At 42.9% G+C, this 59,130-nt stretch overlaps 1 protein-coding gene across 1 annotated transcript; it reads right to left on the bottom strand.

The window, feature by feature from the left end:
- Positions 1-19,482: 19,482 nt before the first annotated feature.
- Positions 19,483-55,278, bottom strand: tafa4b (TAFA chemokine like family member 4b). The gene is made up of 5 exons (XM_010881803.4): positions 55,183-55,278; positions 54,912-55,027; positions 44,675-44,830; positions 33,500-33,624; positions 19,483-20,634 (listed from the first exon to the last, which is right to left on the bottom strand). Exons 1-5 carry the CDS (start codon positions 55,200-55,202, stop codon positions 20,623-20,625), a joined length of 429 nt encoding a protein of 142 aa, XP_010880105.1. The 5' UTR covers positions 55,203-55,278; the 3' UTR covers positions 19,483-20,622.
- Positions 55,279-59,130: the final 3,852 nt, after the last annotated feature.

Genomic DNA, 59,130 nt, shown 5'->3' with positions numbered 1-59,130 from the left:
CTCTCTTGTTTGTAATAAAGTCAAATTAAAATAAAGACTACTTTCAGTACCATTATCTGTCCATTTGATTGATTATACTGCAGCTATCACTTCAAATTCCAGCACCACACTGTCATTTATGAGAATCTGGCCCATTGTGAGGTAATTACCGCTGTTAAATAGCTTCATCATGGGAAATAAACATATTGTTAAAAATAAATGATAGTGGTGGAAGGCTTTCAGAGTGGTCCTCTAGTCCTCTTCTACACATTTTCTAAAACTGAACAGAACTACTCTAGAGCTACTGCAATGCATGCTATGTGTTTTTAGTTGATAGTATAAAACAAACAATCGTGGCATTGCACATTTTGAGATTGAAATACCTAATTTGGCAGAGAGTTTTTGTACAATGAACAGGGGTAGTAAAGTGAGGGGCCCTTGTGATTCAAACTGGTTACTTTTTTCAACGTGGCTGCATCCACTACAAGAAGAAAGGGGGTTTGTAGTTCATAATCTGTCTGATGCCTCTCCTAACAGTTGAGCAGTCATTACCACGGAAGCTGCTTTTCCAGCCTGACTTTAAAATTGTGTTTGGCTACACTAATTCCTGATTTGATCTTTCACTGCTACAGGCATCCTCTTTCTCACAGCGAAGGCCCCTAAGCTCACCAGTGCACCATGACTTGTTGTTGCTACAAACATTTAATAGTGCTGTAAACATGGTCCAGGATTTTATCATGTCTGGCTCAACATTTTGCCAGTCGCTTGTATCTGTTAAGATAATGTTCAAGTATTTCGTGTTTAAGCTGTGCAGTTCCACAGCAGCTTCGGGAATGCCAAAGTTTAGCCATAATTCCCTGTTGCTGAAAAAAAGAAGTGAGAGAGAAGTCCATTTCAGCATTTATCAGGACTTTTAGCGCTTCCATTTTGTTTTCAAGAGCATTAATTTAAAAGGAAATTACCTTGAACAGCACTACAGGGACCTTGCATTCTGAAGTGAATCAGAGGCTGCCTCCCTGGCTGCCCCCCACTTTCCAGTCCCATAGACACAGCTTGAAATCCAAAAACCAGCTGCTGGTAATGTGTCTCTAATTATATTTATTTGGGTGAAAGAAATTTGCACTGTAGTTGTATCGCAAAATGTAACAAACAAACTGCAGCATTATTGGCCCGTGGACTCCATTCAAGTAATCATGGGACTTCTGAAGACAACTGGTTGCACCACAGCTCATTCAGGTGTGTCAAAGCAAAGGGGGCGGATACTTACGCAATCAATTAATTTCTGTTTATATCTGCGATTCATTTAGAATTGTTGACATCATGGACTTGTGTTAATCAGTGACAATAATTACATACATTTTGATTTCATGTTGTGACTCAATAAAATGCAAAAAGTCGAAAGGCGGTGAATACTTTGATAGCCACAGTATGTATAGTGTAGAAGTATGTATAAGTTGATCTGAGTCATTTAGAAATGGTAAGTGGTCATCAACTGACTTCCTGTTTCAATGTATTTGGTCTTTAAGCAATGGCAAAAAAAAAATTATCAACTAAACCTGTGATGAACGTGCCTGGAATCGGACACAAATTATTGTACAGTTTCAAAAATAAATAGAAAAATCTATGGATCATTGATATTGGCTAAAGTCAGTTGAATTTTGGAGTCGGCAAATCTCCAAAACTACGATTAGACACCATCCACATACCAGCAAGCTATTTGGATGTCTTGCCAAAAAAACGTTTCTACTTTTATATCTTCATCAAGATATAAACATCAGCGCCTGGAGTTTGCTAAACATCAATGGAACTTTAATTGTTACCTATTTCTGTGGTCAGATCTGACAACTATATCAACTATATTGTCGGGATATTTTAAACAAATGTCTGTCTGTCTCTGCCAAGAAGTTTAACTGGGTTGTCAGTGAATATTCCAGGTGTAAAATGATAAATACAAAATGGCTTACTGCGCAGAATTAAGCTTTTGCAATGGTCATTCAGTCCCCTGACCTAAATCCCATTGAAACAGTTCACCATAATGCAAAGTAAATTCGAAGTAAATACACATTTGTATTTCTGCATTTTTATATTTATTTATTTCATAATATGGCAAATTTAGTCTCCTATAGTTGTGGGCCATCCGATGCTTTCCACTTTGTAGTAAAGGTAAAATGGGATGGAACATTTGATGTGAACTCCATCCTTCTAAATCTATTCTGTGCTTAGCTAGCTACCACTTGACACCCAATCTGGATCCACTTCTTGGGGTGGTATTACTATGACCTGAATTCCCTATGAATTCTGGATATTGTAGTTCACTAAGAACCAGAAAATGTATGAGGCTCTTTCTCTTGGTGAATAACAGTAATGCCCATCTTGGATTCTTGGAATTTCGGCCTCTGTTTGTAAAAGAGTGGTCCCCAAAAAATGCACACTATGTTATGTATATGCCAACATGTGCCCAAATTACTTTCAAACTTGAAATATGATGACTAATGGATGGTTGATAGTGATTTTACTTTTAAACATATTAAACATCCAGCCCAAAATCGGGGCTTTAATAAAGAATTGTTTGGTATTCACAAAAGTCCCAGAATGCTTTAATTAATAATATGATATGTTAATAATATATTAATCGATGAATATAGTGCTAGAGCAGTGGCAAAATTCCCCTTTTAATATCATTGTTTGGAAAGAAAATTCATACTCTAAATAATTATAGGCAATATTTTATTGAAATATGGAATTTACTTATACCTTTTTTCTTATATAATGTTTTTATACTCCTTTTTGTAGCCCCTTTTTTTGGTTCCATAATTTTGATATATCCAAATGAGTCTACATCTGAAGAAATCACATGGGCCAATGTGTGTGAGGACATGCCAATTCACCTTACGACCTCAGTAAGATTTATAAGTTCACAAGTCACCTGAGGGAGTTGCCTGAGCACTATTTAGAGCTGGAAATCCTCACAGATGATGTCTCACACCTCAAGCTCCACAAAGGTCAAGAGGCAAATACACATTTACAAATACATTTGCACAGTTACAATTACATTAGGCAACAAAGAGTGCACGATTTCCTTTACCAGCTGGTGCGACGTGTGCACAGGAATGTAGTGCTGTGTGTGAATGGTGCTGTGCTGGGCCAGGCTCACTCCAGGTATAACAGAGCTGTAACTGTCCTGTGGACAGCCTGTGGAAACTCACCAGGGGAATATTTACTTTAGTCAGTGGCACATCGGCAGCATCAGTCAAGCATAGCTATAGGTTTGACATTTACCGTGGACAAACAGAGAGGTATGTCCTATGAATGCAAGTAAATATCCCTGGCAGATCTGACCTTAGTCTACTACAAGGCTCACCGCATTCTCACAAAAAATGAGGTGATAGAAAAGGAAGGCGCATGTAGTTTCTTGCACTTTCCCAGGTTTTGGCTTGCATTGGAACTGTTTCTGCATTTGTTATGAATAACCTAATGTTTTTATCCTTGGCAGGAAACAACAGTGTCCACCTACATCGCGTCCACCTACATCGCGTCCACCTACATCCTCATGTTGTAATCTTGGTTAAACCAGACTTGTTACAAGATGAGGTATAACAAAGAGGTCAACCCCCTCTAGGGGGGCAAATGTACTCTTCCGTTCCAAAACGTTCAAGTTGTCCAAAGCTCCAGAACTAATGCTGCCATTGTCCCATGCGTCTCGTTGTGTTATGACAGATCTACAGTATAGTACAATTTAAAACATGTTTACATAGTTGTGTGATAACCGATATTTATGATCATACCAAAGCTCTTTATACTTGCGTCTTAGTTTACTTGCTGTGGAAGGCTTCTGGTGGACGCTCTACACAGTTCCCATTGCCATTAGCTAGCCTGTGTTTCCCTCACCACCACAGGAGTCACACACTGATATCGTCTGACTAACAACATGGTGGTGGAGAGTATTAATATAGAAATGACTGTAATATACTGTAGAAGTTAGGTTCACACTTAGTATGCTTGCAGTCCACTATGGGCTGTTTATGCTATTACTCCACCTAATTAGTAAACCTATATATTGGTCCCCTGATCATGATTCTCTGTTTTATGTGCTTCCAGCCAAATACACCGCAAGCATCTTTCAAATGAACATCTACAGATTGAATTGTCGAATTCACAGCCAAAATTAATTAGTTACCTGTTTGGAATAAATGACTCTCAAGAGATCTTTAGTAGCTGAAGAGAACATTTCCACTCAAATAGAATGAAATACATGGGGTAAAAAAAAAAAGCTGTTGGTCTTTTTTTTAATACATCAGAAATATTGCAAATATTCAGCGATAAAAGACAGTTATTTAATTACCCAAACCACTGACACTGTCAAATCACTGGTTTAATGTGCCATTCAAAAACTCTGCAGAAATGATAACAGCATTATTCATGCTGAGCTAAGTTTTCTGGCACTGAGCTACATTACAAAATGGCTGATTATATCAACTCTGTAATAACCTATTAGCCAATGACTGTGTTCTCAACGCTCCCTTTGTTACATTAAGTGTATTAATTATTGCCAATGTAATTATCGGCACATTTTTCCACTGTAATTAAGCTGTCACTAATGAATCTTAAGACCTTCCCCAAAAGCTAATTGATTCCTCTGACTCGCTCTAACCTCTTTATCTGAAACCTTTTATAGCATTTGGTTTTCCCAGTCCCCCGTCCCTCCCCTTGTCTGTAAATAGTAGTGGCTGTCATCCCAGTCATAGTTCCACTGTGGTGCTAACACACACACAGACACACACACACACACACACACACACACACACACACACACACACAGACACACACACACACACACACACACACACACACACACAGACACACACACACACAGACACACACACAGAGACACACACACACACACACACAGACACACACACACACAGACACACACAGACACACACAGACACACAGTGGAAGTCCCGATAGTGACTTAGCTATTAATCCTGACAGGACATGGCCACTGTGGTAACAGTCTGGCATGTTCAGTAACATGCCATGCCACAGTCTACAATATATTACCACACAACATTAGCCATATGGGAAGTGTTAAATCTCTGTATCCATGAGCTGTACAAAATGGGGTTTTTTTAATGACTGGGGAAAAAGGGGAAAAAAATGCTTCATTTTCCTTATTTCCTATGCCTGACTTTTGGTTATTGTGGCCAAATAAATTAAAGGTTTTTCTTTCATTAATGCAGGCCACACCGTGGATAAAAACCAGTACTTGGAAGCAAATGTCTTCTATGTGACCTGTTTTGTTGTCCTGTGACATCTTTCTTATGGACTAAAGTGTTTACCACACCAGGAAATAAAACACCATCTTTGCTGAAGATCACACTGAATGACACTCTTCAAACATTTACTTTAATTTACACATCTGGCTCGTGAGGTTTGTTTTAGTCCAGGGATGTATGTTCACACAGTTCCCCAAGACCTATAGGTTCCGGCAGGACTGGGACGTGATGTAGCACCGACGCCCTTGCCATGTAAGTCCTAAAGACAGTCAAAGGTCAGGCAGCAGAGGAACAGAAGGCGTCGAACAGATTCAGCAGGAGCTGCAGGCCCAGCTTCTCCCTTCAGCTGTCACATCATCGGGCACGGTGCCCTCAAAGCCCCCCCCCCCCACCCCCCGAGGATCCGACCAGCCAGCCCGTCGTCACCAAACCCTTCACTGTGTCCACACTGGCCGGTAACGAGGGGATGGACTCAGGGCTGCGCCGGGTAAGGAGGAGGGGAAACGTGACTCAGCGTACAGGGTGTTGGTAAAGGACTGCTGACTGCTAAGTGTCCGTCCAGCAGGCCCGCCGGGCATCCTGGAGGTCTGTGGAGCAGAGCAGGTGGCCAGTGGGCTGGCTGAAGACAGACTCAGGATGACTCCTCTCCGGGGGCGTAGGGTCAGGCAGTGTGAGTGCGCTGGGGCACGAGACCATGGGGGGAGTACGTGTAATCAAAGTCAAGGTTTTGTCTGGGCCTGTCATGTCAAATAGAGTCCCCCTAGTGGGACTAGAGTTATTCTAGCGTCAGTGGCCACATCGACGGTCCAATGTGCTAATGCCACCATTTCTAGAGATCATTACAGCCTAACTTGCTGTACGTTCTAGTCAAGTGAACTGTGTAAACAAAGCACACTTCCCTATCAAGTGATGCTGCTAGGGATTTTTGTTTAGTGAAGAAAACAAGAAAGCATAAGGTGTTTACATCAACAAGCCAAACTACATAGCAACTGTAAATAATACTGTCCTTGGAGAGTGATTAGCACCCTCATCCTACTGAACAAACTCTACTAGGTAAAACAGGACCAAGCAACTAGAGGAGCAACAGACCAAAAGTTCTGGTCAGATTTTGGCAAGTTATAGAAACATCCTAACAACGGACGCGAGGAGTACCCGATAACGTGCATTGCGAGGGTCGTCCAGAGAGTCTTACTGAACAGAGACTTATGATAAAACTGTTACGGCTCTGCCTCTCTTTGTCTCTCTCTTTCACCAACATTTTCTGTCTCTTGTTCCCCTCTCTTTTTCTGCTACCTTGGTCTTCATTCATTTGTCTCTTTCTCTCCTTATTTCTTGCTCTACTGTTTCTATGAATGCCACTTCCCAGGCATAGGGCCAAGGGAAATGCACATTCTTTATAGGCGGTGTCATTGCGACAGTTCTGTGTAACCATGAGGAAAATAGTCACGGCTACCGCGCTTCTGACAAATAGATTAAACCAACGTTTATATAACTTTACGGTATGATGAAGCTAAGTCTATTAAATGAAAAAGTGCATCACTCTAGGAAAGGGCTTCATTCTAGGGAGGCTATTTACAGCACAGTCTTCAGTTCAGTAATTCCAAATGTTATTGCTGGCTAAATAAGTCTGAACATAGAGAAAATAACTCTCAGTGAAAATGTTTGTGTGCAGGGAGTGTACAGGATCTGACTGAATGATATACATATGACTATTTCAGTGGGTGATTTATATGGACCTCAACCACACAGACTGTTTGAAGTGCAGCCTGGACTACGTGAGTCAACTGCATTTGTCATTAGCTGAGGCTGATTCTGTAAACAGGCCACAGCTATTACCAAGTCTAATTAGATCAGGGTCTAAGGTCTTGCTGCACGCCCCCCGGCTAGACACGCTAAACAGGTAAGACACACAGATACGGCCCTTAATTAAAACCAGCCTCAGTCAGCGGAGAGGGAAACTTCTGGTTTACGTGTCTTTTCGGGGCTGCATCACTAACTGTGGGTTTTGCGCAGAGCAGTTCAGTAGGAGTGGAAAGCAACATACAGTTGATGTCGATCTATGGAGAATCACAGGCCTTGGCGGTGTGATATCGCAGTGACAGCGTGAGAATCACATGTCCGTGAGCTGAGTGTCACAAATGCAGTGATCATAGGCCTTAGTGATGCTGACAGGACGACGTCTACCTCTAATTCCAGCAGACGGAAGACCTCTTTAGCAGATCACATATCCATAGGCCAAGGCCAACAATCTCAATTAGTCAGCACCACCAGCACTGTCACACTGAAAGTGATGGTGTGATGACATCGCAGAGATCAGGTAAGACAGCCAAAGAGAGACGCCACAAGAAAATTCCCCAGAGAGACGTGTCGTAATTAAGACGACGCGGAACGCTTTAGCCCGTGAGAGTCTGTGAACAAAGTGAGGCGTTTATGAGGTAAATACAAACATCCTTTACAATAAAAGCACAATCAATAAAATGTTTCAAAGACAGCCATGCAGCATATAAAAGCATTCACAGCCTATTGTGGCCCATCGTATAATTGACTTGCTCTCTCCTCTCTTTCTTCCCTCTATGTCACACATCATAATGAGGATGCACTCTTATGATTCCAATAACGCAGTTTGGTTTGGAGGTGGATGCTGAGGATAATTGGGTCTAACCCACGGTAAGCGTCTAATGATTCACGTCGCTGTGCCAGTGGCTACAGTGAAATCCTAGTCATTTCAATGTTATTGAGCTCATTTCCTATGATGAGGGTCCTTGGCAATTGTTTTTGTGTCCACAGAGGAGGGGACAGCCATGAGGCTAGACAGATGATGTAACCCAAACTCATACAACCATATTAAACACACGCCCCAGTGGCTCCTACATCACACACATGTAGGATATACTGTGTCAATCCTGGTCTTTTCATGTGAACGTAAACGACTTTGTAACAAGATCCTTCAGACAAAAAAAAAAACAGGAAGAAATTGTTCTAGTTAAATCTCAGAACCTAGAGTGTCTGTTTTCGGGGACAAACCCTCAAGGTTACATTAGCGTTGGTGCCTAAGGCAAACAGGATGGAATATTGTGTCGTGACAGTCTCTCAGCTTTTTCTGACTTCCCCCCTGTCTCTCATTCCCTCCCTATATCCTTTCAAATCTCACTCTCTTTCTCCGTGTATCCTTCTAAATCTCTGTCTTTCTCTCTTTTAGGCACCATCTGTTCCTTTGTTTTTCTCTCCTGTGTGCTGTTGCTACTGGCCACTCTGGCAGACTGGAACACTGTGGCACACAGTTTTAGAGAGAAAAGCAGACAAAAGGAGACCAGGAAGAGCAGTGGAACACAGAAGGTAGAAAACAGGACCAAAGTGAGTGAAACAAAATGTAGGACAGGGCTGGATAGAACCATAAAGATGGAAATGAAAGCTAAAGAGTTATGGCTTCTATAGCTCTCTTCCGGAAAGAATCAATGCTCCAAAATCCTCCAAAGCCAGATCCACTTACAGCCCATCAATTATTTAGCCTGTCTCCTTTGTAGAACCACTCCTGTTTACAAGGCCTCTACGTCCATTTGTAAAGGTTTGTTTCCCTGCAGATTCCACTCCCCACCTTGCCCCTGTTGATTAGTTATTTACCCTGCCCAGGTCTGCCCTACACACACCCGTTCAGACTGGCCAACTGACTTAGCATCTGGCAGGCAGTGAGTTGGCAAGGCCCAGGGTGGTGGAGGTTCAGGGTGCCAGTCACTGCCCACAGAGCCAGAGAGAGGGTCAGACAGGGAGGTTAGGGCTTGGGCAAGGAGGCTGCGTCTGCCTGCCATGCCCACTGGCTGTGCTACAATACGCAGGTGAATAAATGACACTGACAAAGAGACCAGAATTCCAATCCACACTACAATTAGTGGTGACTTCAGGAACACTGGTAGTTCCTCAAGGAAACACTGTTGTCCATATTTGGATAACTTCTGATAGTGGAGGGGTTCTTGGTGGAACCTTTACTATTTTCAGCCAGCAATCATTTTCTGGAGGAATTCTTGCGGGGCTTTGTATGGACATGATTTCAAAATAAATATTTTTTTGGCTACTAATTTGAGTAAATGTCATTCGTGTTTTTGTCTCTTTTTTGAGGTCACAAGGCTGAACAGGTAGGAGCTATATTTCTAAAAGCCATACAGCTACAATCATTGGTTAAATCCCTTGGTCTGAAATGGTTAACTGCTATCTCTTCTTATACTGTAGGCCAACCTGGGATAGACACATTGATCACCAGTTGGGATAACCAACTAATCAAGAAATGACAGCTAGTAACTAAATCCTCATCAACCAATTGAAATGGTCTGCTTTGTATTTGTATGACTAACCTTCTGTTAACTACGCTTGTAGCTCTGTCTAGAAAATTCAGCTTGGATATATCACCCATGTTACAATTATCTTTAATCATGTAAAAGTGACCAGTGGAAAAATACTCCAATCAGCCATAAGATTATGACCACCTGCCTAATACTGTGAAGGTCCCCCTTTTTTTTTATTAAGGCAGCATAATATATATTGATTACAACCCAACAAAATGTGTGCATTACAATAATTGACCTTTGTTTTCAATATATTGTACAGCTTAATGTGATGATGCCTGTTCCGATAATCAGTAGAGAACAATATATGACAATATAAGTTCTGTTGCGTTCTTAGCCAACTGTATGATTTTAAACAGGTTTAGTCCACCTGGTACATCACTTGATACAATGACGGAAGACAAGGCAGAGGAATGGAGGCAGCATTCATTTGATAAAGAAGAATTCTTGTCATCAGTGATGCCAAAGAATAAACAGAGCAAAAGTTGCACGGTACAGAACTGAATGGGTACCTTGCCTGCGCATCTGTCAAGACAGAACTGCTTCATTCCTCTCCGCACATAAAAAAAATCCTTCAAACTGAATACAGATCTCCAAGCCTCTGCCCCTTATGAGATTCTTTTTTGTCGTGGTGGACTGCTCATTACTGCAAAGCCATTCACTTTGAAATCAGCTCTTGTTGAAACTGAATAGTCGTTCAGAGAGAGATAAAAACGCTGTAAAAGGGAGTACGTGGGTAATGGGAAAGAACAAACATTTGATGTGAAAGTGAAAAAATAAAAAAATCAGTTTTACAATGTAAAAATAGAAAGACTCAAGACGGTGATTGTACAATGAAAGAATTAATGTACTTCATCCAACCTGAGAGCTGGTGTTCAGAGGGTATTTGAATGCAAACAACAATGTCAGTGTCATGGCACAAAGGCTTAAAGGAACAGAAGTTCTCGGAAATAATCAGAGTGGTTTTTACTCTAAATATTGGTATTTTGAATGTTGCGAAATGACTTTTGGGGGTTTCATTGCATGTAAAAGGCGACATCAAAACCACCAAAATAAATCAGATTTTCTTTTGATGGGAAGTCAATGGAATTCAACCCTATTCCATCTCACTACATAAGTTTCCACTGCCCAGCCACTGGGCTTACTCTCACCCTAATGCTTCTGATGTATACATCCTTTCCTTTGATTATCTAGCTCCTTTGATTAAATGCTGAAAGGCCTTTTTCTGGCATAATTGGTCTACCAAACCCATTTTTTCTATTTTTATAGCAGCAGTACATATCTTTTGGTTTAATGCATCGTGGGATTTGAGTGTCAAAACAGGGGTACTTTCTGTAGAAAGTGTTGCTATTTCGAAACAGTGAAACCAATTTGTACAAATATCCATAAATAAAAGCTAAATATCTATACTTTAATCTCAAGCCTGTTGATTGCAGATCCAAACATTCAGAGTATAATGGCACAGTCCCATTCCTAAAATGTACTTTATGTTTTCGTGTGTACAAAAAAACATAAACAAAGACTGATAGAGTGCCTTGCAAAAAGTATTAAAACCCATGAACCATTCTTTTATCTTTTAAAAACGAATCTGTGGTTTTAAAAGATAGCTACACAACAACATGGCACAATTGAATAATGAAAACACTACTTCCAACTGAGTTTTGCTGGTGCAAAGTTACCTGTTGAATAACATGTGTTCCACCAGGCCACCATCACTGGATTCAATGCATGTATGTACAATCCTATGTCTGATACAATTAGCACATTTAATTCTGCCCATGGTAGCCTTGGCAACACTGTGAAGTACATACAGGGCATGCACCTAAATACTGCTTGTCTATGTACGAACACAATCAGAAGAGCCCTCCCACATTGTGGCCTAGGGTGGCCCAGTTGTCTAAGCCGCCGCCCCTGGCACTCATTTGCCACTGTAGCATGAGTTCAAACCTGGCCCACTGCTCTTTCAGCAAACTGTCATGTCTTCCCCATCTGTCTTCATGTAATAACACAGAACATGCCTGAAAATAGTTTTACCAAAATGCAATACAAATAAAAAAGACAGATCATGTCAATGGCATACAGTATGCAGATAAACACCTACACATCATGTTAACCTCTAATCAATATTGTTGGATTCATCCTCCTCTGGCCAAAGGTTATATTGAAGGAAAACAGCAAGCCTCTGTCTATTCACATTAATATTTGTTACCACCAGATTAAGCCCATTCCATTCTATGGAGAGCATAAATCTACACCATTAATACCTTCTTTTTTTATATATACACAATTAAAATACACGCCCATTTTGAAATACACGCCAGCAACACAATTCACTAAAGTTGGGACATGGGCATGGGTTGCATCATCTCTTATTATATAATAGAATGTATATACACACACAGTATATATACACTCACTTAAAGGATTATTAGGAACACCTGTTCAATTTCTCATTAATGCAATTATCTAATCAACCAATCACATGGCAGTTGCTTCAATGCATTTAGGGGTGTGGTCCTGGCCAATACAATCTCCTGACCTCCAAACTGAATGTCAGAATGGGAAAGAAAGGTGATTTAAGCTATTTTGAGCGTGGCATGGTTGTTGGTGCCAGACGGGCCGGTCTGAGTATTTCACAATCTGCTCAGTTACTGGGATTTTCACGCACAACAATTTCTAGGGTTTACAAAGAATGGTGTGAAAAGGGAAAAACATCCACTATGCAGCAGTCCTGTGGGCGAAAATGCCTTGTTGATGCTAGAGGTCAGAGGAGAATGGGCCGACTGATTCAAGCTGATAGAAGAGCAACTTTGACTGAAATAACCACTCGTTACAACCGAGGTATGCAGCAAAGCATTTTTGTGAAGCCACAACACGCACCACCTTGAGGCGGATGGGCTACAACAGCAGAAGACCCCACCGGGTACCACTCATCTCCACTACAAATAGGAAAAAGAGGCTACAATTTGCACGAGCTCACCAAAATTGGACAGTTGAAGACTGGAAGAATGTTGCCTGGTCTGATGAGTCTCGATTTCTGTTGAGACATTCAAATGGTAGAGTCAGAATTTGGCGTAAACAGAATGAGAACATGGATCCATCATGCCTTTTTACCACTGTGCAGGTTGGTGGTGGTGGTGTAATGGTGTGGGGGATGTTTTCTTGGCACACTTTAGGCCCCTTAGTGCCAATTGGGCATCGTTTAAATGCCACGGCCTACCTGAGCATTGTTTCTGACCATGTCCATCCCTTTATGACCACCATGTACCCATCCTCTGATGGCTACTTCCAGCAGGATAATGCACCATGACACAAAGCTTGAATCATTTTAAATTGGTTTCTTGAACATGACAATGAGTTCACTGTACTGAAATGGCCCCCACATTCACCAGATCTCAACCCAATAGAGCATCTTTGGGATGTGGTTGAACGGGAGCTTCGTGCCCTGGATGTGCATCCCACAAATCTCCATCAACTGCAAGATGCTATCCTATCAATATGGGCCAACATTTCTAAAGAATGCTTTCAGCACCTTGTTGAATCAATGCCATGTAGAATTAAGGCAGTTCTGAAGGCGAAAGGGGGTCAAACACAGTATTAGTATGGTGTTCCTAATAATCCTTTAGGTGAGTGTATATTACATACAGTATACATCTGGAAACATTTCATGAATTTAAATTACGTAGAAGCTCTCGGAATGAGCCATGGTGATTTTGCGGACTAGAAATCACACAACATTTTTCCTATAATAGCAACGGTTGGTTTTTACATGTTGGTAACACTCCTTGTGTGTTGCAATTCTCTCTATTTCACCTGCCAACTGAATATAGGACTGCTTCTCTCCAGCCATAGCATTACAGTGGTTGGGTGGGGGATACATTCATTTTATAAATAAGGAAGAGGATTCATGCATACTTAATATTAATTATGAATAATACATGCTTTTTTTACATTGTTGTCACTGGTAAAAACATTAAAACACTTGCTTGAAAATCATTCCTGTTTTGCATAAACTGCTGTCATTTTCCCGGCAGTTTCATTTTGCTATTTGTCTGTATTCTTGCCTTGGGTTGTGCTATTACTTTGCTTTCTGTTGTTATGTGATGAACTGCATGTTTGACTACGATGGAATTTCACAGTAAATACTATTTCCACAAATCATGGATAGTCTTTAAATACCGGGAGTGATTGTTAAGCCTATATTTACCACCACTACCAAACAATTTAATAGGGTTCTCACACATTTTGACAGTGACATATATTTTGTTATTTTGGGTCTGTACGGCACATTGAATAAAAAAACAAAACAAGGAATAGGAGATTAAAGAGCAAACTGACACTTTTCATTTGAATGTATTTACATCAATACACTGTGCTTTAGGAATAACAACCCATTTATACATATTCCTCATATTTTTGATAAGCCAACATTTGATGTGTGTGGAGTATCTAAGCCAATGAATCAGTTTAAAAAATATCTGACTTGAAATGCCAAAATAAGAGTAGTATGGTTTTACATGGTTCAAGAGACATCTTCAGTGGGAGCTCAAAGACATCACATAGAGTATGTATAGTGCAATGCCCATCAGGACTGTTGCCTTGGGCTGTAACTCTAGTTTTACTAATTATTTACCACTCGTCTGACAAGGAGCTAAACTATATTCTGATGACTCCACTTCATGTTGGCACCCATAGCCAGTGAGCTCACTCAGACTCTTCACAAGGAGTGACAGAATAACCTGCTCTTAAATATGTCTTTAACTGAAATCATTGTATTTAGTTTGATTTGTGCATAAGGGATGTGACCAGTGAGTAAAAGTATGTTTGTCTTTAAAATATATTCAGATTTTAGTATACACAGATTAACTGTGCTAGTGGTTCAGGCTCTGGTTTTGTCACCTTTTCATTACTGTCTAGTATATGAGATGCAGCAAAGAAAGCAGCAACTGTTAATTCTTTTGCAAGGCACAATAAATATGTTGGTTGTTCATTTGTGTCAAGGCTATGGCTTACACTATAAAACCTAAGACATTTATTGTTAAACAATTGTGAAATACTACACACAGCAACAACACCTTGTTAAATCAGCATAGCCCAGGCAACAGAAATGCTATTAATAAATAGAAATAGACTTCCACAGGATTTAATAAAAAATAAAACCAAAAATGCAATGATTCAGTCTAGTGCCTTTAAATTCACTTTATAATGCAGCTGCGTAATGCCGTGTGGCATATAACAAAAGTGTTTCATGAGCTGAAATGAAACGCCCCAGACATTTTCCACACGCACAAAAAACTTTTATTTCTCTCAAATGCACTCATGTGTTTACATCCCAGCTAGTGAGTGGAGGAACTGTGTGTGCCATGTATGTACCTGTCTGTTTACTGACTACTCCATTGAAGTGGACATACTGGCAAAGCGAACACAAGCTCTGTGCACAAGTGCTGGATATTTTGTCCTGTGGATCTGTGTTTTTGTAGCTCATTTAAATGAACATAGCACTTCACAGAACTTTTATCATCATACTCTTTATCATTTGAATCCACATTCTCAGACAATACATCGTGGCTTCACAAGGCGCTGTCTATTTTCAGTCTGGCTGAATCTGTCAATGCTACAGGGGCGTCAGTTTGTGTTGGAAAGAGGTGGGGATAAAAAAACATTACAGCAGGACGGGAAAAGTATTGAATAACGGCGCCGTTATTTTAGAATCAGTAATAGTTTATTTTGTTTAAGTTACTTTTTTTGGACAATGTACATTGTTTCTTTCTGTATCTAAACTGCATTGCATGTTTTATTTTGTGCAAATAAACCTTTAACATTTATTGGTTCGCTTGATTTTTCAGAACATTTTAACCAAATGCTTTCAAAAAGTGGTGGGGACAAAATCAGCCATTTCAGAAAGTGGTGGGGACATGTCCCCAGCGTCCCCAGTGTAAATGACACCTATGCAATGCTACAACATGCTGACAGTAAAGACGTTGTATTGAGCTGCGCTGGTAATGATGTGATTGTACAGTACTCCCATTTTTACCATGATGTTTAATCAAGTGTACACTTAGACACGGTCGCACACAAACGAGCCCAGGCGAACATTCGCACACACGCACACTTCACAAACTCTGATCATGCACGCCCCGATCTGAATTACTTACAGTACATCGCTTGATGCTTTAGTCTAGTATTTTCCTATGAAGAAAACCACACACCATTATACCGTAACATAATGCCTCCCTGTCTGCTTACCTCCTACTGGACACGCTGGCATTGCCCAGTTAATATTCATCTAGCTCAGCTCCTGTACCGCTTATCCACCACACAGGCCTGCTGCAGGGTTCTCTTTTATCGTTGCCGGTCACATTGGTGCTGGCAGAGCCATAGCTCCTAGGCACTGGCCACGCTCAATGTAGCAGGCTGCTCCAACAATGGCCCAGGTCAATAGAGCCTCCAGTCGCTAATTGTTTTGGAGAGATAACATAGTTTAGCTAGGTGGCAGCAAGAGGCTATGGGAGCAGAAGGAGAGAAGCCGAACGAAATGAATCCTCAGTCACTCCAGCATGGACTTCAGGCCCACGCCGGCCACCCTTGTCCCGCAAATGAATCATGAAAGTGCCTGACTATTTGGCATTTGGCAATGTGTGACTGAATTTAAACCCTGTGCTCCTGTGTTTTTCCATATTCAGTGTTTTTTGGAGGGTGTGACTGGGGCTGTTGTACTTCCTGGTCATGCCGTCACATGAAGGCTAACACATTGGTTAGTCAAAGGGATCAGTTTATGATTCTTCACTGAAGTGATTCACCACTATCTCATTGAAGGAAACGCGCATGATGTAAGGTATTGAAAATGTAGCTGTCAATAACTTGGATATCAGTTTTTAAAGTTGCCTTTTTAACAAATCTTCTAAAGGTTAAAGGCCTTGATTACTGGTTTCTAGTGTAAATGCCAGGTGATGTGTGATTTAAAAAAAAAAATAATTAAAGTGTTGTCTGTCAATCATTACATTTCAAAGAGCTGAGCCATAGAGTCGCATACCTTTCAGCGCCTGTGACAGAATCACTTGATCATCAGATCACCTTTTTCAGTGAACATGAAAACACCCCACATTTGCTGGATCAGGCTGGAGCGCAGTACAAATTGTTACTTGAGAACAGATGAGTGAAAAGCCAAAGTAGCTGTGTTTCCTGGGTTGATTTCCTCCCTCAGGTTATGATTGTGTAAATTGCCTGGGAGCGTGATGATGGACTTGCGGAGCTGCGCCGTTTGCCAATGCAAGTGGCCTCTCGGGATCCACTGAGCTTGGAACATAAACAATAGCATACTTAAAATACACTTCACAGTCTCCCCCCCCCCCTCTCACCCACTTTATCATTCTCCTCTGGTCCCTCTCACTAACTCCATTCTCTCTCCATCTCACCTATCTCCCCACTTTCTCCACTTCTGTGTCCTCATTTTTCTACCCCCCCCAGCCCTCGTCCCCCCTTCCTTTATTCCATTCATTAGCATGTTGATGAGTAGTTAGTTTAGTAAATCTCATTCACCGGCATAACTGTCTCATAGGCTACCCAGAAAGATGGATGGGACTAATCGCCACAGGTCGTTTATCTTCCAATCAGATATTGAGGTCAGTCACCTGCCTGAAGAGAGACATCTTATGACCACAATTACTTTGGCAGAATGTTACATATAGGAATAAAATGACTCAAAAAGCACATAAAGGTCATTGAATGGGGCCACTACACAGGGCTGTGTTCAGGTATATAAAGGTTATTGAACGGGGCCATTACACAGAGCTGTGTTCAGGTATATAAAAGTTATTGAATGGGGCCACTACACAGGGCTGTGTTCAGGTATATAAAAGTTATTGAATGGGGCCACTACACAGGGCTGTGTTCAGGTATATAAAAGTTATTGAATGGGGCCACTCCACAGGGTTGCGTTCAGGTATATAAAGGTTATTGAATAGAGTCATTTCACAGGGTTACGTTTAGGTATATAAAGGTTATTGAACGGGGCCAGTACACAGAGTTGTGTTCAGGTATATAAAAGTTATTGAATGGGGCCACTACAAAGAGTTGCGTTCAGGTATATAAAGGTTATTGAATGGGGCCACTACACAGAGTTGTGTTCAGGTATATAAAGTTATTGAATGGGGCCACTCCACAGGGTTGTGTTCAGGTATATAACGTTATTGAATGGGGCCACTACACAGAGTTGTGTTCAGGTATATAAAGTTACTGAATGGGGCCACTCCACAGGGTTGTGTTCAGGTATATAATGGTTATGGAATGGGACCACTCCACAGGGTTGCGTTCAGGTATATAAAGGTTATTGAATAGGGTCACTCCACAGGGTTACATTTAGGTAAATAAAGGTAATTGAATGAGGCAACTCCACACGGTTGTGTTCAGGTATATAAAGGTTATTGAATGGGGCCACTACACAGAGTTGTGTTCAGGTATATAAAGGTTATTGAATGGGGCCACTACACAGAGTTGAGTTCAGGTATATAAAGGTTATTGAATGGGGCCAATAAACAGAGTTGCGTTCAGGTATATAAAGGTTATTGAATGGGGCCACTCCACAGAGTTGAGTTCAGGTATATAATGGTTATTGAATGTAGCCACTCCACAGGGTTGCGTTCAGGTATATAAAGGTTACTGAATGGGGCCACTACACAGGGCTGTGTTCAGGTATATAAAGGTTACTGAATGGGGCCACTCCACAGGGTTGTGTTCAGGTATATAATGGTTATGGAATGGGACCACTCCACGGGGTTTTGTTCAGGTATATAAAAGTTATTTTGTTCAGGGGTTGGCTGTTGCCTGAAGGAAGGAGAGTTTATGTGCTCCAGAGGTGTCTCTGCTATACAGCCATGTCAATTATATGCATGGTGCTCAGTGCAGTGTTCCTGTGAATTGACGGTGACCTGATGAGCGGCTTGCTGTGTGTGGCATTCGGGCAGGTCTCATCTCTCTCCCTCTAAGCCTGACTGGAGCTGCAATGTATGGCCCCGGCCACCAGGGAGCAGCGATGCGCAAATTGTCCTCAAATATTGATTCTGCAGCGGAGCCGTGGAGGACGGACCCTGGCTCCTGGCTCATCTACAGCACACAGCCCAATAAACCTTCCTCCAGAGAGCAGGGGGAGATGATGAGAGGAGAAGAGAATGAGGAGAATGGAGGAGAGAAAGAGAGCCATCCTCCGGTTTAATCTTGCACAGCAGACACAAGACATGAATTGTTCAAACAAGTTAAACCTTTGCTTTTCTGTATTTACATCTTTGGGGTTGTGTTTGCACGAGTGTGTGTTCGCGTGCGACTGCCGGATGTCGTGTGGACTTAAAATGGACCGTTGGATCTGTAAAAGGTGGGATAGAGAGCGTGGCATTGTGACAATAAGGTCCATTATACAGTAGAGCCTAAAAATACATGTGAGTGGTCCCAGGAGTGGGCTAGTGATATCCAGGCCTGGTTAATGACAGAGTGGAGCTGCCACCAGCCCTGCTGTCCCCAGCTCCCTCTGGCGCAGGGCTCAGCTCTGGAAATGCACCAGCTCAAATAGATTTATCATAGCTCTCAAAGCAGCCAGTCTAGATGGCCTCTCCCAGGTCTGGCCTTGGGTCTGACGAGATACAGAGGGGGGAGATAGAGAAGGACAGAGAGACACAGTAAAAGAGGGAGAAGAGACTTGGGAGGAAGAGACACAGAAAGACAAAAGGAGAATAGGAAGAGATGGAGGGGAGATAGGAGCCTGGATGGAGAAAGCATTTTAGATGAAAACGCCAACTTTTAAAATAAAGCATATGCAATTTATTTTAAGTGGATGGAGAGAAGGGTTAGATAGAGGTTTGAAACATGGTACTTTTTATCAAACCAAAACATGACACAAGCATAAAGACCTATGTTTTAATGGTTTTTGGGCACTATATGTTACAGTTGACATAAGAGATGTCACAGGTATCATCAACTTTTTGCTTTCAAAAGCTTCCGGATTGAAATTGAGACGTGTGTCGATAGTTTCAACAAGCAGAACGTAAGCCTCTTTTATAGTTCAGTTTCAAATGATAGTTTTAACTCATTTTATGAAAAAATAGAAAGTTACCTTTAGATCTAGATTGGTGGAAACAAATGTCCAGATTATTAGGCTGTTATCAATTAATCAAATTACACTGCAAAGTATTTTCAAAGTGAACAATCTCTTAAATCTGAGCCATGAATTAACTTGTACAACCAGCAACTCTACCAAGGAGAAGGGTGTGAGAACACTTCAACATCACAAAAAGAACTCTCAGAAAAGCTCTTCCTGTCTTCAGTATTGTGACATCAACAACAAAATACGAGAAATAACTAGAAAAACAAAACATTCTGAAAACGGTCTTTAACTAGTGCAAATATCTTACATTAATTTTTAATATGTTGTTATGATCCTAGTAAGCAACCCTAATTAGAACTGCAAAATGACTCTCAGAAAACATCGCCATGGTACTGACTTGACCCACAAGAGTAATTTCACAATCATTTGCGATTCACAAGTGATGAGCTCATCCCCTCCCAGCTCATGAATAGAAAGTGATCCTGATAGAGCAGCAACCCTCCACTGTCTACTCAAAGCAGGTCTGTGTCCAGTCCAACAGCCTTAGAAACACACAGTAACATTGCAACATCGCATCTCTTTGGATTTTCCCATTTGTTCATTAACAGGCGAAAGCCTTTCATTGTTGTCTTCAGACGTAGTCTTTACTGAGAATACGATGTGCACCCTGGGGATCCATGAAGTCTGTAGTGCATGTTTTACCGGCACGTGGTACGCTCTCCCTCAGTTTCTCTGTCCGTCAAAGTGTCTTTTTCTTTTTTTTTTTTTTTACTTTTCTTTAGTTTTTGTCACACCTCAGTGTGACGGGATGACTCGCGGTCTTCCTTCAGTTGATAGTATGAATCTCATATAAGTGCCATCCTTTCTTTACACATGGAGTTTACAGTAGAGAGAGTTGGTGATTCTGACTTGAGTTCTGCTTAGTTATTTTCTCTTGCTATCGTGTGACCTACGAAAGAGAAAGCAAAGCACAGTTAAAAGAACGTTAACTCAAAGATAAAGAAAGACACTGTACAGCCTACAGTATAATGTATATGCATAAATGTACACACTGTGTATATATATATATATATATATATATATATATATATATATATATATATATTATACAAGCTAGAGACAGTGGTGATAGATTTGTGCTGAAGCTGAATGAGGACCAGAGGAAGCGGACCACCCTAGGCCACTCAGACAATCATCTGTAAGTGAGCCTGGGATTTATTCAAACCTGCCATAACAATGGTTTGCTCAGTGTCTTTTTCATAACATTCATCCAGTGCGTGTACACTCCTAATTCTGAAAAGTAAAAGACGTATTAGAACTAGGAGCCAGATAGCACACCGGATGTATCCATCTGAAACATTGGGTTGTTATGCCCAGGGATCAGGCAGTGGCAATGAGGAGAGTGAGACGGAACTGGGCCAACAATCTGCTTATTTCCTCTTCGATGAAACATTGATCTCAATACAATTTTCTGTTCCCAAAGGGTATTTGTGTACCGAACAGATTTTTTCCAGGCTTTTTCTTAAACCAAAAAGAAAAATGTTCAGGGCAAATTGAGCACTTCCAAGAATAGGTAATACTTACCATAAACATTTCAATACATACTAGTTCTCGCTAGCTAATGCTAGGCTCTGCCCACCTTCCAATTTTCTGCCCACTCCGCCTCACTAGCTTCCCATTAGAAATAACAGTGTGTGGGTTATCTTCAGATAAATATAAAAATCTTGTATTGAAGCATAGCTGTGAGGAGTATCAACCTCATAGCCAGTTGTAGGTTTATAATCTGTAACAAAGAAAAGTTTTCAAATTAATAGAACCAGTGGAGAAAGTGCCACCGTGTCAATACTGCAACGCAGGTTGGATTTAAAAGAGCACTAAGCAACCGACTCAGTGGAAATGTAAAACCTCAGACGGCCCCCGCCAAATGATGGTAGAGGGAAGTGACTTCTATGAACCTGTGTATTTCACTATTAGGGATAACCTTCATTCTACCGGGCCGTCAGAGCGAGACGCCATCGGGCATTTAAGCCCCTTCAACGTGGGAGTGAGACGGACAAACAGACAAAGAAGGCCAGTCGGCGTAACACATATTGAATGCAGAGATGTAGAAGGATAGAAGGTCACAGACAGCGGGGAGGAGGAGCCAGTTGCTGGAAGGAAGAGCCGTTGCCGGGGAGTCAACGTCGGTGCAGTGAGCTTCGTTGCAGCAATCTCCTGTGACATCTGCCACCAAGTCTCCTAGTAACCGCGCTCCTATTCCACACTGAGCAAATGCAGAATTAATGTCCAGTGATGCAGCACGGTTCCCCCCCGCTCTCTCACCCTCCCTCACCCTCCCTCACCCTCCCTCAGAAGCAGACTGGCAAGACAGTCAAAACGGGAGAAAGAAAGCAATAGAGTTTGGGGGATGACTTCACCTATCAGTCTTTCTACGGTTCAGAGACCCAGGGTTATTAATTCCACCGGCAGTCTCTTAGCCGCCATTCATCCCTCCGTCTATCCCCCTAACCAATATAATTAGAACTCTTAATTTGAAAGCCTCCATGGAACCCCTAGCCATAATGCATTCTAATGAATGCGACAGATGTTCTGCTGTTATTCTGTCTCTCCGAGCAATTACTCTTATGGTGCCTGTGCGCTCCTCACAACTGTTTTTCTTTTTATATTTCACCTGTGAGTAAACCACACCTGCTCCCCCCCCCCCCCCCCCCCCACACACACACACACACACACACACAGTCCGTCAGTCAGTGCCGCAAATTAACTTTCACAGATCAACAGATTAGAAAGGCTGTGAAGGGCCTTCATTAAAATAAATCCATCTCATAAGAATAGCAGTGATTACCATACAGCTTTGTCTTTTGTCTTCCACCAATTTTCAATTCCTCCTTCCAGATCCTTCCAGGTAATTAACAAACAATGCTCATTTGAGGCTCCACAGATGATTGGCTCTTTTCTTTCATGGTTTTACCATTTATGTCACATAAACAGGGTCTTCAAGGTGACTATTCATGATCAAAGAATCCTGTATTTAGAGGATTAGCCTAATATACAAATGTACCGTACACTTCAACCTAATCTTTGCTGTCTTTTAAAACATGAAAACAAGTGTAAGCTTCCTCATCTTGAAAGTGTGTTTATGCAGGAAGCTGAAAAGGAAAAGGTTGTCAATTTAACTGGCATTAAATGTTACTCAAGCTGCCGGACTTTTTATACTTCACAAGTTCCAGAAGGGACACGTTTTTGTTGTAGATACTAATGGGACCAAATACACATGTACTTTTCACGCCCCCTAGTCTCGTCTCATTAAAGACATGTCCTGGCACATAATGGGGATAAGGTGATCCCCATCCCAAATGATGAAAGCAATTTCTGGCAAAGCCAAAAGGGTACCACAACCAGTGCAGTAGTTCTGGACAGAAATCTGAGCACCTAGAGGGAACACCAAAACTGCTCTACAGAAGAAGCAGCTAAAGTAAAGTTTTGAAGAGGCAAGACACATGCGCAGGGAAAACCGAGGACTTTAATAGATGGGTGTGCCTATTAACCCAGGTCCCTAATAACCCAGCCACTGAATGTTGTGTTTGTCATACATTGCAATAATATTTCCTGCAAACTGCTGTATACATTCTAAACTCTAAATAAACTTCCTTGAATACAAGCTGCCTCTTCTACTTTGTTCCCAAATTGACAGAATAATCAGTTTTATTGCAATGTTTTCTAACCAAAAAGTAGAAATTAACTCCTCACTTGGTTGAGCATTCATATTCTATCTTGTTATTTCCACAATCATTTTATGAATATTGCAGCTATTTGATCCAGAAGTTGTAGTAGTAACTTAACTGCATGTCTTCAACAGGTCATCGGCAAAGTAATGGTAGCTTGCAGCAGCCCATTTATGAGTAGCTTGCAAAACAATTCTGAAGGTACAGTACATTGAGTTCATGTGTTCCATTGCAAAATGTCTTAAACACGTATCAGATACCACAGGCTCCCAGCTCCTATCAAATCAATGCAATATTGACATTACTCCACACGTTTAGAATAGTTTCTTACAAAGACAGTAAGTTGCAATTGATTTACAGCATCAGATAATTGTCGTGTTGAGGCGAAGTCTGTCAGTATTTAATCTCTGAGTATTTTTGTCCATATCAGCGTAACCATTTATGAATTACAACACATTTTGTACACACTCTCCCCATTTTAGGGTGCCATGAATATTTGGACATATTAACATCATGTGCAATACAGTAGTCATGCTTAGTACTTGGTTGCATATTCTTTGCATGCAATAATTTCCTGAATTCTGTGACTCACTGACATCATTAGACCCTGAGTATTTCCCTGGTGATGCACTGCCAGGCCTGTACCAAACCTATCATTATATCCTGCTTGTTTCAGGGCTTGTTTCCCTTCGGTCTTGTTTTCTGCATGTGAAAGTCGATTCTGATTTAGTAAAAGAGTTGGGCAGGCAAGAAATAACTATGGCAATGTATTTGGGGTCATTGACATGCTGCATGATGAAACTCTCTGTTCAACGAGTTTAGTGGCAAATGTCTTGCAAATGTAATCACTTCCCTGGCCAATAATCTCATATTACTGGATTAAAAATGTTTTGTTCAACAACGAAATAAACTCAATTATTTGAATAATTCAAACTCGAGTAATTGAATGGCTTTCAGAAATGTATTGCTTACACAAGTAACCCCACACAGAGCCTCCTTTTAGGGTATGTACCAGCCTTGCACAGAGTGTGGGTTTGGCCCAAAACATTATAGACTGGTCACATGCTTTCAAAAGGTACTTTGAGTAAAGGCTTCAGATGCCTCCTACTTAACCAGAAGTTGTTTGGGAGGGTTGACATAAAAAAGCCTTTGCTGTCATCAAACCAAAAACATAAGCACCTACAGTTTGCCAAACGTTACTGGAGCCTTCACAGGGATCGGGTTCCATTCGCAGATGAAATCAAAACAGGGCTTTTTGGAAACAAATAACAGAAGTGGGCTTGGCATAGACAGAAAGATATCCATGCAGAAAAGTACCTCATCCCCACTGTCAGGTATGGTTGTGGATCTTTGATGTTGGGGGGCTGGACAACATGTTAGGATACTTGGTATCATGGAATCCATCAAGTACCAACAGATATTACATCAAAACCTGACTGCCTCTGCCAGGAAACATTAAACTGGACCGTGGATGGATAACCCAGCAGCACAATAATCCAAACCTCAAAATGGACACAAACATGGTTCACTGACCACAGCATCAAGGTTTTGCCATGGCCACCCTCAGTCCCCTGACATAAACCCCAGAGAAAGCCTGTGGGATGAGTTAAAGAGGAGTCCACAAGTGTGGACCTCAGGCTCTGAAGGACCTGGGGAAAATCAGTATGAAGGAATGATCTCAGATCCCTTGCCATGTGTTCTCCCACCTCATTACGCATTATAGTAGAAGACTCAGATATGTTATCTTGGCTAAGGGAGGTTTGCAAAGTATTAAAACGAAGAGGGTGCCAATGATTTGAGATTTTCTTTTTTTTTTATGTGAATTTCTTCTGTCAAATTGTTCAAATATTTTGTTAATATTTTGACTGAAAGATGAAGAGGATAAACAATAAAGATACAGTGGGGAGAACAAGTATTTGATACACTGCCAATTTTTTCCCACTTACAAAGCATGTAGAAGTCTGTAATTGTTAATATAGGTACTCTTCAACTGTGAGTGACAGAATCTAAAACAAAAATCCAGAAAATCACATTGTATGATTTTTAAGTAATTAATTTGCATTTTATTGCATGACATAAGTATTTGATACATTTGAAAAGCAGAACTTAATATTTGGTACAGAAAACTTTGTTTGCAATTACAGAGATCATAGTTTTCCTGTAGTTCTTGACCAGGTTTGCCCACACTGCAGCAGGGATTTTGGCACACTCCTCCATACAGACCTCCAGATCCTTCAGGTTTCGGGGTTGTCGCTGGGCAATACTTTCAGCTCCCTCCAAAGATTTTCTAATGGGTTCAGGTCTGGAGACTGGCTAGGCCACTACAGGACCTTGAGATGCTTATTACGGAGCCACTCCTTAGTTGCCCTGGCTGTGTGTTTCGGGTCGTTGACATGCTGGAAGACCCAGCCATGACCCATATTCAATGCTCTTACTGAGGGAAGGAGGTTGTTGGCCAAGATCTTGCGATACATGGCCCCATCCATCCCCCCCTCAATACGGTGCGTCCTGTCCCTTTGCAGAAAAGCATCCCCAAAGAATGATGTTTCCACCTCCATGCTTCACGGTTGGGATGGTGTTCTTGGGGTTGTACTCATCCTTCTTCCTCCAAACACGGCAAGCTCTAATTTTGTCTCATCAGACCACATGACCTTCTCCCATTCCTCCTCTGGATCATCCAGATGGTCATTGGCAAACCTCAGATGGGCCTGGACATGCGCTGGCTTGAGCAGGGGGACCGTGCGTGTGCTGCAGGATTTTAATCCATGACGGCGTACTGTGTTACTAATGGTTTTCTTTGAGACTGTGGTCCCAGCTCACTTCAGTTCATTGACCAGGTCCTGCCGTGTAGTTCTGGGCTGATCCCTCACCTTCCTCATGATCATTGATGGCCCACAAGGTGAGAACTTGCATGGAGACCCAGACCGAGGGAGATTGACCATCATCATGAACTTCTTCCATTTTCTAATAATTACACTAACAGTTGTTGCCTTCTCACCAAGCTGCTTGCCTATTGTCTTGTAGCCCATCCCAGCCTTTTGCAATTTTATCCCTGATGTCCTTACACAGTTCTCTGGTCTTGGCCATTGTGGCGAGGTTGGAGTCTGTTTGATTGAGTGTGTAGACAGGTGTCTTTTATACAGGTAACAAGTTCAAACAGGTGCAGTTAATACAGGCAATGACTGGAGAACAGGAGGGCTTCTTAAAGAAAAACTAACATGTCTGTGAGAGCCGGAATTCTTACTGGTTTGAAACGTGATAAAAAATGTATGTCATGCAATAAAATGCTAATTAATTACTTAAAAATCATACAATGTGATTTTCTGGATTTTTGTTTTAGATTCCATCTCTCACAGTTGAAGTGTACCTATGATCAAAATGACAGACTTCTACATGCTTTGTAAGTTGGAAAACCTGCACAATCGGCAGTGTATCAAATACTTCTTCTCCCCACTATATGTTTTTCACAACCTGTTTTACTCATATTTACCAAAAGATTCAATATTAATGGATGGCACTGTAGCTTGCAAGAACCAATCAAAACACACATTTTCTGAGTGAATACTATGGTTACTGCCTTCTGTCCAGACCAGTGAGTCACAGCTGGCTAGTTGATCACCTACTGCAGCAGACCCACGCACAGACATCTGGAGGGGCAGGTGCAAAACGTGAAAAAAGGCACCCTGTCGAAAACATTTTAAAATAATATTTGAAATAAATACCAAAACCCGCAGGAGAAATAGCCAAATGTTTTAATGCATAACAGTAATAAGTATTCCTTTAATATTCTATGTGCATGTGAATCTGACCAATAAGTTAGCTGAGCTTCCTTCCTTTCTTATGTACCACTTTATTTTCTATTACAATGAGAAATGGTACACAATGCCAAGTGTATTTTGGCCTTTATTAACTGTGACACTTAGGATAACGAGTAATCAAGCAAACAACAGTCTATGAGCTTCCAAAGCACTGCGCACACATGGTTTTAACCTGGCAACAACCTCCAGCAATTTTTGCACTGCAACCATCAAAAAGAGCAGAGATATTACCTACAAATCGGGTCACTAAAGCACAGCAATATAGTTTGCATAACAGCCTAAAGCAGAGGTGGGCAAACCTTTTGGTTCAAGGCCCAAATAGGAATTTTGAAGTTCAACAGAGGGCTGCAGATATTTGTATTTTATGTAAAATGTTTGTCAAAATCTATTTGCAGGCCAGAAAAGCAGTTAGACATATTTATAGGTCTGTAATAATTGCACTTTGGATGAAGTTTGAACAGTTTAACAGAGGGTTGGAGTGCTTTTAATAACCAGAAAAAACATACATGGGGCTAGATTGATTCACCCCAGGCCACAGTTTGGCCTAAAAAAAGTTACACAACACTTAAACCATGGGCAAATCATTTATCCAGAAAAACATTTCAGGCACTGAACATACACCTAATTGTATCCATCTTGTTTTTTTTATAATTTATGATTGCAAATATATACCACATTATGAACATCAGCCAGAATCAATATACTAGCCTATCGTCTGTCTTCTAATGTGACTGTAGAAAGGATGAACAGTCCTCATGGGCTTATAAATTAATTAACTGATTCATGTATATTCATTTCTGAATAAAATTGTCTGCCTACCAAGAGGAGCCTAGTAACGTTACAAATTCAAGTTAATGTAGCTACTGTAGCAATGCACTGTTGCTGCAGACAGAGGAATACATTCCAAGCTAGCATCACTAAAGCTTATGGTAACTAATTAGGTGGCCAGCGATTTAAAACAAAACAATTTGTATCCATTTGAGTTGTTAAGGGATGAACTTGAGACTTAGTCAGACAGCAAGGGTGAAAACAGCAACAGGAAGTATTGGTTCATGCACTCACCAGTAAACATGAGTATGCTTTAGTATGTTAGCTAGCTGGCTGCTCATATGCTGATAATCAATGTAATGTAGTGATGTGCAGTTTGCCAATAATTTGTTTGTTTTTAACAAATCTTTTTAGTGACTCTGGACTCACAAGTCCTTTTTTCTAGGGCTTGTTCAAATTTATCGTTCATAACTGATGATTTAACACAACTATAATAATTAATGTAGCTAGTTGATTACTGATGTCATGAAAAAAAACGGATGGAAACTAGCACGGAGCTGCTGCTTTTGCCTAAGTAAAAAAGACTTGTGAATGGTTGTTTCGTTCATTTGAAGTTCTACCCAACCACAGAAAACACTGTTGATTTTTGATTTGATTGATGACAGACATAGTTGTAATCATAGAGTAAAACAAGCATTTGCTTCAATAGAAAAGTTGCATAAACGATAAACGAAATTAAGATGATAAGCATCGTTGGGGGGGGCTCAAATGAACAAAATAGCTTTTTTACCAAACGACTCGACAAGATCCGAGTCAGTAGAAAGAGCTTAACATCCCGTAGCGGCAGTGGACTGACACCCAGACAAGAGGGCACATTCTCAGTGTCAGGTGCTGGGGGGCAGGGGCCTTCGCCACCCGTGGCCCCTCCCTGGGCACGTGTCTGTACTGTAGGCCACGTCAGTCAAGCTAATGTAAAACAGCCAAGTGACTTACAAGGCATATGTGAGAATTTTACTGTACTAGTAGCAGAAACAGAAGCAATGAATTTTCCCTCTAGTGTCAAACTTCAGAGAAGTTTGAAAAGACAGGCAAAGTGGGTGGGGAGAATATATTAATGAGCTTACAGTGACTCACAGCTCTTTGAAAAAGCCTTGTGGTCGTTCTCAGGTAACTAGATAAATAATAGGCCACATGCCATAGATTACTTCCTAGTCTGTGGTACGTCTCAACCCATTTCCTCAGCAAAATGCCCCATGGTTAAAAGAGTTGTTCATGGACTGTTGGACATCTGACAAACAGCAGCAATACACAGTTGCCTTTCAATTGTGGTAAATAAATAAAGAATGCAGTGCTCTAAAACACTTCTTCACACAAATATGTCACGCTTGAGTCACCTTAGAAGCCAAGTCATAAGGGACTGTACATGAAAACAGCATTCAAAAAGTGTCCAGGACAATGTCTTGGTGCCTTTCAATAAGCACTGTAAAATACAATTTGCTCAGAATGGTGCTTTTTGTTGAGACATATGTTTGGGGGATAATTTATAAATCAAGCATAGCATATACATTAATCCACATTAATGTATATGTCATTTTTGGGAAGAGAAATAATGGTGCCACATAATCTGACATAACTAAATTATTACAGATGATATGCCAGCACACTGTAGGCTTATCACATCCAAATGCAAGAAATACAAAGACAAAATTATTTGTTGTTGATATACAGTCATCCCTGTCAGACATTTCAGACTGGCCAGAGAGGGGTCCTGGGATGCACAACTCACACTGGTTCTTTGCTGGATCAAGAGTGACCTAACAGAACAGGAGTTCCAGGAGCCTGACTTAGCCTGCTATGATGTATGAAAATAATTATTTGTTAAATGTGTCGTGAATATTATGCTCAAGTGTTCTGAGATACTGAAGACCTGGGTACTTCACAGTATATCCCCATACTTTGCTGAGTAAATCTAATTTCAGGGTTGCCTAAAATCATAAGGTTAGGAAAATACGCCAAGAAAGTATGCCAAGGTCTCAAGGTACTTCCAAGACAACAACTCAGGTCGAAAAACCAAGCTCTAGATGTTTCCTGATTTTCCAACATGGAATTCTGATTTGGATGACTGTTCCCAGTCAGTTCTAGTGTTTTCCAACTTTCCCAGTTGCCTTGAAAGAGGCATCACAATAACCCATGTTCTACCAAAAAGATACAATTCAAAAGTAAATGCAGCTACAGTTCCATATGTTACTGTAACCACTTTGGTAGTCAAAAAAAAGTTGGAAACCATGGAAAATGTAAGATTACATTTACACTATGGCATTCTGGCACACAGTGTTTTTTTCAGCATCCTTTTGAGTGAAGCTTCAGTCAAATTACAAATTGAAAAAGGTTAGTAACCAGTATTTATACTTAACTGATTCTGCTTGAGCTAGCAAACTAATAACTGATTCTTGTAGCCATCACTGAGCTTCTGTCTACTCGCAATTTGGCCTAATTTTTAGGAGCAACAGCTCACATTCTTCAACGTTTCAAGGGTTTCCTCCATCAACTGCTGTTTTCAGCTCTCACCATAACCTTTGGATGTGATTCATATCTGGGGAAAAAAGTTTGTTTTCCAATGATGAACATGCAATACTGTCATTAGGTTACCAATTATGTCTTAATACATTTGTTCATTGCTAATTATTATTCAAGAAAATTACAAGGGTGTATATACACCAATCAGCTATAACATTATGACCACCAGCCTAATATTGTGTTGGTCCCCTTTTTGCCACCAAAACAGCCATGACCAGTAGAGGTATGGATTCCACCAGACCTCTGAAGGTGTGCTGTGGTATCTGGCACCAAGACGTTAGCAGCAGATCCTTTAAGTCCTGTAAGTTGCGAGGTGGGTCTTCCATGAATCCAACCTGTTTGTCCAGCACATCCCATAGATGTTCAACTGGATTGAGATCTGGGGAATTTGGAGACCAAGTCAACATCTTGAACTTGTTTTTGTGTTCCTCAAACCATTCCTGAACCATTTTCGTTTTTTGGCAGGGCACATTATCCTGGTAAAAGAAGCCAGTGCCATCAGGGAATACCATTGCCATGAAAGGGTCCACATGGTCTGCAACAATGCTTAGGTAAGTAGTATGTGTCAAAGTAACATCCACATGAATGGCAGGACCCAAGGTTTCCCAGCAGAACATTGCCCGAAGCATCACACTGCCTCCGCCGGCTTGCCTTCTTCCCATAGTGCATCCTGGTGCCATGTGTTCTCCAGGTAAGCAATGCACCCGGCCATCCATGTGATGAAAAAGGAAACGTGATTCATCAGACCAGGCCACCTTCATCCATTGCTCCGTGGTCCAGTTCTGATACTCACGTCCTTATTTTAGGCGCTTTCAGCAGTGGACAGAAGTCAATATGGGCACCCTGACCCTGACTATGCAGCCCCATACACAACAAACTGTGATGCACTGTGTGTTCTGAAACCTTTTTATCAGTACTAGCGTTAACTGTTTCAGCAATTCGAGAAACAGTAGCTTGTCTGTTGGATGTGACCACACAGGCCAGCCTTCACTCCCCACGTGCATCAATGAGCCTTGGCCACCCATGACCCTGTCGCCGGTTCACCGCTTTTCCATCCTTGGACCACTTTTGATAGGTACTGACCACTGCAGACCGGGAACACCCCACAAGGGCTGCAGTTTTGGAGATGCTCTGACCCAGTCGTCTAGCCGTCACAATTACACTTGCCATTTTTTCCTGCTTCTAACACATCAACTTTGAGGACAGAATGTTCACTTGCTGTCTAATATATCCCACCTACTAACAGGTGCCAATGATAATGAGATTATCAGTGTTATTCACTTCACCTGTCAGTGGTCATAATGTTATGGCTGATTGGTGTATATTAAATATCGCTGCATCTGTACATCAGCAAAAAATCTAGTGAATACTGCACAATGCACAATCACTACATGTAATGCTACAGTAAATTTAAGCAAAACAGTGTCTGCAAAAACAATTCCATATATACTATAGTACTGTATACTTTGCTACAGGGAATATTATAGCATGCTTCCACAAAATCGCTACAGTGAATATTATGACAGTAAATGGATTATCAAAAACACTACATAGAAAATGGAATTGTGAATACTTAATAAAGGTTTATTTAAAGAGTATTTAGTAGCATACTATAAAAAAAATATGTCATATGTGAATCAGGTACCACCTTTGTTAGCTTGTTTTTGAAATTCAGTGGATCTCAGGATCTCATTAAACATTTTGTTTTTACAGAGAAGATTTTCACACATTTCATTTGTCACTTTTGATGACACCTACAGGTAATAACAAGCTAACTTCATTTTTTGAATGGCAATTTAGCAATTTAATCAGCACAAATAGATATGAACGTAATGAATCCAAGCCCACATATTTTGGGATGTGAGCAAGGTCAAACTATTGTTGAATCGAATTAAGACTGGACCGGTGGAAATTGAGTTTACTGTGGCTCACACATTCTTGCAAAATGAAATCACAACCACAGCCAGCAACAGCAAATTAATCCTGCTCCGTGTTCTTCAAAGATACGGCAGGCTTTTGTCAGCAGTGCCGACTGGGCTGTTGGCAGTGCAACATGAATTAACATTTGGGGCATCTACAACAATGCGTGAGAATTCTTTCTCCACCCAAAGAATTTAGGCTTTTTTCGTGAACGCAGATGCAAGACTGTATGTTTCATCATCCTAAAGCTGTTTGTCCAACTAGCATTTGACTAAGATCTGACATGTAAAAATGGCCAGGAAGAAGAATTGAATCAGAAACATCTTGTAAGGTTCAACAAGGCAAGAACAAGGAGGCTAAAACTACTAAAAAACAACCTCTATACCATACAATTTCTGGCAAATACCACAATGTACGATAAGTGGCACAGGCCATAACAATGAAAATGACTTCCTGACACCTGCCTCACTCCTATCTGACTCCTGCCTGACACCTCCCTGGATCCTATCTAACAACTGCCGGGCTCCTTCCTAACACCTGCCTGACTCCTTCCTGACACCTGCCTGACTCCTTCCTGACACCTGCCTGACTCCTATCTGACACTTGAGCTGACTCCGTCCTGAATGCTGCCTGACTCCTTCCTGACTCCTGCCTGACACCTCCCTGGATCCTATCTAACACCTGTCGGGCTCCTTCCTAACTCCTTCCTGACTCCTGCCTGACACCTTCCTGACTCCTGCCTGACTCCTGCCTGACACCTGCCTGACACCTGCCAGACCCCTTCCTGACCCCTTCCTGACACATGCCCTGACCCAAAAGCAGCACTAGCCACTAGAGCCAAGACTTGCAGGAATTTTATTGGTTGTCTTCATGTGCCATATTGAAAGAATCATGTGCTTTTTATTATCAAACATAATTAATGGCTAAATGGTCACACAAACCCAAGCATTCTTCAGCATCACCATGGTAACAAATAGACACAGTATGAAGGATGCTGTGCTCTCACCTTGGTCGTTTTTACTTTGTTTCCAGTGCTGCAGGACCAGCCAGTCAGATCAGGGAGCACCTTACACTCCTCTCCCTCCATGCAGGGGTTCATCTGACACCACCACTTCTGTATCACGATGGAGGCTGTAGACGAAGAGACAGGAGAGAAAGCACTGAGAGACCAGATAATAAGAGTGTGGACAGTACAGGGCACAGCAGTGTACAGCAATGAACTGACACAGTTAGTCTGGAGACAATCAATTATTTAGAGACTGGAGTAATCTGGATGTTGGCTCAGCCATGGTCAGTATGTATTCAGCTATTGATATGGCACAACAGCAGATATCCAACTGTTAAAACCACAAAAGCTTCTGCCTGCATTCTAACATAAAAGCCTATTAAATGAACATTGATAAATGCAAACAATTTCACTGTCAAACCCAAAAAAGATTTATCCCACTGTGTTTTGCAAGGGAAAAAAATGTGTCTTTGAATCAGGACTAAGAAATGATTGTCCCACAAGGCTTTCCTATGTCACATAATAAACTGGAGAGGAAGAGCTGTGAAATGCCGGACACACTTTCACAACATAACCAAACACTGCCTTGCCAAACAGTGGAAAGGAATGTGCCAACAACAACCCTGAAATACTAACAAGCATAATTATAACAAGCAAGGTGTCTGTTCTGGACTCATTATCTGTGATTGGTATGATATCAGATCAGACAAAATGTACATGACTCCACAACACTTTCAATCACTATTCTCACAATGACAAACCCACACTGAACAATAGCACAGACAAACATAGATATAAACTGGGTATTTTCCAAATAATCTGCAACGCTACAGTATATACTTTTTTGGGGGGAAATACGGAAAGCCTAACCATTTCCAAAGGTTTTTCAGCTTCTGTGTATATTCGTCTATGCCCTGGCACTATTTTTCAAAAGCAAGTGACTCTATACCATGCCTTTTACATTCATAACAGAGGTGTGGTTGAAAAAAGATGAACTTTTAACCTCTCCATATCAGCCTCAAAAGGCACTGCCATAGATCTTTTTCTACTTAATCTGATTGTCAGGGGAGGCCAGTCCAGTCAGTGATATATCCAATCTGACTTCCTGTCTAGACGGCCAGACAGCCAAAACCAGGCAGAAGGATCTGCTTCCATTCATCTATTACTCCTCCTTTTCTAGTGGGACAGGAGGATGAATGTTCACGTTTTCAGCTTTGATAAGCCAATCAATTAGAAAAGGAAAATGTTGTGGTTTAGAGGGAGTCTCCCACTGAGTTCTGATTTACGGCCCATTATGCCACACAAAGGAAAGCGGAGTAGTGAAATCCGCAGCAAAATGAACTTTCAACAGAATTATGCAAAAGAATGCCAGCAAACGCTCTCAAGTGCTGTGTAAAACCCCCCGACAGTGAAAGCAAGATGACGAAAGAGTTCACCAAGACAGTCTGTGTACTGTGTTCATTCTATCAAGGGTGAACTCCCAACAGTGTCTCAGGTGCATGCCGTCTGTTAAACGAGGAAATGCAGAGTACTCAAACTCTGCTAAATGTGAAATGTGCTTGTGTGAACAGGACATCACATCATCAGCACAGCCGGGGGCAGCCAGCGTCATTACTGACAGACAGCTAGCTTCAGGCACTTGGTTTGTTATTATGCTAGCATGCTACTTTGGTATTTGAAATGGCATCCAATCCAATCCACTTTATTTATATAGCACGATTTTAACAAAGTTAAAGGTTTCCAAAAGTGCTGCACAAAAGATAAAACAAAATAAATAGATAACACAATAAAAGCACAGAGGTACCCAATATAAAAAATAAATGCAAAAAAAATTAATAAAAAAACAAGTAAACATCAATTAAAATAAGCAAATATGCACATAACATCAACACTCTACCTGGTGTTGAAAGCCAAAGAAAAGAGGTGGGTTTTAAGAAGAGTTTTAAAATTAGACAGTAAGAATATGTATCCAATGTAAACAACTATATATTGCACATTTATTTCACACTGGATACTGTGTTGAGTGCACGAGGGTGACAAATTGACAGAACTGTTCAGTAATTGTGAAAAGAAACACATTTAATAGTGGGAAGAGAGTAGCTGAAAAAGTATGCAGACCTCCCAATTACACAACAGAACCAATGGCAAACATAGTATTTACTTTGTAGTTTGTTGGGTTCAGAACTAAATTGACAGCCTATGCATTTCCCAACACAAATAGAGCTAGCATTATGAACACGCATCGTGAGGGATGACTACTATTGGCAGGCACTATTGAAGAACTACAGTATATCCTCAAAATGTTCTACGTAATCAGATAGCATACAGCCCATATACACAAACAAACACTGCAACACTTGTCACCAGGGGTTTCTTCACAGTCCCCAAATCAAAAACGAACTCACGGCAACACACAGTAACCGCACAAAACCATGATCACTTGAAACTCTTCCATCCTACTCAAGCAAACAGCAAAAGATTATCTCTAAAAAACGGATCAAATAACATCTCAAAGTGCAACATGGCCTGTAAAGAGCCAAACACTCTCACAAACAATCTCACACACCCTAGTTGTATTTTAAAACTGCTGGACTTTTCTGGTCCATCAGTGTTTCGTTATTCATCATGTTTTGTGTTTTCTTTGGACCCCAAGAAGAGTAGCAGCTGCTTTGGCCGGAGATAATGGGCATCCTAATGAATAAACAATAAAGAAAAGTGCAATACACTTTAGATAGAATACAAGTACACATTTTAAACCATGGCCTGAGTGAGAAGTGAATTAATGCTCAGAAAGTCTGACGTTCGGAAAACAAGAGAAAAAGAGTCAGAAAGGATGCACTGGTAGAAGGACAGACAGATCATGGATGGAAGAGCAAGAGGCAGAGAAAAAGAAAGCGAAACGGAAAAAAATGCGCAAATGAGGGTGAGAAGAATACGCAATTCAAAAAGACAAAGAGTCCCCTCAATAAATTAAGCTAAGCTTGGCAGGGCACTCTAGGGGACGTGCTGTTATGATGCACGAGCTCAGTGGCGGTAAGTGGTTCTAAAAACCAATGACTGTGTAATGGTCGTTAATGTTGCCATTATGGTGTCTGCCGTGGCGCTTTACGCTACCACCGTGTTATTTAGAGCTAATGAGGATGGCCTGGAGAAGGGCCATTAGAGTTGTTTTTTTCTCCAGAGACTTCGTCTCAGGTTGCGCAGAGTGGGCGGGGGGCCGTGACTCCGCAGACCTGCCTGTCACTGCGCAGAACAGACGGGTGTGGCTAACAGCTGATGATGTCACAGCAGGGTCAGGGGCCGTTAGATGGATAGCAACGGCGGAGCATCTGGAGGAGCGTCGGTGAACCACGCTAATAAAGACAAGTGCCAACAGGCGCAGCGGACATGTACTGGTCATTCAGGCTACCTGATCATTATAGCCTGTCATACATCGACATAAGACCATGCACTACAATAAATCATCCATGAACGATTGCGATGATGTATCCACATAAAAAGGCGCAAAGTTTGGGGACTGTTAATATGGACCAAACCATCCTTAATCTCTTCTCCCAAAGACAGACGGGTTACAATGACATCCATCTCTCTTCATCAGCAGCCTGTGATGAGACTCAGCGTCTAATGAGAGAATTGCCGTCATCCCCTTACAAAGAGCGGTCATGTCGGTCATTTTGCTACCACCCAGAAGCCACCTTTCACGTGTCATTAACCGCGCGAGTATTGACAATTCACTCCAAAGTAAGTCCTAACTTCTGCAACGAAATCTCGGCATGTCTGTTTCGTGTAGTCGTTAATATCTCCTTCTAATAGTGCCTTGAGCAAGTTAGTGTTTTCCCAAATCCCTGGGTTAGTGCCTAGTCTCAGGGTGTGAGAATCTAAATAAGATGTGTGGAGAGCTATGCCTAAAGGCTGCCTAGAGGATTAGACTGAGGTGATATCAATCCACCACAGCACTGACAGAGTGTCACAGCCAACTGTCAAAAAATGTACACTGTCGTGGATCGAACCACACTCCCCTACGTTCTGTCTGATTCTGTCACTTCCGCCGACATTGCTGTTGAATGTTCCTGACATCCTGTGGACACAGATGAAACTGCAGCTGCTTGGTTTTCCTACCAAAGCTCCTGCACTGCGGAACTCTCACCCAAGGCCACATAGATGTAATCATCCAAGCTTTTTCTGTGTTTCTTGATATTATACATCATGTTAACAGCCACAAAATGAGACTTACTCAAGGCATCTCACTGAGAGTTAGAATCACTGTCAAACGACACACTCCCAAAAGACTTCTCTAAGTATTCAACCATGGCGTCTGTTTTTTTTCCTCACACAAGAACACACAGACACATTTGTTTTCCTATCCTTGTGGGGACCCAGAAAAAAAGAATCTCCAATTTTCACTAATGTTACGGTATGATAATGGTAAGGCATGGCAAGTGTTGCGTGTGCCTCTTTCATCCAAGGTAGATAGATTTTTTTTTTTATTGAAACATACCTTGAAATTGAAAGTGGAGAAATCATTGATTATAGTGGTTTCTCTTCTCCTTTAAATTCTGTAATTGAGGATTAGCTTTGTGTTTTGAACTCCAAAGGAATCATCTTTGCATATTTGGGTAAAATTAGATGGATGAGATGACAACTTTTGTTGGCTCAGAGAAATGTTGATGTCTGCTTCAAACACTGTTGGTCCTCGAGGATCTCATTGGAATGGCAATTAATGAGGTCCACATTGTGGTTCTATGGTGAGTTAAAGTGTGTGTCTTATTATGCATCTTTTTGGCCCAAAAAACACATAATGGGTGAGAGTGGGATATGGCTTTCACAAAATGTTGTAAACACCGCTTAGAGATCCATCTAATCAAGGTATTTGTGACTTAACAGTAGACCTAGTGAAGGTATGATTTACCAGTAGAGCATGTATAGGTATGACTTAACGATAGACCTAGTGTAGGTATGACTTAACAGAAGACCTAGTGGAGGTATGAATTAACAGTAGATCTAGTGGAGGTATGAATTAACAGTAGATCTAGTGGAGGTATGAATTAACAATAGATCTAGTGGAGGTATGAATTAACAGTAGATCTAGTGGAGGTATGAATTAACAGTAGATCTAGTGGAGGTATGAATTAACAGTAGATCTAGTGGAGGTATGAATTAACAGTAGATCTAGTGGATGTATGAATTAACAGTAGATCTAGTGGAGGTATGAATTAACAGTAGATCTAGTGGAGGTATGAATTAACAGTAGACATGGCGGTAGGACTTAACTGTAGACTTTTTCTTCTTAATGTAGTTCTCACTACGTAGTTGTAGTGTGCTATGTGACCATTCATAAGCTTATTACACTCATGTATTATAAATATATGTATCTATAATATTCAATAATTCTACCAATTGCTGCTAGTTTACACCGTTATGTATATTACTGCCATGCCTGCCATATCTAAATGTTCAATAATACTACCCAGATTGCTGCTAGTTTACTGAACTATTTTTCAGTAAAAAAAAAACTGCTGTTAATGTAGAGTGTTATGTATATTGTTGCTTTATTTTATTATATAAAAATATGAATGTATATATATATAATTTTTTTTGTCTGGCTATATTTTTGCTTATATATATTCTTCTTCTTAAATCGTAGTTGTCGGGTGCCATGTCATAAGAATTTCATTGTGCAGGACGACCCTTTGTTGTTCGGTGCATTTGACAAATAAACTTTGAAACTGAAATAAAAAAATAAAACGGAGATGGTGGAGGCAAGACTAGTGAAAGAAAAACAGTATCCCATCTCCTGCTATGGGTCTGTGCTGGTCTGTTCCAGTGATTATGGGTGATTGTTTCTTTTCACTACAAACTTCATCTCCGTTACACTCAAAGCTAGCTTAGGCTAACTGACCTATTTATATAAAATTTAACATTGGACACTATACAACTGCTAAGAGCTGTTCTTAGGGCATCGCAGAGTGAATTGACACAGCGCTTAGCCATGGTATATTGACAATTTATCACAATCCCAAAGATGCCGTATTGCTATTATATACTGGTTACCAACACAATTAGGGCAGCAGACAGTGATTTCATACCTGTGGTATACATTCTCTTGTAAACCAAAGTGTTTGAATCCTGAATGCTGATAGGATGATAGCCATGGTTTATCTGACCGTATACCATGGTTATGACATCACTTTTTTACAACTCTAACATCTTACATTGGTAATCGATTTATAATCACTGGGTTTATAACACACATGTAAGCGCTGTGTCCAGGCGCTCGGTCATGTGCTTAAGTTCCTGTGAAGGAGGAGCGGTATGTGGATAATTTACCACACCCCCTCATGCCTTAATGCTTACTTATAATATATAAAATGCATATAATCACAGATGGATTCCTCACATTTAAATGGCTAAACTGTTTCGCTATGGAAGGCTTTTTGTGTTAATATGCAGAGATTCAGCGTTGATCAACTTTAGGCTACTGAACGAGCACCTTTGTGTGAAGTGCTAACCTTCCACTGGGAGTATGACTAATAATAGCAAGTGATAAAAGCAGTCTATTGGACCATTTGATGTATGTAACAGATCTTGATAAGTAAAGAGCGCCCTCATTGGAGTTGAAGTAGCTGAGTACATTTCCATGCTTATAAACCAGGGTAACTTACTACACAACTGTCCCTTTTCAGATGAAGTGCCCTCATGCCAGCCGATGGCTCCTCATTCACAGGGAAGAGCTCACTGAAGAACCATCACACACTATAACACCACTGGTCACAAAGCAGCAAGGACACGCACACACACACACACACACCGGAACAACAGACACGTCAGGATAACTTCCGAAGATAAAGAACAGCCGACAAAACACACAGAAACCACAGCACACACGGACGTCAAAATACACAACCCCCTCACACACACACACACGCGCACACACACGCATGCACCCACACAAAAATCAAGTCCTGAGCGGAAAATACGTTGTCCCCCCGCCGTTGAACACTCAACGCTAACAAGCTAAATCAACTGACCACCTCCTATTAGATACTGGCCCGCCTCTCCACAGCCAACCAGCACTGCCCCGCCTCTCCACGGCCAACCGGCACTGCCCGCCTCTCCACGGCCAACCGGCATTGCCCCTCCTCTCCACGGCCAACCGGCACTGCCCCGCCTCTCCACGGCCAACCGGCATTGCCCCGCCTCTCCACAGCCAACCAGCACTGCCCCGCCTCTCCACGGCCAACCGGCACTGCCCCGCCTCCCCATGGCCAAAGACGGCCTGATTTGGACCCCTACTTGCTGGGGCTGGTAATGCTGACTTTGACACGGGCGAACGTTGTGTAATAACAGTTGTATAATCTAGTGCAGGCGAGGAGAGCTCACCTCCCACCCCCGCGCGGACCTCCCCCTTGGAGCCAGCTGATAAATAGAGGTGATCCTGTCAACCTCTGCTTATTGGCCATTAGGAATTCACTCCACAGAATGAATGTAAGATCAGCGCTGCAGGAGCAGCGGCTACGGAGTCATCAGGGGACTTCCCACTCTCCGACTCCAACCCAGTCTTTATTAACCATCACAAAGCTCAGGAAAATCTCCAGTAACTCCCATGTAAAGCCTGAAGGGAATTCTCCTCGGGATGAACCTTGACCGGGTAGGAGATTGGCACTGTGTTTCTGATACACTAATCCAGAAGAAAAGGTGATCTATTGCTCTTTAACAAGACGGCTTAATGCTTAAGAGGTCAGAATTCACTGCACCTGTATAAGGGCGAATGGTCTTTTCATCACGTCTCGTTCATTCGGTAATCATTATGGACGGATGTGCAGTGCTTTCAAAATGCGGAGATTGTGTCCAGTGGAGCTGTTGGTAATGGGCATTCTTTACAGCAAATGGAAATGTACCTAATCCAAACCGTGGTCTCCTGGCTGGTGACTGAGTAGAGACGTCAGACTGTCTGGAACATATTATAGCTCGGAGCTGTAAGGTGAGGCATTTCTGTTGCTGTGAGAGACATGCCACTCAGTGTCTACACCGTGAATTTGTTCGAGTCACTATCTATCCAACTGTGAGCTTACATTCAATACTTTTATACGGGAGTGAGATTAAGGAGAGAGAAAAAAATACTTGAATATGGCTACATGGCAGTTTAGAAATTGTTGTCTCGACAGTGGTCAGAGGCTCCCTCAAAGACACTCCAGAGGACTCTCTCTGTGACCCCTGACTTGGGGGTCAAAGTTAAACACAGCAGCACAGTGGTCCTGAGGGCCCCTCTTCAGTCCAGTCAAGTCCCTCACAGAGAGTTAGACCAGAGGGAGAAAGCTTTGTCCATTGCCTGATAGGACACAATGCCTCCCAGCAGAACTAAATGATGTTTTAATAGCTACATGGGCGGTGGACTAGATCTCTGGAGCCTTGTGTGACGTTAGGAGTGTTAGACCAGGATGATCAAGGGGAGTTTCTGTGTTCTGTATACATGTATTATTTCAAGACGTTACTGCAGCATCCCTACGGGTTTCTTCCTCACGCCGTCTTTGGATCTGCATATATTTAAGATACTTTAAAAACGTAGCTATATTATTTGTGTGTATTGTGTCTGTTATCAAGTGAGGCATTTTAGTAGAGGAACGTGAGTGGTTCCTGTAAAATGATCCAGGTCCAATAGCCTGCTTGGCATTTCTGTCTGCTACCTATCATTGGGTAGCGGCCAGCACACTCTGCTAAGACATGAGTGGTGAACAGCGCTCTCTACTGGTCAGTCACAGCATGTCATATGTTCATTACGTAAAAAGTAATAGTCACACAACATGCATTCAAATAACCACAGGTGTAGTGTAGTCCACATATATACGCAATGTTTCACTTAAGAATTGTAGAACATTAACAACATTACGGTTGTTGGCTGTTAAAATGTATATAATGCCCCATTAACAGCAGAATTTTTATGATAAAGCTAAAATGGATGCATTAGCATCAAGATGCTAAATAAAACACATTCAAATAGTGAAATCCAAACAATATGAATCAGCTCACATGAAGCAGCCACAATTTTGACAAATAACAATCAGCACCAAATGAAAATGTAAAACCGTGGTATTGCTGAGAAGGGAAAGGTCTAGAGGTTGCAAAAGACAAGGCGACAACATACCTTGTAACATATAATATTTTGAAAGTACAACAGAAAACGCTGATTACAACCACCCAAAATATCTCTACTCCCCACTATGTCAGCTGATTTTATGTTTCCATTAACAGAATAGAGGTTTCGGCTCAGAGCCTAACGTCAGCAGTTGGAAACAGAAGAGGGCATATTTTTTCAGCTTGTCACTAAGGTTAGTAAAAGAGAGAGGGAATGCTAAAGGCCAGACCACCCCATGTACAGTGTTTCAAGCCAGTGGACTTGAAACTCTCCCATCATTGCTATACTTTGTTCTTCATAACACAGTACTTGAAAGAAAGTCCCCTTCCAAGGTTTCCACGTTTGTCTGAGACATTAGGGAGCTCATGACTAGGACTTCAGTCTGCCAGTACAGAATAGACACTTTTCTTTGTGGAAAAAAGAACAGGAGAGAGAGAGATTGTAGAAGCTGGACAGGGAAGAGAAGAATATAGAAAGGTGAACAAGAAATTGAAGGATGGAGGAACCTGAACAGTAGAGAGAAGGATGGAGGAAGATGAAGAGCAGAGAGAAGGATGGAGGAAGATGAACAGGAGAGAGACGAGTGGAGGAAGATGAACAGGAGAGAGAAGGATGGAGGAAGATGAAGAGCAGAGAGAAGGATGGAGGAAGATGAAGAGCAGAGAGAAGGATGGAGGAAGATGAAGAGCAGAGAGAAGGATGGAGGAAGATGAACAGGAGAGAGACGAGTGGAGGAAGATGAACAGGAGAGAGAAGGATGGAGGAACCTGAACAGTAGAGAGAAGGATGGAGGAAGATGAAGAGCAGGATGGAGGAAGATGAAGAGCAGAGAGAAGGATAGAAGAAGATGAACAGGAGAGAGAAGGATGGAGGGAGATGAAGAGCAGAGAGAAGGATGGAGGAAGATGAACAGGAGAGAGACAGGTGGAGGAAGATGAAGAGCAGGATGGAGGAAGATGAAGAGCAGAGAGAAGGATAGAAGAAGATGAACAGGAGAGAGAAGGATGGAGGGAGATGAACAGAGACATCATACCCTGAGGTTACTGCAGTAGGTTAGTCTCATTTCAGTTTAATTCATCTTCTGTGCTCACGTAGTCTACAACCATCCATTTCCTACTCAAGGGGGTTTAATGCATCTGGATTGGCTGTACGACAGGGTTACAGCTCTGTGTGTTTTGTGTGTTTGTGTGTGTAAGCCAGGGAGCAGAAGGGGAGACCAGTCTGATGAGGGCCAGTGACACTCAGTGGCTCTTTCTCTCCCTCCTGGCCAGGAACCTTTAGAGTCCACAGACAGGCGAACCAAAGTCCATCAAAATGACCCCTGGGTTCATTCTATCATCTCTAAGACAACATCATCCTCTTCATAACTCTTCACATTCTCTTGCTCCATTTCTCCATCAGTCTCTCTTTTTGTCTCTCCATCTACCCCCAACCCACAAACGCACATGAAAACACACATCTCAAAAAAGTTTCTTATAATCAATCTTAATCTATTTTCCAAGCCCAGTATACAGCATTTGAAAACCTGTCTAGAAATATGAAAAAGTACAAGAGAGAAGAAATATTTTTCTATAACCATTTCGTATATGGTGGTAAGTGGTGAATAGATGTAAAATGTAATACTTTCCCAAACAAAATCACCCCTTTCAAACTGCGTTTTTTTTTTCAAGGCTTGGGCCAACCCTACAGAAACTGACATCCAGTATGTACATTTCCCCTACTTTTCATATTCCATTAGGCGATAAGAGAAGGAAGGTGACACTGTAGAGTGATCTTCCATTACATGCATTAGTCTGCTGTGGACATAACCTTAAACGTTACATGATCTACTGAAGACAGGATAGGGGACAGACTCCTGTACAGTCCATGTGCACCACAGAGGGATCCAGAGACACTTTAAGAAGAGAGAAAAAATATTTTGGATAGCATTAGGACTAGCTTCCTGTCCCTGCAGGAAGTGGCTATTTGGCTGTGGTGAATATTTCCATAAGATTACATACCACCCATCCTCCCCAAACACACACACACACACACACGTTTACCTTCCACACAGGAGGGCCTGGCTCTTGTTGTGCCAGCCACCTGGCCGGGGAAACAGGAGCACTTGACGGTTTGAGAGCGCTCCTCAATCTTGTTCTTATTACAACAGCGGTGTATAGCCACCACCTCACACGTCCCTTGCTTCACCTGGTAGGAGACTGACAGAGAGAGAGAGAATGGCAGAGTGAGTACCCTTCCACCTAATAACTTCATGTGGTTACTGGTGCAGTAATATTTCCATATGCGCATTTAAAAACAGCCACTTATCAAATACAAGGAAAAAAACACATTGAGTAGTCAGTTTATACAATAGAAAAAAACTGTTGAATTATTTACGGTTGTATAAACACCAGGAATTATTCTGAAGATACAGTTTCACTTTCAAAGGCTTACTATTTATTCTAACACTTCAGTCCTTCTCCAGCTCAACATTTCAAGTCTGCCCTTTCCTTGTGTCCATGGTGTTCTTCTAAAGTAAATTCCCAATAACTTTATTTAAATGAGTAAATAAAAAAAATAGAAAGTATGTTTCCAGTGGAATTATTGTAATCATAATGAAACACATGACAGCAGCAGAAAAACAGCAGCGTGAACATATAGAACATGACGTCAACATCACAGGGTTACCTGATTATTTCACATTTAGCATTACGCTAACCTCACCAGGTGGCCCTGAACATTATACATTTAGCATTACGCTAACCTCACCAGGTGGCCCTGAACATTATACATTTAGCATTACGCTAACCTCACCAGGTGGCCCTGAACATTATACATTTAGCATTACGCTAACCTCACCAGGTGGCCCTGAACATTATACATTTAGCATTACGCTAACCTCACCAGGTGGCCCTGAACATTATACATTTAGCATTACGCTAACCTCACCAGGTGGCCCTGAACATTATACATTTAGCATTACGCTAACCTCACCAGGTGGCCCTGAACATTATACATTTAGCATTACGCTAACCTCACCAGGTGGCCCTGAACATTATACATTTAGCATTACGCTAACCTCACCAGGTGGCCCTGAACATTACACATTTAGCATTACGCTAACCTCACCAGGTGGCCCTGAACATTACACATTTAGCATTACGCTAACCTCACCAGGTGGCCCTGAACATTACACATTTAGCATTACGCTAACCTCACCAGGTGGCCCTGAACATTACACATTTAGCATTACGCTAACCTCACCAGGTGGCCCTGAACATTACACATTTAGCATTACGCTAACCTCACCAGGTGGCCCTGAACATTATACATTTAGCATTACGCTAACCTCACCAGGTGGCCCTGAACATTATACATTTAGCATTACGCTAACCTCACCAGGTGGCCCTGAACATTACACATTTAGCATTACGCTATCCTCACCAGGTGGCCCTGAACACCACATGGGTCATTGAAGGATTAACCTAGTTGTTTTCATGGTCTTCTGCTTAAATTTCATAAGTGAGTGTTGAAAAGAGAAAAAAATATCCAATCAGTATTATTCTCTGGTAGTCTCTAGGCAGCTCAGGCCTTCAGTATCTTGACAGAAGCTAAATGCCATTCAAATGTATTAATAGAATAATTTTCAAATGACAGTAGAATCAACCAATTATAATTTGACTTACAGTGTGTGGGGGGGTTTTAGAATGCCCTAGCAAATAGCTAGTCGTTTCATTGTTTGAGAGCACTTCTTAAGTTGACTGACACTAGTGACAGCTACAGCAGATGTTGGCAACAATTATGTTGACTAATTTGTTAAATGACCTTTCAAGACGTTAGTTTTAAATGATCGTCATCTGGTAAGTGCCACAGCTTCTCCAGCTCGCATGCTTTTAGCTGTCTATAAAAACAGTGGGCTATGTGACCGTGCGTGACCGACAGTTGCATTCAAACTGCGTTTCTTGAACTTAGAAAATATGTTTGCAGTGGAAAGAAGTTGTGAATTTCGATTAAGAAATGTGTTTTGTATTGTAATGACTGGGGGCTTCCCGGCTAATTCAATCCAGTTAATTGAATGTTTATTATGCAGCTTATTTAGTCATTTTAGCTATTGGCCTGGGAGATCTGTTTTATAAACGTGGCTAACCTACATGGAGTCGATATGGTAACTGTCACTTGGGGACTGTAGCCATCACAACGTGTCCATGAGGGGTGGTTATGTTAGTACAGGTGTAACCAAATGAAGCCCTCCACTCACCTGCGCTCTTTACAAATGAAGCCCTCCACTTCCCTGTGCTCCAACCAAATGAAGCCCTCCACTCCCCTGCGCTCCAACCAAATGAAGCCCTCCACTCCCCTGCGCTCCAACCAAATGACGCCCTCCACTCCCCTGCGCTCCAACCAAATGAAGCCCTCCACTCCCCTGCGCTCCAACCAAATGAAGCCCTCCACTCCCCTGCGCTCTTTACAAATGAAGCCCTCCACTTCCCTGCGCTCCAACCAAATGAAGCCCTCCACTCCCCTGCGCTCTTTACAAATGAAGCCCTCCACTTCCCTGTGCTCCAACCAAATGAAGCCCTCCACTCCCCTGCGCTCCAACCAAATGAAGCCCTCCACTCCCCTGCGCTCCAACCAAATGATGCCCTCCACTCCCCTGCGCTCCAACCAAATGAAGCCCTCCACTCCCCTGCACTCCAACCAAATGAAGCCCTCCACTCCCCTGCGCTCTTTACAAATGAAGCCCTCCACTTCCCTGCGCTCCAACCAAATGAAGCCCTCCACTCCCCTGCGCTCCAACCAAATGACGCCCTCCACTCCCCTGCGCTCCAACCAAATGAAGCCCTCCACTCCCCTGCGCTCTTTACAAATGAAGCCCTCCACTTCCCTGCGCTCCAACCAAATGAAGCCCTCCACTCCCCTGCGCTCCAACCAAATGACGCCCTCCACTCCCCTGCGCTCCAACCAAATGAAGCCCTCCACTCCCCTGCGCTCTTTACAAATGAAGCCCTCCACTCCCCTGCGCTCTTTACAAATGAAGTCCTCCACTTCCCTGCGCTCCAACCAAATGAAGCCCTCCACTTCCCTGCGCTCCAACCAAATGAAGCCCTCCACTCCCCGATTTAATTAATTTATCATGTCATCAAAAAGCATTGATTCTCTTGCATTAGAGCTAAATTATGTTGGGCGTATAAAGTAAATGAATGATGTGATTCTGTGATTTTTCTCAGAATTCCAGGGAAATGTACCAACCGGGATTACTGAATTACCAAGAAATCTATAAAATTTTGAAACCTAACTCACGACTTGGTTATGAATAAGCTTAGTGACCTTCCAAACACACACACACACAGACTGGGCAGGCCATGGCCCCTCTCATCCTTCCTGATTTAAAGTTTGTTTGTTCTCTTCAGAGAGCCCTCTCAATGATCCCTTGCTCTCGAGGGCACTCCTCCGCCATCATCCCTCTGTTTTCATTTCCCTCAGTCCTCAGTCCCCATTTCTCCAGGGGCACAGGGAGCTGGCGGATTACCTCCACACACGCACACATCACACATACACATACCCGTGCACACATACACACACCATACATACACACACACACCCACGCAAACGAATCGCAGGCACAAAACGCCTACAACACGAAACACACTAGGAGAAGCATGGAAAGAAATTAGGAAATAAAGAATACGGTTGAGGAAAAGAAAGGGGACGAAAGAGAGAGACGAGGAGGGAAAGAGAGAAGAGACGGCTGGAGAGCAGAGGGTCCTTTCTGTTGCTTAGAACAACACCGTTCATAGTCTGCAGGTCTGCAGGTGACTAATACAGGGCCACCAAGCCACAGACTATTATCTACACTACGTATGGCAGGCACCGTATTCAGTGCCAAGGCTGTAACAGGCAAGACCTGGCACAGCATCTACCCCAAGCCAAAAGACTGACAAGTAATTAACCAAAAATGCCTACCTTTTTCTCACTGTCCCTTTAGCAATGATGAATATGCCCCCACAAACAAATGTTAATACACATCTTATATACCCTGTATCCAGAACACAAACTCAGCACTGGTACTCCTAGTGAACAACCACATTGTTGTTTTTCCTCATGATTTTGTATTTAGTTCTTATTTATTTCTTTATTATTATTCCTATTCCTTTTGTTACTGGTTCCCGTTGAACGGATTTGATTTAAAAAATTAAACCAAAACTGCAGAACAAATCCCCACTAACACACACCTACCCACACAAACACACACCTACCCACACAAATACACACCTACCCACACAAACACACACCTACCCACACAAACACACACCTACCCACACAAACACACACCTACCCACACAAACACACACCTACCCACACAAACACACACCTACCCACACAAACACAGACGCCCATTATTCCTTTTCGCCCCATTTATCTATACAACAAAATGTCCTTCCAAAACAATCCCCTTGTTAGTGTGGCATCCTGCACGACAGTCTGCATACCAATGTTTGGGGAAAGGAGAAGTAGTGGTCCTGTCTCAAAAACCTACCATCACAAAAGTGGAGCAGAGAGATAGAACAAGCGCGGGTGCGACTGAGAGAACGAGAGAGTGATGCAGGGAGCCGGGGGACGGCACTCTGTCACGGGCAGTACGGAGAACAAAGAACACACCGCCTCCTGCTGGCATAATGAGGTCACAAGGTCAGATTTCCACTAAACACGGAGCAGTGTCCCCCCCTCTCTCTCTTTCTCACTCTTCCTAATCACTTCATTTTTCTCTCTGCAGCTTTTTCCTCATCTATCAATTTACAGCAGAAGTCAACCCCTGACCTGAGTCCAACCAGGATGTATATATACATACAAACATATACACACACACACACACATACATACATACATAGCAACCTGTTGTCTTGACTGTCCCTGATCTGTAAGGATCATTCCGATGCAGTCGATTTGAGTTCCGGCAGTGTCAGTGAGCAGTGGAACTAATGTCCCCGCGCTCCGCTTAAACCATCTTGTTCGGGATCTTAAAGTGGTGTTACGGCGGTCTTAATGTCATAAACCTCAGCTCAGGCTGAAATGAAAAGACTTTTCAAGCATGGCTAAATGCTTCTATTCCTGTGGCAGCCAGGCGAGGGTTTGCCCGGGCGCCAAACTAACCAGCGCTACATTGGGCTGATGAAGCAGCCAGCCGCCTGATGTATTCTGACGGACGAGACCATTGCGCATTTATCATAAAGCTTTGTCTTAACCCTGTCAATACACAACTAGCATGTCTGTTTGGAAAGGCCACCCTTTCTATTCTGGGACTGATGCAGACTGCAGCGTCATAACAAAACCAGTTGGCATTCATTAGAAAACCGAGCTGATAGAATTCTTACAATCAGGACGATTAAGAAATGGTTTCCATGGTTTCAGTAAATGGAATATTGTATACATTTGCTTTTGTGAAATGAAGCAAAAATGTCAAAATGTCTCCGCTGCCACACGCCCTCCACATGAACTAACCCTGTCTGAGTAAATACTACAGTACTATTATCCTGTAATCATCAACATCCTCATCGTTACACATCTCACCCCTCTCTACCACATTCTTTACATATCTCCCCCTCTCTATCACCTCCTTTACACATCTCACCCCTCTCTACAACATTCTTTACACATCTCACCCCTCTCTACCACATTCTTTACACATCTAACCCCTCTCTACCACATTCTTTACACATCTAACCCCTCTCTACCTCATTCTTTATACATCTCACCACTCTCTACCACATTCTTTACACATCTCACCCCTCTCTACCACATTCTTTACACATTTCACCCCTCTCTACCTCCTCATATACACATCTAACCCTTCTCTACCACCTCCTTTACACCTCTCATCCCTCTCTACCTCCTCATATACACATCTAACCCTTCTCTATCACCTCATTTACACATCTCACCTCTCTCTACCACATTCTTTACACATCTCACCCCTCTCTACCACATTCTTTACACATCTCACCCCTCTCTACCACATTCTTTACACATCTCACCCCTCTCTACCACATTCTTTACACATCTCACCCCTCTCTACCACCTCCTTTACACCTCTCATCCCTCTCTACCTCCTCATTTACACAACACAACCCCATCTACCACCTCCTTTACACCTCTAACCCTTCTCTACCACCTCCTTTACACCTCTCACCCCTCTCTACCACCTCCTTTACACATCTCACCCCTCTCTACCACATTCTTTACACATCTCACCCCTCTCTACCACCTCCTTTACACCTCTCATCCCTCTCTACCTCCTCATTTACACAACACAACCCCATCTACCACCTCCTTTACACCTCTAACCCTTCTCTACCACCTCCTTTACACCTCTCACCCCTCTCTACCACCTCCTTTACACATCTCACCCCTCTCTACCACATTCTTTACACATCTCACCTCTCTCTATCACCTCCTTTACACATCTCAACCCACTCTACCACCTCCTTTACACCTCTCATCCCTCTCTACCACCTCCTTTACACCTCTCATCCCTCTCTACCACCTCCTTTACACATCAGACCCCTCTCTACCACCTCCTTTACACATCTCACCCCTCTCTACCACCTCCTTTACACCTCTCATCCCTTTCTACCTCCTCATTTACACAACACAACCCCATCTACCACCTCCTTTACACCTCTCACCCCTCTCTACCACCTCCTTTACACATCTCACCCCTCTCTACCACATTCTTTACACATCTCACCTCTCTCTATCACCTCCTTTACACATCTCAACCCACTCTACCACCTCCTTTACACCTCTCATCCCTCTCTACCACCTCCTTTACACCTCTCATCCCTCTCTACCACCTCCTTTACACATCAGACCCCTCTCTACCACCTCCTTTACACATCTCACCCCTCTCTACCACCTCCTTTACACCTCTCATCCCTTTCTACCTCCTCATTTACACAACACAACCCCATCTACCACCTCCTTTACACCTCTAACCCTTCTCTACCACCTCCTTTACACATCTCACCCCTCTCTACCACATTCTTTACACATCTCACCTCTCTCTATCACCTCCTTTACACCTCTCATCCCTCTCTACCACCTCCTTTACACCTCTCATCCCTCTCTACCACTTCCTTTACACCTCTCATCCCTCTCTACCACCTCCTTTACACATCAGACCCCTCTCTACCACCTCCTTTACACATCTCACCCCTCTCTACCACCTCCTTTACACATCTCACCCCTCTCTACCACCTCATTTACACAACACAACCCCATCTACCACCTCCTTTACACATCTCACCCCACTCTACCACCTCCTATACACATCTAACCCCTCTCTACCACCTGGTTTTCACCACCACCTACACATTCACCCCCTCTCATAAAGGAGTCTTTCTCCCCCTTCGCCGTCCTCCTCGGCTGTGAATGGTCCTATACTGCACAGTCCATCAATCAGGCTGACATTATCTGTGTTTAACAGGCCTAAGTCAGGCCCCGTCCAGAAATTTATGCTAATCTAACAGGTTGTTTGCACGGCTGAGTGGTCCTATGCAGGCAACTCATTTATACGCAAATCTATCCCCAATAAAACCCACTCACTGTGACCGCAAAGTAGTGTTTGTCGAGGAGGAAAACACACACTTACTCTCTAACACACTCTCAAACACCCTCATATACACACACTCTCTCTCTCTCTCTCTCTCAGAGACACACTTCTCCTTCTAACCCCATATTACTCAAATCCAGTGTTTCTGTCATCTGTGGCTTGTATAATACCCTCATATAATAACTAGACAAGAGCAGAGCACTAGGAGAGCGCAGTTCACTGTCGTACCATAACATACATTTAACAAAAAATAACATAAAGATAACGATGCCAACATAGCGAGCACGGGGGAAGAATGGCCACAGTGTTTGACACAATATCAGCTAAGACGTGTTATTTAACATGTGGTAATTACAAAAAAAGATATGCATTATGTCTAAAGAAAATGTCTAAAAGAACCGACAACCAGAGACATTTCCCAAAGCGTCATTGCTTTAGGGTGACTGTGGACAATCAGCCAGTGCCGGACCGACCCTCTGGTCTGCTGGTGGTGACCTAGCAATAAGGTGTACACCTCCAGTGGGGAAAAACCCAGAGAGGGGAGAAGAGAAGGGAAGAGGAGCTGTAACACACTAAACCATATGATTTTCTCTGTGCCCAGTGTGAAGTCCATAATGACGATAGGGAACAATACAGCCGCCAAAACACATTCATATTTAAGGTCAAGAATTAAAGAGTCAACCGTTTTTTTTATATTTATTAATAAGGTGAACAGAATCCCGGGGGGGGGGGGAACAGAAACCTTTAAGAGCCCCGGCAGGTGGGTGGACTGGTCGGCTTCGTTCTGTCCCTAAAACGTCCTGTCGAGCTTTTTCTTGATCAAAAGCTTCTGTGGCTATGAGGCCAGAAACAGCACACACAACACAAATTGGTTTTCAGCCTGACAGACCTGCACCCTGCAGCCACCTATCTGTGAACTGTCTGTATGCACTACAAGAGTTTGTTTGATGGGCCATAGTGGACTAAAAGCGTGTGCGCGCGCGCGTGTGTGTGTGTGTGTGTGTGTATAGATTCTGCTGTTGGGTAGAGAGACCATTACTGTGAGAGAACAAAGACGGTGACTCTGAGCCAACTGTCTTTCATGGCCCTGCAAACATTGACAGGAAACAAGGAAAAATCTGCTGTGGTGTGTTTCCTATCTATTCCTCCTGACAAGCGTCAGTCAAAGCTTCCCTCCGTGGTTAGATGAGATTCAGTCGCTTCGTTCCTATTAGTGTTACTGTTTCCCGGTGAACACCGTCAAAACCACAGTGTCACTGTGAATGACATAGAGTAAATGAGCCTGAAGAAGAGAGGGAAAAAACAGCAGCTTCAGTACAATATTTTTTGATCTTCAGTGCCACCATGTGGCCATAGGTTCTATGACAGGACATGGAACCAGCCAAGAAAACTAGAAATGACAGAAGAGTGGAACTAAGTGAAAAACAGAGGAAAACAAATGCATTCATCGAAACGCCAGACCAATTATTTTCCTCTTTCAGAACAAATTTTTGTGTAACATGCAGCGTTACAGGAAACAAGTCCTAAAGTTCTCCCAATTAGCAGAAAAGCTGTAACGAATTGCTGCCGTGCAGAAACTGAGTCTTCTGGCTTCTGTTGTCGAGAGAGAGGAAGGCAGCGCGTGAAATCAGAAGGGAGCGGAGACCCCGGCTGACCTTCACAACAGACTGAGACTGCAATTAGCACCGCGCCCGTCGCACTGTCCAAAACACCACATCGCCAGCGCCTGCCCGCCTTCCCTCGTCAAAAGGAAACTAACACCATCAGTCACCGCCACTGGATGCTCATGGCATTTCTATGCCAACTAAAGGTCACCTTGCATCCCAGGCAAAAACTCAAAGAAGAGACCAAAAAAAATTGCGAGGGATAATTAAAGGAATGGTCCTAATTAAGTGAGGAACGGGGACTCTGGGGGAGGCTTGGGGCTGTGGGGGCTGGGGGGTGGAGGGGCATTTGGGTGGGGGGCTAGGAGGGTAGCGGGCCCGGGCACACCACAGCACGCTGTGACTCAGCAATACGGTCCCCATGGCGACCCCCCGGCATGCTGAAATATTGATGGGGTTGTGTTGGTCACTTTTTTTGGGCCACGAGGGGGAACTGTGGTAATGAATTATGTAAATCACAACGTCTTTGCTTGTGGGTGTCAATTAGTGTTGGGTGGCCGACATGTTTCAGCCCTGGACAGAGTGGTTCTCTGAGGGGATTGGTAATGGAGAGAGGGTGGGTGGGGTCAGTTCTGGGAGGAGAACTTATTACGGGGCCAGTTTCAGTCATGCATATTAAAATGCTTATTACAGGGCAGGTTTTCACACTCTTTAACCAACGCAGGCGGCACTTCAACAAGTCTAAATATCTGACAGTACCAATAAACCAATGATGTGTCAAGAAAAGGGAAATGGTGGGGGAAATCACGGCCCAGCCCATCTAATTACCCTGACAAATTCATTAATGTCTGACAGTTGGCAGATGACAGTGAAAATACTATTTTCTTTGGGTGGTGTTATCCAAAGATGTGCTATTTGCATACACACCCGTAAAAAGGACCATCTCCACCCCAGTGGTCCGTCATGGAAACAAATGGAGTCACCAAGGAGGAATGCTTAATGACAGACTCACGACACACATGTGGCCTCAGTTAAGATCTAATTAACCTCATGTGGGTTTCGGGTGGAGAGCAGGCCCTACTGTACCTGTCTGGCCCCGATGGTTACGGCTGCCAGCGGACACAGGGCAACTGCAGAACATCACCATGGCGACAAGGAGGGCAAGCTGCAAAGGCCAAGCTGACCTCCCCGACAGCTTCATCCTAAGAGAGAGACAGGGAGAGAGAGAGACAGGGGGGAGGGAGAGAGAGACATGGGGGGAGAAACAGGTGAGAGAGAGACAGAGAAAGAGAAAGTTAAAACAAATATATATGCATTTTTTAAAGAAATTGAGTCTTGAAAAAAGAAGCCTTGTTACCTTCCTTTATGCTCTGTCATTCTCCTTCCTGTCCAGTCTGTACTTCTCCTTCCTGTCCAGTCCTGTTCTCCTCCCTCCTGTCCAGTCCTGTTCTCCTCCCTCCTGTCCAGTCCTGTTCTCCTCCTTCCTGTCCAGTCTGTTCTCCTCCTTCCTCTCTGGTCTGTCCTTCTTCTTTCGGGTCAGTCTTGCTCTGAGCAGGATGCTCTATCAGATGAGGGTCACGGTCATTGTCAGTGGTTCCTTCTCTTCCTCCTGCTCCTCTTCTTCCTCCTCCTCTCAAGCAGCACCTGTCCCTTGGGTCACAGAGGGGGTATTCAGGAAGACAATCCCTCAGATAGCCTGTAGTGACCCCTGTAATTCTTTGATCCAGCCCCTCTCCCCCCTCACTGAACCAGCCCCCCCCCCCCCTCCGATCCGGTCCCTCGCCCCCCTTCTCTGATCCAGCCCCCCCCCCCCTTCTCTGATCCAGGCCCTCTCCCCCCTCCTTCTCTGATCCAGGCCCTCTCCCCCCTCCTTCTCTGATCCAGGCCCTCTCCCCCCTCCTTCTCTGATCCAGCCCCCCCCCCCTTCTCTGATCCAGGCCCTCTCCCCCCCCTTCTCTGATCCAGGCCCTCTCCCCCCTCCTTCTCTGATCCAGGCCCCCCCCCCCCCCCCCTTCGCTGATCCAGGCCCTCTCCCCCCTCCTTCTCTGATCCAGGCCCTCTCCCCCCTCCTTCTCTGATCCAGGCCCTCTCCCCCCTCCTTCTCTGATCCAGGCCCTCTCCCCCCTCCTTCTCTGATCCAGGCCCTCTCCCCCCCCTTCGCTGATCCAGGCCCAGTCCCTACCCACTAAACAGGCAGTACAGATCCACATGGTCCTGAGGGGAGATGTGTGGGCCAGGGTTGTGTCAGATTCAGTGTTTGCAGTGGGCTCACCTCTCCCCAAGCTGACATGATCCCCTCCACATCACACAGCTTCACACACACAGATACACACAGGTGGGCAGCAAGGAGCTCAAATGCGTGCGCACACACACACACACACACAATTTCCCATACACAGACACAGCAACTAATTCACACATATGAAACACACAGGTAACCCAATACAGCAACAAAATACTCATGTAAATTCAGAAAGTACATACCAAAAGCATGCAATTACTAATATACACACATTGTTTAATGGCTACACTCAGACAGTACTAAAGGCCAAAAATACCTTGAATCTACGCTGGGTGACTGACAACTTCTAGCATGAATGTATCCTGTCTCACAGACACACACTCATACACACACACAAACACACACGCGCACACAAAACAAAAACGTGTTTGTGCTCCCCAGTGACAATATCTGTGGACTTCTAAGCCAGCAGCCAATTCTTCCACCTACCCTGACAACACATTAACTATGTCTCTCATGTTCTAGAGGATTATTTCCATTCATTAGGTGTTTTTATTCACCTGAATATTGTGTTTGCTAGTTGAGAATTCTGTTCCTGCAACCTCTCCTTCTGAGATGCTGAGTGTGGTTCTTCTGCCCCCTGGTGGTTTCATTTCAGACCTACTCTGAGGTAGAACAAACCCAGACATTAAAAGACTGTTCTGTTGGTGCCAGTGGTTAGAGGGATGAATGTAGACATAAAGAAGTGGCAGAGTGGGAGAGTTGTAGAGAAAAGTAAGGGGGGTGTAACTGACCATTCAGTCTGTATAACTGACCAGAGTCTGTCTGTATACTGTAACTGACCAGAGTCTGACTATATAACTGACCTGTCTGAATGTATAACTGACCAGTCTTACTGTATAACTGACCTGAGTCTTCGTGTATATCTTGCCAGAGTCTTTGTGTATATCTGGCCAGAGTCTTCGTGTATATCTGGCCAGAGTCTTCGTGTATAACTGACCCGAGTCTTCGTGTATAACTGACCAGAGTCTTACTGTATAACTGACCAGAGTCTTACTGTATAACTGACCAGAGTCAGACATACTGTGTAGAGGATTTTAGACATTAACTTGGAAACGTTTGTGTATGTACATAAAGCCTATAGGTGGAATGACAGGTGGGGATGTGTGTTTTTACCACGTACAGTGTATTTGTGTTCAGTGTCTATACAGTTGGAGATGGGTGATTATGAATGCTACACCACGACACATTGCCTCATTGCCTATTCTCTTTCTAAAGGCAGGTCCATGGTTTGCATTCTTATCAGCTTTGTTCTCTGACACGTTCATTAAAAGAGCACAATGCTCTGTGTGTGCGTGTGTGTGTGTGTGTATGTGTGTTGGCATTGTCCTTTTCTCCAGATGCAACTCATTCTCCTCAGGACCACGAGGACAATACGCTGCGTCAGTCACACTGGCATCCCCTCTCCTATCTCTCACAAACACCCCCACGGTCATCTCTCAGCATACACACAATCCACACCGTCCAAACGCCCCCACGGTCATCTCTCAGCACACACACACAATCCACACCGTCCAAACGCCCCCACGGTCATCTCTCAGCACACACACAATCCACACCGTCCAAAGGCCAACATGAGAGCGCGTCCATCAGCGGGAAACAGTCACATGCTAGACGACCCGGGGCAGAGGAGGCGGCGGTCTCAGCTGCACACATCAGCTGTTAAGGAACGTTGGGTTTGACGGCGCATTTAGGGAACCGTCTTCGGGCAACATGAGAACACGCAAATGAATTCATACAAATATACGAAAACACAGGCATCAGCCTTTTCTTTCGCCTCTCTCCGACAGTTTTTCTTCAACCTGCGGACGGGAGGAGATTTACGTGGGCTCACGCCATTCTAACCCAGGACAGACACAGGGGCCTCATTGACATGCAGTGAGACAAATCCCACCTGTCAGAAATGAATCGGCGTGTCCTGCAGCCAAAGGCCATCGTCTGTCAGCGTCCACAGAACACGCACACACGGCGTGAGGATAGATCCAGCGGTCAAGGAGTGCGCTGACCCAACAGTAACAGCGTTCAGTACACATAGACCCAGTCCTGGCAAATTGTCGGCTCTCTGCGAATAAAGCCTCACAAGTCACCTGTCCATTGCAAATAAGCATTGTTTATGTCATTGCAGAATATTGTTCTTGTTTTTAATCTTCATTTCTTTCCTAAACCATTATTTTACCAGGTAAGGTGACTGAGAACACATTCTCGTTTTCCAACCTGGGAGCAATTAGGGTTGTGCCATACCCAGAGACAGATGTTAATATAAAGGTAAATAAAGTAAATATTCTCTAATCTACAGCAGCTATAAGACTAAAGTGTCCAGAGACACATCAGAGCTGGATTTAAAAGTCGGGACACAAACAAGTCAGACAAAACCACAACTGTGTAAAACAACCGGGTGTCCAAAGTGCTGGAGAGATATTGAAAATGAACTGAACAGAGACAGGCTTCTTAAAAGCGTTTCAGATTTCCGCAGATGTGCACAAAATGACAATTCTGGTGGGGCACAGCAGCCATCGTCCTGGTCCTGTGAATGTATCTAGCTCTGAGACTAACCTATTTCAACACCGTTCTCTTCCATTTCCTCTGGATCGCAGATACAGCCCAACACACCCGGCACTCTGGAAACGGCCATTTATGAGCCGTCACCTCCGCCTCACTCCCTCTCACCATCCATCCTCACTCCGCTACGCTCTTCATCTTGGTTTTGCCTTCTCCTCTCCCACCCTTCGTCTACTCTCTCCCCCTCTCTCCCCCTCTCTCCCCCTCTCTCCCCCTCTCTCCCCTCTCCCATTCTATGCCTCTTCTCTTTCCTCTTTCTTCTACTCCTTTATCTAACTCTCACTGTGAGCTGATGAGTATTTTTGCCTCCTCTCCCACTGCTTTCCGTCTGCTCCAAACTCAATATCTCCCCAGTGCTATATCTAATTATGACGGACCAATTTGTCTGCCTCCTTCCTTGGTTTCAACTCATTCCTCGGCGTGTGCGTGGGGTTGTGCGTGTAT

This window comes from Esox lucius, chromosome 17, assembly GCF_011004845.1.
Source record: "Esox lucius isolate fEsoLuc1 chromosome 17, fEsoLuc1.pri, whole genome shotgun sequence".
Classification (NCBI taxonomy): domain Eukaryota; kingdom Metazoa; phylum Chordata; class Actinopteri; order Esociformes; family Esocidae; genus Esox; species Esox lucius.
This window is presented reverse-complemented; position numbering and strand designations above follow the sequence as displayed.

Coding starts and splice junctions, on each gene's coding strand:
- tafa4b (XM_010881803.4), bottom strand. CDS start 55,202: ATGACAGAGCATAAAGGAAG. Junction 55,028..55,182: donor ATGACAGAGCATAAAGGAAG/GTAACAAGGCTT, acceptor TCTCTCTCTTAG/GATGAAGCTGTCGGGGAGGT. Junction 44,831..54,911: donor TAACCATCGGGGCCAGACAG/GTACAGTAGGGC, acceptor TCTCTCTGTCAG/TCTCCTACCAGGTGAAGCAA.